Raw genomic sequence first — 72,089 nt, 5'->3', positions numbered from 1 at the left:
CATAATCCCTGAGTGTCTGACATGCATTCATTACGTTTAACAATCTTTTTTTTTTGTTTCCACTTCATTTCAATGCAATATATTTTGAGTTTAGTAAATGAGTGTAGTGGCATGGCACATTATCACAGTGATAGTTTTTGAAATGACAGGGACACTTCAGTTGGCAGGCAGGTAGGATTGTTGAATGCAGATATAAAGCAAACACAAGTAAAGTGACGATTATGTACAGAACAAACATCATGTGGGTACTGCATTTGTGTGTGCCTGACAGCTGTTTAGGTAGACTGCCTTGACACTTCACAATGTGTATCAAGCCGTTTTCACGAATACAGTCACCAAAATGCAACTATTTTCAAAAATACAGCAACAGATTTCTTTCCTGTATATATATAGTTAGTCAAACATTAGGAGATATCAAATCTGTAAATATACTCTTAAATGGCTGTTTCATAGGCACTCTACGAGTGTGTGTCATGCAGTCACGTTCATCTAGCATGATGTCGTCATCTTAATCCAACCCCTATTTAAAGCCAGCTTTAGCCCTTTAAAGTGCAAGAGCCAGTAATTACAGTAAAGACGTATCACAAGTAACATAACAATAGATTTACATACAAGCAACACAATTGGTTTATGCTCTAACAGCATAGGATAGCAGGAGTATGAATGATAATAGCTCTACTTAGACATACCAAAACTGAAGATGGAGTGATTTGTTTACAGTATTTCTTCCATTTAGTATGTTTGACTGAGAAATGACCCTGGAGACCATGTCTGTACCAGTAAAGACATGGTGAGAGTAAAACTAGGTTAATAATGTTGGTTTCAAAGATAACTGGACACTTGTGGGAACAGAGCTGAACTGTATGTAAAAGTTAATGCACGCATGTAACCGCTGCCCTTTGACCTCTCTCTCACCTCTTTCACCCTAAGAAAACTTTTAAGAGGCCCTGGGTAGGTTTATAGATAAGGTGTTGGGCTGTATATGCTTTGAAGGAGGTACCAGGACAGGTATACCTTAGATTATTCAATATTCAAGTCATGCAGACGTGTTCAAGACATAACCCCCCATTCACAGTAGTTTGTCTAGGTTTACTTGTTATGAATAGCTGCAAGCAATCTAGGCTATACCAAATTTGGTGTGACCTAATTTTAGTGTATGGAATGTTGTGTTTCCCTGGAAGTTAAGCTGCAGACATATTTACATCATGTAGTACACAATTTGTCACAGTGGGAGTGTCATACTATGACCTCTCTCATACCACTCCCTATAAATCACAAATAAAGGGACATCATGTTACTCTCCACTCTAGTACAGTTAGTCTGTTCATTTTACACTTGACCAGCTCTGTCTGACTGTCTGTCTTCCAGATTTATTAAAGCGTTCACCCCTCATGCTCTCAAATGCACTAAACAACAACAACAACAACAACAACAACAACAACAACACCTCTATTAAAGTTGTACCAAACTTCTGCATGCATATTTATCGTTATTTGGCCTTCAGTTGCAATATGTTTTTTATTTTGAGGTTTTTGACATTTTGTGAGACATTTATCAATTTCTATATATACTGTAAATATTTTCTTTTCAGTCACAGTGGCGCTATGAAATTTATTCCTATATAAGTCATGATACATAAAACATAATACTTCAAACATATTTCAGTCTCAGGAACGAACTACATTTTGTACATTACCATAGATGTGTTCTATTTATCATATGAAAATACAAAACAAGATGATGGATATTGGTACTGTCAAGTGACTTTATTATTGTGAATCAGTACTTGTCCTTCACTAAAATATATACACATGATAAATTTTACTCTAACCCAAGTAACTACCTGTTACTACACTGAGCTAAATACTAAAGTATGGAGGAATTCTGATAACACAACAAATATTTATTACCCTGTGTTGTTTGACTAGGCTTTGTTTTACTTCCTGGTTGTATACAAACAAACAAATGACCAGTATGACAAAACAACCTGTCAATCAGAACATGTGAACTGCAAGTCATCATGTAGCTTGTAATTGTGCAGTCAGAATTCTGTTATGTTTTACTATGTTGGCCCAATGGATAAAATTCAAGGACGCAAGCTCATGAAAGTCAACTAAATCAGCAGACAGTGTCTTAATCTCCTAATAAATCAATCCAATTAAGTTATTTGGCCTCTAATATTATCCATGGTAGGTGAAAGCATTGATGAAACCCTCCATTGTCTATGCATGATGAAAGAAATGCCATCCCACATTCCCAGCTTGACAATGTCATTGAGCATCAAAAATATTTCCACTTTCATTTTACATTCAATACCATTCATCCATACAATTTCAATACAAAAGTGCCAACTTATATACCTGTTTTCTTTGTTATGTGTCATAATGCCCTGACATCTTTTTAGACAAGAAAAATCATCCTTACATGTATCAAAACAGTTGGCAAATGTTACTTTCAAAATCAATACATTTGTACAAACTACATTTGACTGATTTTCTACTGTAAAGTTGATTTTACTAGATTTCTGTGTTCTTGTTTACCAAGGGTTAGAATTTACATGTCACTACTCACAATGAACACTGAAGGAATGCCTTGAGCTTCCAGGCCATAGTAGAGCCCATCAAACTCAGCTAGAGCAGAAATTTGGCACAGGTTGATATATAGCCTTCATCACTATGGTTCACAATCAGTGTGCCCGCTAAGCCACTTTGAGGTGCCACCCACCAATGCACACAATTTCTAGTGATGCACCTAGATTTGGTATTCCCCTATCTCTTACTATGTGGTGACTCTCAAGAAATGACAGTTTTATCATTTTGAACCGCAACAAAATTTGGCTATCATAAGAATAGATAAAATTGCAACTGCACTCATTGGGTGTAGCAACATACAATAGAATTCACATAATTGTATGATCATTCTGATATTAGTATATAGACTACCTGACCTTGGGTTTCATGTCTTTGGAATGTATCTTATGTTGGTATTACAGTCTAATAGGTTAATAAAAACAGATTTAAAGGCCATGTTTGACTTTGTTAAATACATTAGAGGCTCATAAAACAGCAGTCAGTGGGATGGCAAGTGATTGAGACTTATATTGAAAGATTACATATGTTTATATTTATGTAATAGTGCTACCTGAATACTTATAGTGGATAGAGAGTTAGTCTGGACTTATCTGTAGCTTTGATTCTCAAGATCTCCCATGAGAAGAAGAGATCCGAAGGCACAGATAGCCGCTTGACTACTGGAGTAGTGTCATCATGGGCATTTTTTTCTTCTAAAAACAGACATCTTGAATATGACATTAAAGAATAAATAAATATACAAATAATTTTTTTTAAAAACTTTGATATTATGCAAGTTGGATCAATACATCTCAGCTGTATGCTACAATATTTACAGTAGTGTGCTGGGTTGTGAAGTAGTGACGTGGAGTCGTGACTCACATTTTGGCTCTCACACTTCAGCATTGTAAACATCCCTATAAAATTGATGGCCCATAGAACTGTTTTCAATGTGTATTTCACTATCAGGAAGTATAATTCAATGGTTCAGCTATTGTTATGTATAGCCCAGGCAAAGAGGAAGAACAGCTCGATTGGTGGGGTCAGAGGTCGTGACATAGTTATCAGAGGTCGTGACATAGTTTATCAGAATGTGTCCACGTATATCACTAGAAAGTCACGACTCATCCTGGGTCCTGGTCTGACACTGTGCATTGTGTTGTTATCAGAAATATTCATAAATTTTTAGTCTATTAGTCTAGGGCTATGCAGCATTGAGTGACATGTAATATCTTTCAGACAACTCGACATACCATGTTGGCATCCAGGGTATAGTTGATTGCCTCCAAATAAACTACTTCTCAGCGCACTGTACTTTGCACAGAGAATTAATTTTGTATTAGAATTTTGCAAGGAAATTGCAAGGTCTAGAATTTTTTGAATTGGTGAACATTGGTCAATTTAGTAAAAATAACAAGTGTTATCAACTTGATGATGATTGATATCGCTAATAGGTCAAGCTGCAGGTGTAAACAAATACAAAGAAAACAAATAAATAAATAAATACAAAAAAAATTATACATAAAATTCTCTAGCCTTGATTTTGATACACTCTATGGATTTCTTACACTTACAGATCTTTTCATGACACAATGTTTTCTAATCAGAAAATCACATCCATGCATGACTTGTCACGTTTAAAATCTTGAATATAGACTAATCAACAGTTCTTGTACTGTGAAAATCACCTGTGTCATGTAGCTGTTCAAGTGCCAATTAACGTTATTACTTCTACACTTTGAGAAACAACTTCAAATGTGTTGCTATATAAGCTAATGTTAAGCACTTGAAGACTCAAATACAAATGCAGTAGTTATACCACTTCTTATTTCTTACAATGGAAGTACTTTTTTATGATTTATATTTTGCCTAAGGGGCATTGTCCAGAGTTTAAAGCGACAGTACTATTTTTTCGATATGACAACCAACAAACACATGTATTGAAAAATTGTAAAATATTGATAATCAGACATTGTACATGTTTGATGTCAATTAGTAATACAGTAACATATTGAAATCATGGTTGTATTAGGGCTGCTGATTTTAGGGTGTAGATCCCCCCAAAATAAATTTGATTGGCTTTATTGTACCACATTCATACAGGTCATTTTTACAGTTCTTTGTCTACATGTGAATTCAGATAAACGTACATGTAGTTGTCATTTTTAGCACAACAGTAGTGCTATAGGCATAGTGTAGAGTCTGTCTATGTGTGGACGACTTAAACCACCACACCAATTACATTGGTATTTGGTGAGGACATTACTTCTGGTGTCTAGTTGGGAAATTGCTCAAAGCAAAATGATTGCATCATAGGTGTGATTTTGGTCAAAAAATGTCACTTTCGATCAAAAAACTTCAAAACTCAGAAACTACTGAGCAGATTGGTCTGAAATTTGGCGGAAACATTTTTAGAAGTGTCTTGATTAAGATTTGTCATGACATCAATGACATGATTGCAACGGTAATATTTCTGCAGATTTTGGTCAAAACATTTTGACACAATTGTCCCTATCAACCATAACCACCACGCCCTTAGCAACAACCAAATGGCAGTATATTTTGCAAAAATAACATCTGGTAGACGAGTGAACATTCAAAAAGTGTATGCAGATATGCCAAGCAACAAGACCACACCCATAGCAACAGCCAAATGACATATATTGCAAAGATAACAGGGAAGACAATTGAATAAACATTCAAAAAATGTACGCAAATATACTTAGCAACAAGACCCCACCCCTAGCAACAGCCATATGATGATGCATATCACAAACATCAGGGATTCATAGACAAGTGAATGAACATTCAAGAAATGTATGCAAATATGTCTAGCAACATGACCACAGCCAAATTATCACATACAACAGAGCTGGATTGGCAACTGGATAATCATTCAGCAAATGAACACCTGTACCTAGCTTCGATCAGCATGTGGATAAACATTTTTAAAAATCTGTACAGTTGTGCTACAGTGCATGCCATTGGCGCTATTTTCTTCCTCCTGATTTGGGGATCTCTTTATCATACAGTAGCTTAGCATACATATACTGATGACTATTTTCTTTCTTTTTTAAAGGAGAGTTCTCAGACATCAGGAGACATCAAGTTCCGCGTGTTTGATCGTGTGCTTGTCCAGATCAGTATTAACAAGTCTAATATCCAACATCAGAAGTTACAGTTGAAGCTGGTACAGCCTATTGTAAGTAATTCATACATTGAAATGTGAAATATATTTCGTAAATGCTTATTATCTTCAGATAAATATTCATGAATATTCAGTGTTCATCTAATACCCATGAGGTGCAACACTGAACTACTGCAGGAAATGAAGGTGAAACAATTTTGTTGCTTTTCTTGGCCATCATAAGAAATGGATGTGATGTAAAATGCTGAAATCTTTATGAAATACCTTTATTTCCTGTAATGTTGTTCTCTTTTATTTTTTATATTTTCAGGTAAAAGGGTTCAGTGTACCACCTCAAAACAAACCTTGTGGTATTTCTGAAGAAACTGATGAACCACCGACTAAGAAAAGTAAGCAGTAGCTACAAGATTCTGCACAGTGACCCTCACAGAATAACAAAGAATGATGGAAAAGGAAAATGACTCTAATGTACATGATAGTGTCGAGGATTTGAGTGAAAGACTCTCAATTTAGAAATTGGATCTTTCCAAAGACTTTTACTTTTAACATTGGTTGAGAGTTAGTGTGTACATGTATGCCAGTACACTTCACTTAGCTGCTAGAACATCAGTGAACATTGACATATTTCCATTCACAGTTACTAAACAGGAAGTCTATTACATGAGTATCCCTAGTTATCTTACATTACACACACACCCACACACTGATTCCTTGCATTTCAAATGTATTTGATGTTAACAAGTGAAGCTAATAAACCATCGTGTCTTTTAAAAGCAACAGAGTATTTATTTCTTTATAACAGTAGTAGTGAACAATTTGAAAATGTTATGGAATTGGTCTGCCTCTAAGTTCATTATGCAGCAACAATCTACTCCAACATGGCAGTGGGTTCAAAAGTTCATGCAGGCTAAACTTTCAGGGCAGTCTGAGTAGTTGACTGAATATCTATTGAAGCGTTAAGAACACATGAACTGGGTCAAATCTGACAAACATGCTATAAACAATAACTTCTGTGGTACAGCAAAGTGAATCAGAACTCCGTGGAATTACATTGTGAGTTGGAAAAGATTTACACAGTAAACAAATTTCGAACAACACAAACCATGAATTTTTTTGAAAAGCAGAAATACAGCAAAAGCGAGTTCAAAAATCAATCCTCAAGCCATGGTGAAATTGGACAGAACAAATGCTTGGGAAAGGTGGCTGGGTCTAGCTGCTAGCTTTCTTTTCAGCCTCAATTGCTGGAAATGAAACAAAGATAATGAGTAAACGATTTGCTTACTTCCAATTATAATTTACGTTGTGTTTATACTACTAATGTTAAGGTCTGATTCTGGTTTACTGAATCATTTGGAATTACTTTGTTTATTAAATTTAAAGCAAAATATGTGTAGATGCTTATAAAGCACATTTAGTGATCAGTATTTTCTTCTAAATTCAACCCACTTGGAAATATGACAGCAATACTCAAAATCAATCTACAAGAAATGAAATTGTTCATTTTCAACTGTATGTATACAAAATGTATACCAAAAAACACCCGTGACATGAGTTTTGTCACTACTGGTCTCTGGCTTAGAGTGACATAGACCCTTATGCAACTCATACTTTGAAAATTATTGGGATTACTATCAAAATGTTTGTTTATCTTAAAACAAGCAAGCTACTTACTATCTTGTGATGGCAAAGTATTTTTCTCTGCTGTTTCTGTGGATGCAAGCTTATCCTTGTCAAAGCTTGTTATTCCACTGATGTCTGGTTTGTCACCCATATTAATAGTGTAGCAGGGGTATTCTCTGTAAAGACTTAATCATAATAAGAGAATTTTATTACAAAATATGGAATTGTAAGTTTCAGACCCATTCATAATCATCGTTGTTTTGGTCAAGTAAGAAGAAGCATAAGACCATGTACTACTAACAGTAACACAACTGTGTCCCTTTTCAAAGAACTTACTTTAACTCAGCTACAAACATTCACACGTTTTTGTGCATTAATGACAGCATACAAGACATTAATTATACGCCATAGACTTGGACTCTTTCTGTACTCATATAAAAATTATCCAATAAATCAAATAAAAATAAGCACAAATTTATATAATTGCTTTCACACCAACCAACATTTTAGTTTCAGAATGATCTTCTAGACAAGAAAAACAAAAATATTTGTTGGACTTGCGAAAAAAGATAATTGTTATTCCATAGAGTAAATTCATACATACATCATAAGCCCTGCTTGAATGCAAGGAAACCAAGCAAATGGTGTACTGTGCTAGTTTATGAATAAAAACAATGGGAAAGTCAATACAGGACAATGAAATCTAGGCATCTTCACCTTTGTAACTGGGCTAGCATGCATAGTATCTGGAGTATTGTGGTAAGCTTTCCTGGTTTAACGTAATTTGCTGGTCAAGTATATACATGAATATAATGGTGTTTTCATGAAGGCATGCAAGACATTTAGACATTATTCCTAGGCTCCATATTTTTCTTTGTTCAGCCAAGGAAAATATGAGTCACCTAAGGGGCTTTGTCAGTACCAGTTGTTAGATGAATAGTGACAACCCTTAGGTCAAGAGTATTTTGCGGTTGAATGAAGAAAAATATTGGGGAATAATATAAGTATAGTATATATACCAGTGTCAGTAATATCAAAGACAAATCGAGAAGGTAATGGCAATTTTGAACGTTTTGGCTCATATTTCAAACACAGCAGAACCAATGACGTAGACACGTGTTGTTGGGACATAGAGAGTATAAATATCATATTTTTTGTTCACCTTGGCTTGTGCATAATAATCCTTATGGACAGCTAGCTGCCAATAACTCCAAATAAAATAAAATGACCTCTGTGCTATGAAGTTGATAAAAAGCCAATATTTCAAGTGAAACTGGTTGTAGACAATTTAACTTCATACCATACAGTAGTGCGAGGGTCCTCAAAGACTGATTACTTTGTCATGAATATGCATGTTTCTGCCATAAATGTAAATTTATGTATCACAAATTTGGGTATGTTGCATTGAATGTCATCCAATGCTATCGGGTTGACATTGGGGTTAAACGGAAAAAAACAAAATATGAGCTTCATTTACTCAAAAATCATAGGTGTTCTAAACATTGAAATTGAACTCGCAGCATCAATCAAGGTTTCAGCTTTAAGATAGACACAAAATAAAGCTGCTATTGAATAAATGCTGGTTTAAACTATACTAGATTGGGTGACGTTTCTGGTGACTTCCATGATTTTTCCATGTATGGTACATGTCGAGGACTTCCAATACTACTTACACTATCGACAGGGTATTATATCTGCACCAATATTACCCACTTGTATAATGTACCACATTGATCAATAAATTTAGTTTGTTTTGATCTTAGGTAGGCCAAAAACCTCAAATGCTACGGAGTAGCAAGTCCATGCTGCGTTTCCAAAAGATCATTATCACAAATTGCAAGACTTGAGGAAATGGAATTCACTTGGCCATACATTCATTTATAGTCAAAAAGACCCCAAACTGTTACTGTAGTATGGTAGGGTTTTCAGTTTCTTAAAAGTTGATGCTTGTATTCCTAAATACGCACTTAAGGACATCCCTTGATAATTTGCATTTCAAGCGGCACATCACTTACACTGAAAGTGGTCATATCTAGATGCTCAAAAGGATGGGTTGCATCAAATATTGGACTAAATGGCCAGCAGTTTCGGAGTGGAGTCATTTGACCACATTTATATCATCACTGATCAAATCACTTCACATAAAGGAAATAAACAAGCAGTACACAGAATTTCCCAAAGTTGTCTTTTATTTGGCTTGCAAGACAATTTTCCATATCTTGTTAATTTCCACGAGTATAGGGTAGTCAACAGTGCATAATATCCTATACATAACATTATCCCAGTATACTCATTAGGTTCTTTAGATTACATTTATCATCCATCTCTTACAATGTAAATTAAAAAGATTGTCATTTTCACTTTTCTGTATCTTAAAAAATGTGAACTTTTTTATTTGATTTGAAGTGTAAGGGGTCTTGCAGAAACACCAACTCAATAGTTATACAAAGACAAAAGAACTGCTGTACCTGGGATATTGCTATGTGTCATGATGCTAGTCATTGGTTTGTGTCCACCGTGATAACCCAAAAAACTGGTATAATACCATATTCATTAGGTTCAACTGATTACAATGGTGGTGCCAACACAATTTTGCTATGAAGTAAAATCATTATGACAGTTCACAGATGTTAACCAAGAGCACAAAAAAATAATCATACGTTCAAAATGCATCAGGCTGGATTAAAACCTGCACTTGTAAAATTGTCCAATGTTCCAATGTATAGGTATCATCCACGGTAGTAGAAGTACATCTGGCACACTTCCCACACCTGTAGATCAGCATTGAAGATGTTCGACTTGTATATATAACTAAGCTAGTATATTCACTTTCATATATATTCTTCTGGGGATTTGGTCCCATGAGCACTATGGCAGACTATTTTGCAAGTAGCAATGGTCAGAAGAGATTGTCAGCTGTACATTTTTTTTTATATCCCAAAGAAAGGGTTGGCAAGCACTCGAGGATTGCAATTCGGCAAGATGCATGTTAACATGTACATTTTTGTTAAATATATCACGTATGTACTGCCTACGTAAATTGGTAACTGGTAATTCTAATTCAGCTCTTGAATAGACAAGATCTTGCATAATTCTGCAAGTTGCATACAGGAAAGTCCTCATGAGCACGATGCTTGAACTGTTCCACAACTGTTGCCATACCGAAAGATTTTTTTAATAGAAAAACAAGTAGAAATAACTAAACAGAAAATATTTCAAGTTACTTTTTGGATATTGGTGTACAAGAAATGCAGTGGTAGAAAAATGAAATGTTTCATGGATGGATAACTGGAATTGGTTCCTTAAGAGCTTTCCTTTTCTTGTTGAATTGCTAAAAAAAAAAAGAAGAAAAATAAAATTTAATCAATAAGTTCATTTGAAGGAGCCAAAGATTACTATTTTGTAACACTTTCAATCATTTCATCTAATGTATGAATATTTTAACTAATTTTGTGTGGACTAATTCAAATGTACAAACCAATCAGACCACTAATTATATTTCAAAATTGAAGAGAAAATTAATGAACAAGTTTGTTCATATTCATCAGCTACATTGATGGCTGCTTGTTCCAAATCTTTGGTTTGTGAATTAGTCACGGTTTCAGATCACAAAGGCTGACAAACACTCACTCTGACAAACTAAATGCCAACAGTCTATGTTGTAGTTGAAGTTCTACAAAAACGGGTTGAAATTAGTGTACAGCAAGCTGGTTATGATTGAAGATGTACTTACTTTCTTTTGTTGGTAGGGTATTTTTCTCTTTAGTTTCAGTTTTCTTCAACTTTGACTTGTCAAATGTTGTTACTTCCTGGATATCAGGTTTATCAGACATGTTGGAGATTTTGGATCTATAAACTGCAAGACAAAAGGTAAAAGTTTTAGCGTATACAATAAAATAAAACATCATAAGAGTAGTTATTTCACTAAATGACTTTGGATTGTTGCAAATAAAAGAGGGGGAGGCATTTACAATATGACATTGTTGCTGCAATTTACACTCCTCCCCGTATCATATCAGAACATTGACGAATAATACCCAGCGTCTTTTTGCTAAATTTTACAAATACACACAAAGAACACCCCTATAAAATACTGACATTCAGACAGAAGTATTGACAAAAAAATCTCACTTTTGCAGTCCATTCACACACTGTACAATCTTACCCACAATTCTCTCTGGTGTGCTTGGAGTTCCTCATTTTATAACTTCTTCAATAACCCATATTTGTCAACATTTTAAGCATGGTAATTACATTTAATTAATAATATGTAACAAAAGTGCATTTGGGAATCAAAAATAAAGTTCTAAATTTTGCATAAATATGTACCAACAACTAAATGAAACATGTACTTTGAATGAAACACTTTTCAATGTCAAAGTATCACTAACTTGAGTAGACAGTGTGTATGATGGGTTTTAGTATGTAATTTTTTTTTGTCACAACTATTCATGACAAATGTATTCAGAAATTCATCAGTGGCAATTCCAACGTTTTGCAAATGGCAAAAGTATTCTAACAAAACCCTGTACTCTGGTCAGATCTGTCTGACTTCAAGGAGATGTCGAACAGTACAAATCTGAGAGAGTTGTGGGTAAAATATTGTACAGTGTCACACCTCTGTGGTCAGTTTCCTTTCAACAATTATTCAATGACTGATGTACATCACAAAGTTAAGCATGCCTCTCTTACCACTGACCTTTACAAGTTCAGTTGTACTTCCTACTACACACTTTGAAAAATCTGAATCATCTATCCTTTCAAAAAATATTTCTACTGACCTTACCTAGCAAATGATGCGCTAAGACTATCCTTCTATCCTTTCCTCTCCTAATGGTAAACTTGATTCTTCACTATCTCCTGTGCTAACTGCCAGCATCCCTATCTACATTGTCTTTTCAGCATGCTACCAGCAACGCTTCCACTTTCTTGTAGCTACTCAGCAATGAATTAAACCCTACAACATGCCTATCCATACACATAAGATCACCTTGACAGCCATTGTGTTTTAGCTCACTCATTTGCAACAATTTTATCTTTGTGATGTCTTGACCGAATGTATTTTGGCAAAGTGACAACTTGCAGTTATGGCCTTTATATTATAAACAAGGGCTGTATTTCTTATGTTATACTACAATACAGCCTGTCAGTTAATTCTTGATGTTGAGATACTTTGTCAATAATGTGGCCAGTCCTCTCAGAGGCTTCTGTAACATGTTAGAGAAATCCCTGTGGATTATGGGAACTTGGGATGACTAGCATTTATTAGAGAATGGCAAGCATTTCACTTTCAATCTCCCAATAACAAATTTGTACCAAGCTCCTACAAATAGCAATTTGCAGCAAGACAGTATAGTACCTACGATTTCAATGAATCATTTGTGCTGCAAAGTGACTGCCAATGAATAACATCTATTCCTACACAAAGGAAAAATATATGGTTTTTTTTTTCATTCTAGCACAGCTAATTCAGTCAGTCCTATATCACCTAGTTTTCACTGAACATAAAGAAACTAATTCTGATCAAAATGTACCCCAAATTAATAAGAGCATATTCTTTAAGTAACACTAGTCTTGGAAGTGTACGTTTTCACTAATCCCTGGAGATATGGAAAGTACTTCCGCCCCACGGACATGGGTTCACACCACACCCACACTTTCTATCCGGTACCAGACTACACTACTTTAGCCCCCATGTGGCAATTTTTGCTTTTGATGACGTCGAGGATTGTTCATCCTTTCTTCTTATTACTTAGAAGACGTGATTTATGCACGACATCACGTGCTCTTAGTATTTGCATTCTACACGCATAAAGCAAGCGGAGTGAGACAAGAAAATCTACCATCTTTTCACAAGATTTTTACAACCTGGGTCTGACACGTTAACATTCATGACAAACTAAATCTTCCCTCTTATAGCATTATGCATTGATGGCATCTGAGGTAACGGGTCAAGTTATATGAAGGAAGTGAAACCCTAAGTGTCGAACTAGTCTTTCCGCATCCTACTCGTACTGTCGCAACTCGCTCTCTTCCTGTTCACAACCCGTCGAAAGTAGCGGAAGCAGTGAGATTGAAGACGAGCGAAACCACCAATAGTAAATAAACTTGAATTCTTTCTCTCCCTACATCCATAGCGAGGAAGAAGTGAATTCGAAAAAGTAATTGGAAAACAGATTTTGAACTTGAAGTTTGAAAGTTCTTCAGAAGCAAACTGATCATTATCATTGTCGTTTACTACTTCCCACTTTATCGCTCTTATATTTACAACTTGGCCACACCTACACGGTGATAAGGCAGAAGCAGTTACAATAATTATTTAAAACATTGTATGCGAAACGAATCTTAAAATCAATTCTGACGGGTTAGTTTCGCAATGTCAAAATCAAAATCTGTGACTTTATTTCCTGCCATGGCGCTTCTTGAAAAGGGTGGTGGCAAACAAGGAGAGAAAACGTTTTTATTTTCTCTTGACAACTTTTCATGACAGAAGATATGCATAGAATTGGTCTTTGATTACATTGCTATTATCTTAAACGCAAAATTCTTCACCACGCGACACAAATTGTACAAAACGAGTAACATCACATAGCCGCCTGCGTGTAATTTTTTTCTAAGTTTATCCTGGCTGCAGGATGACTATGAGATTATATACATGGGCGTTCCCAAAAGGAACATTCACTTTCAAGTGAACTTTACTTCGCTAAACAGAAAAAAGGCAGGTCCACAAGAGATACATCAAATCAAATACATAATGTTCATACAAGTTTGTAATACTTACGCCTTCAGAGGGAATTTGTGTCCACCGTTCACTAGTCTTGTCTGTCGACCACTGACTTGTTGTAAGTGTTGTATGAGAGGGTGAGTGCCCAGGCCTCGCCAAAGTGGCCTCGTTTTCCATATAAGGAAAATGATATCATCTTTATCCAATCAACATCGAGTGTTCACAACTCACTCTTATATTTACAATGTATATTCGTCCGCTTAAAAAAGAAAAAGTGGAGTGACGAAGCACATTAAACGTTTTTCTTCCATTATATTTGGCTCGATGAATTATTTTACCCTCTAGGCTCTAGCAGTTTCCGTAGTAAATGTACATGATTTCGAAACGCTCTAAAAATCAAGCAAAATCCATCCCAAATCGGGCAACGTCACGATGGCGCATGAATATAGGTGAACAGTATATTTTTCCAAACATTGTGCTGATCCTGTACAGACTCTGTCGAATTAACATGTATTTACATGGTGCTGTATTGGAGTAACTCATATTTATTCATCGAAATAAATGTTTTTTTTTCCAAAAGACAATTCCAAGTTTAAAGAAACGCTTTTATGCAATAAGAACAATCTATTTGATAGCCTGTAAAATTCAACATGGGAACAGCTAGCTCTCGACGCAGCTGCTTATTATCGATAGCCACTCCAAGGACACGTCTGTATCACATCATATTAGACTTTTAAACATCCGCGTGTCGCGAGCTCTAGATGAGATTATTTAAAAAATAAATAATATTTCCACGTGGAATTGATCTTCATGTTCTATCGCTACATTATTTGCCTTATTTTGAAAACTATACATAAAACTTTCCAAGAGCATTGAAACGTGAAGTTGGAACTTAATTGTATGCGGAAGGTTATTGAATTATGAGAATGTAAACCGGCCACGACCGGTGTCTTTGTGGTCAGCATATGGCGTCGATAGAAAACAAAGTACACCGTACTGTGGCTATCTGAAATTTTCAACTGGATTAATGCCTACTATGACCGATACCACCGGTAAGTTTGTTAGATTTTAGTGTAACGATTGTGTAATGTTGTATTTTGGAGTCTAAAACTTATCTTATACCTCGAAAAAAGTGGGTAAATTTCGAGTGTTTTGTCCGTCCTTGTTTGACGTCAAATATGTCATGCTGGCTTTTGAATCGAGAATAATTGGTTCATCTTGAAATATAATGATTTTGAGCCGCGTTGTATTACAAAATATGTGTACTATGCCAGTAATGCAACAGTTTAGTAGTCTTTTAATCCAATCCCTAGATATGAATATTAGTATCGTTACAAAAACGCATATTCTAAACCTCGAATCATACGACGACTCTTACGAGTAGAATGGCGATTCTTTTGAGCGTCAATGCAACTCTTCCATTCAAATTCGTATTGTCTCGAGGCGTGAAACTGAATATCGACGAAGTTTTGTATGTTCGGTTACTCAGACGAAAATGTTTCATAAGTATTTTGATCATTAACTTATCCATAGGGTTGGCTGAGTTGGCGCATCGAGAGTATCAAGCCGGTGATTATGAGAACGCGGAACGTCATTGTATGCAACTTTGGCGACAGGAACCAGAAAATACCAGCGTATTGCTACTTCTAAGCTCAATTCACTTTCAGTGTAGAAGACTAGACAAGTAAGTATATGCCTTAGCGAGATAATATACGAGGTTTCGACGATAAAACTGGTGTTAGGCTTTCCATTCAACTCAAACGTTTCGTTTTCAAGGTCATAGTTTACATGTACCTTAGGAGTATGTTAATGTTTACTTTTCGGTTGGAGGTCACGTGAAAGGGGTGGCCTGCACTGGTTTCTCATTTCTCCAGATCAAATGTTCAGTAAGCAAACGTGTTAATACTGTTATGATTGACAGCTATGTGCCAGGAATACCTTCATCTATGAGAACTTGTCAAAGCTTTCCAGTATGTGACATGCCCTTAATTAGTGTTTTTACAGTAAACCATTTCAAAAAAGTTCATGTTAAAATTTAAATAAGTAAAATAATAGTACAAGGGTGATAACAGGCACATTGAGCCCAACAACAGATTCCACTTGTCACTAACCAATGACCATTTAATTATTAGGAATAAAAGTTATCTTTTTAAAGTCAGGTATAAGTGACTACGCAGTTTTCGTCTGAATCTCGCTGGTGCCTTCAGTGTAACAGTAACACTCTCACTTTAAGTTGTCAATAGTCCCATCTAAGATGTAGGAATATGACGTCCTTCCTTGGGTAGTCCTAATCCAAGTCTTACCTGAGGTAGGATATAGTTGTGTCTACTCTAGGAAAGTGATGGCATAGATGTCGCTTGATGCTGCTGATGCCATCCTGAAAATATATGTTGTGTCATAGTGAAATTTTGCTAACGTAATTTTGGCACAGACTTTGTTTTTCTATTTTACGTAAATGGACAAGGAATCATGATTATCGACTAAAACAACAGAATAAAGTCAAAAGACAACTGCAAATCCATTATGTTTGCATGCTACAACAGGAGGTCAGGGGGTGTTTAGGACAACAAAGGACAAAGTCAGGAGAGTTTCATGAAACCTCTCGAAGGTGTCCTCAGTCAGAACGATTTCAAGGAATGTTTTTGTCCACACAGGCCTCAAACTATCCTAAAGCCTGCCTCAAATTTTAAGTGTCCTCTAGATGGAGCTAATGTCTAAGGTCCAAGTTGTTAACAATATGCTTGCAAGGAGGAAGTTCAGCTAAGCAGATAAGATGAAGTGCTTGAATTTTGTCACTGGTCTTGAAATATTAGAATTTGGGCCAACCTCTAAACACTAAATTCCTATCCGTTGATATGTCTTACAAATTGGTGACACATTCTTATACACTTGTCAAAGAAACAGGTGTGAAGACATGTAAACAGGGACGCAGTTTAGTTAAAACATTGCTGGGTTGATCATACTACTGTGTTGATGCATTGAAGTCTGTTACTATCCTGTCCTTGATTTCACACCAGCCAAATCCTCATTGGGTTACAAAGGTTCTCTTAATCATCTCTGTGCCAAGGGACGTTGAGGAAAACAGGATTTTAACTCAACTGTTGCTAGATAGTCTTGCTACTAACCAGTGTATAACCGTTGGACATAGTGAAGTAGTTGAGACATAATACTGCATCCGGTGGTACAGGCCTAGGCCTGTTCAGTGTTTATAAATAACTGCTATGTTGCAGTTAGTGGACATATTTGAAATACCTTTGTCCCAACCTCTTGAACTATTGTCTCTCATATTTCTCCTTTTCTTTTATAGATCAGCACATTTTAGTACCTTAGCAATTAAACAGAATCCAATGCTTGCAGAAGCATATTCAAACCTTGGTAATGTATTCAAAGAGAGGGGACAGCTACAAGAAGCTTTAGAAAACTACAGACATGCAGTTAGACTGAAACCAGATTTCATTGACGGATACATAAATCTTGCTGCTGCTCTTGTTACGGCTGGTGATATGGAAGGAGCTGTGCAAGCATACTGTTCAGCATTACAATATAATCCTGTAAGTATTACTTGTGATAGTGAGGGCTCACAGTATGCCCTCTAGTGGTAGCCAAATTGTGTTGTTCTGGGTCAAAATGATAAAAACAGGGATTTCTTGTGACATAGTAAGAGATAGGGGATCACCAAATTTTGGTGCATCACTAGAAATTGTGTGCGTTAATGGTGCTGGAAATTGGCTTAGAGGGCACACTTGTAGAAAGGTCATACTTCAAGATGGTTTTTACCCAACAGTACTTAGTGAAAAAGATAATGTAAAATAGATGTTTGACATAAAAACTGCTTAGGTTGTCTACTTTTTTGGTTTTCTTGATGCATTGATTTTGTCAGCCACTTTCAGCACAAATAAGAAAGTGTCGATATATGATTGCCACTTTTTTGAGTGGCTGAGGTCCTTGGGCAATCATGCCCAGGATCTGGTAGGATAGCATTTGCTATGCACTTACACTGTTAGTGACTGTAATGGGTCTATGCTTCCCGAGGAACTGAAGAAGTATAGAGGGATATAATGTCATATTATGTCTTTCCTGGAATGGTAAATGTAAAGAGCTTTGGGCAAATTGTGGAAAAGTGATGTGAAAATTAAATGTTATACTTGTGTCAACCTTTATTGCAACAAGGCTAGCCCCACCAGGGTGGTAAAATTAATATGAAGAGTTTTCTTGTAGAGTAAGAACTGCCCCAAGTACATGCACATCTAATTCCTATCTAACCATTTTCTGTTAGAGGTATGGAAACTTTAACAGTTTGCAACATGTATATACTAATTACCACACTCATATCTCACAATTTAGAAATGTTTACACCAGAAGTCCATATGACTGTATGTTCTAATGTCTATCGTTTGACTTGTATTTTTTAGGATCTCTACTGTGTGCGTAGTGATCTTGGGAATCTCCTCAAGGCCCTAGGAAGGCTTGACGAAGCTAAGGTAAAATATCGATTGTTGTCAACATGTATGGCAATTCATTCGATCTTGAATGAAATTCCATCTGTTACCCTAAAAGGAGTAAAATGAAGAGAGAGAGAAAAGTACATTCCCCACTCCCTCTTATCCCAGTGATGCAAAATATCTGACAATTGTAGAGATTGTAGACAACTGCTTAAAATAACTTGCAAGAAGATACCATACATTATGAGATGCTATCTTCTAGAAAACTGGCGTTATAGCCATTTGTTGATTTTGTGAAATCTATTTAGTGATCTTTTTGAAACTAGTCTCTTGTACCATAAACTTCTGTACCTTTTTCTTCATTCAGTATCAAGATAAGGGATATTAAATCATCTAACTCCTTTTTGGGTTGTCTTCTTTGCCATGTATCTTTAAGAATGAAACGGGCTATTCCAGCAAATTGTCAACTGTACCTTGAAATATTGTTTCAATCTGTACCAATTCAATTTGGTCTGTGTGCTTCTAATGGCACATACCATCATGAATAGTTCATGGCAGACTTTTTCCATGACCTCATTGAATGAAGTGAGTAAAACTCAAAGGTCTCTTCTTTGGCTGAATGCGCTAAATTGGAAGCAGGTAAATTTAACTGTCCGCGTGCGCCGTTTTTCAACCAATGATAGTGCAAGCGATTTTCATTCACTTGTGTACTGTAGCCAAAATTGACCTTTGGACATCCACTTATAACATACATGAATATATAACTTTAAAATGGGCCAGGTCAATTCTAGGTACAGTGTTGTCACACAAGAAGGGATTTGGCCCATTCATATCATGGCTGCGCGACACACGTTGCCCAATTTTAACAGACTCGTTGATTAGGACAGGATTTTTACATGCATATGTCTGCTAAACTGCAGAGAAATAAAACAACATATTGAAAAAAGACTGCAGCAGTATTTTGCGTAACTATTGAAGTTCTGCAGTGTTGTTTATCAAAGTTTGTGAAGATTGTCATGGATAAAATGACAGATATGAGTCTGTAGGAAGAGGCAATAACAAGCTATGCTTACAATTAACTGCTTCTGGGGCTGTGCAGATTAGCTTTCCTTTTCATTACAGAGACTCTGACGCAAGGATTCCCCTTCCATATTGCAAGTCCCATTCTGTTCAATGAGCCCTTAGATGAAAGCTTGTCATGATGACGTATGGTGAAAATCATTGAAATTGTTAAATTGAATGCAGTGAAACATTTGCTGTGTATAGCCCAACATGGTGTGGAATTTGTCGTGTGTGTTAGGGTATGGCAGTCAGAACACTTGTGGTACATGCCTCAAAGACATTTTTAACACACAATTTTGGAGTAGCAAGTAGAGTATATCAAATTTCTTTGATAACTAACCCATGCTAAGGTTGCATGTTTTTGTCAAGGCGTTATTACAAGTGCAAACCTGACTGTGTTGTGTGTGTCCTCTGTTTTTCAAAAATTTCACTACCCAGGAAAACTAACGAAGTTTTTGTCCTTTGTGAACTTCTGTTTTGTACTATCATGCTACTTAAGGTGTTAATGGTCCAGCCAGGAGCAATGCTTGCAGCCTAATGATGGAGACCATTTCAAGGCTGTCGAGGTCCATTTTAGGAGTCAACAGTGGACGTGGTGTCCGGTTGGTGGGTTTTAACATGGAACTGTCAACGTTTGTACTGTAACTAGTATTGTTTTCTGTCATTTCATATTTGATCATATCCGATATTGTCAAAAAATTCTCAAATTTACATTGAATATTGGCTCTCAATACAATGTGAACAATTGACTACGGTTGGTCATGTAACAAGGATGATAGCATAACTACAATTAATGTGAAAATTCAGAATTTCAGTGAACTGACAGATAATGTTGCATTTACTTTTGATTCTTTTCTTTGAAGAGTAAAGTTCATTTTGTGAACAGGTCAAAGGGAGCAGGCAAATGTGGCGTGGTTGCAGACGGGCATGAATGACAGCGCGAATGCGCGATAGCGCTGCGTCGAATGCCTGCCCTGATGCTGGTTTATGTGAACTTGAAGTCCTTCATACTTTGTTCTTTTGCAGAAACTGCACTGGATAATTCTAACAATCTCTTAAATTTCAGAAACCCAACATTGACAGCCATGTGAACAGAGCAGAGTAATGACTCAAGACACATCAGCCAGCTGAAAGGGTTAAACAAAATATAGCGCTTCACAATTGCACCACAATGTGCGCGCCTGCTGGCACTGGTAGATTTGAAGAGCTGTATGCATATGACTAATGATGAAAAATATTGCTACCCCAAGTCATTTTGAAATCACATATTGAAAACATCAAGTCAGTAAAGAGGCTCTTCAAAATGCGATGATGCGTGCGAAAAGATTTGACTGCTCCCTTTGATGTGTGCTGCACAACTAGTCATATCACTTTTAAATAAACTGTTTCATCATTGTAAGGTTCTAATTGATGTTTTCTCTTCCAATCCTGTGCCATCTTTTCTTTTTCTCTATACTTCGATTTATTCCGACCTGTTTTGTTGGCATGTATCTCTGTCACATGTCATCTTTAAACAAATGAAGGCTTGTTACCTGAAAGCCATCGAAACACAACCCAACTTTGCAGTGGCGTGGAGTAATCTAGGATGTGTTTTCAATGCCCAAGGAGAAATCTGGCTGGCAATTCATCATTTTGAAAAGGTAAAAAAAAAATGTCTTGCCCGTTGCAATATGTTTGTAAGTAGCCTGAATGCAGTGTGTTGACTTGGTCAGCACAAAGAGATGAACAAAAAAGAAGTGACTCGTAATAAAAGTGTCCATTTTTCAATTCTAAACATAGACATATTTTGAATAATGGGGATTCAGAGATAACGAATATGGTAGTCTGTAAGATACAACATTCATGCCACACTATAAGCTACTACTCACTATAAAGCAGTACTGGTTTAGAAGCCTGATGGGGCTGAAAAACATGATGTATCCTAGTCTTTGAAGATGAAGGATCAATATTTTTCTTCACTTGTCAGTAAATATACCAAAAAAAGAAAAGAAAGAAAGATATTTTCCCATGCAATTGCAACTGTTGTGACTAACTTTTCAACCCTATGTAGGCTGTACAGTTGGACCCAAACTTCTTAGATGCATACATTAACTTGGGAAATGTTCTAAAAGAAGCTCGCATATTTGACAGGTAAGTGTATTATGAAAGTGGCAAATGCGCAGGTGCTTAAACTTTAGAGAACCACAAGTTTCTTTTTTTCAGTCTATGTACAAATACTTAACTTCTGTTCACATGGTGTCCGAGTAGAATAGAAACAAGAATTGTGAAAGATAACACAGTAATGCAGACTTTTCAAATGTTGCGATAAGAATTTCTGAACCCTACTTACTGAATTTAACAGTATACAATACAATATATCGTTATTGTCCCATTTTGGGTAGTTCTTTGTACAACAGTAAAGAATAAAACCATATATGAAAAAAATATTTAAAATGAGATCACAAATGTGAAATGTGTAAAATGATCAATTTTACCCATGTTATGTGAAGATATCCACATTGAACCTACATATGTATTCTTTCTGTTTGCTCCTTGTAGGGCAGTGGCTGCCTATCTTAGGGCGTTACAGCTGAGTGCCGATCATGCAGTGGTTCATGGTAACTTAGCCTGTGTTTACTATGAACAAGGGTAAGTTGTACAAAATGTTTTGTGGTAAGATATTCTGAGCCCCGAGAAAAATATCTCTGAAAATGAGATAAAAGTGCAAGTGATGTTCATGTGGTAATAGATATGTCAGTCTTTCAGTGAATTAGCACTGTTACCACAGCTCATTGTTTTTACAAAGGTTTAGATTTCAAGATTATATATTGTAATTTTGGTTAGAGACTGTTGTAAAATAGTAGGAAACATGAGAATTTTACCCAGGTACTGCCCTAAACAAGAACAGAGAGTCACCATAATATTGTGATTTGACAGACCCAATGTTTGTTTATTTCTATAGGTTGATAGACCTTGCCATTGATACTTATCGCCGTGCCATAGAACTGCAGCCACATTTCCCTGATGCATACTGCAACCTGGCCAATGCTCTCAAGGAACAGGGAAAAGTAAGTAATGACATGTTGTAAGAGCAGAAATCCTAACATGCTCAGTATGGAATCCATTCTATCTTGTTGTACAGTACGGTAGACTTGTGATCTGTTGAAGTTCCATTTAGACAAATACTACTGTGATGAGACCATTAAGTCATCACTGGTGCCTTTCATCAAATTATAGGAAGTGCTCACAGGAAGGGATTTTACTTCACGGTTCCTCTGTCTCTCCTTAGAGAAGTTATCAGTAGTTGGTGTCTACTAAAGAATAAATGATTTTGACAGATTATGGTTTTATGACAAGGAAAGTCGGCTCCATTGAAACAATATTATACAGTATTGGTCCAGTGTCTTTGAGAGGGATGTCAGTGACAATAAGGACGACTTTGATGGATGTTATGTCTGTAAGATGGAACTATTTTGTAAAATCGTCCAATGTGCCTTTCGTTGTAGGTAGCGGAAGCTGAAGAATGTTACAACACAGCTTTAGCACTTTGTCCGACACATGCAGACTCCCTCAATAATTTAGCCAACATCAAAAGAGAACAGGGTAACACGGAAGAAGCTGTCAAATTATACTGCAAAGCTCTGGAGGTAAGAAAAGTTGCCATCCTATGAATATAAACTATGGTAGACCAACACCAAAGGTTTCGACAACTCCAGAAAGTACATGATGTTTATACCATTCTGTCAATTTTGATATGTAATAGCCAATTTCACATTATGCTCAATTCTTTAGAAATTTGACCACAATTCCCATGGTTACCAATTATGCACTGTATGATTTCCATTAATCTTGCCTCTTATAATTACACCACTCAATGGCCATTTAATTTTGTGCCTTTGTTACAACTTGTCACATGGTTTGTGGGTAACCATGACAACCAATTCTTGTAAGTAGCTCTGATTGGTTGATTTTTAATCAGGAAGTGAAATACAAAGTGAATAGAAAATATTGCTCTCTAAGGCATTTCCTTCGTCTTGTGTTACTTGGAAGAGAAACAGTAGCTTTTTGAGGAAAATAACGCAAAATGGGCTCTCAATTTTCTGTGAGACGGCAGAACGTAGACACAGTATGTATTTTGTTTATATATACATGTTTATTTGTGTAAATTTAACTTACATATTTTTGTATGTTCATTTAATAATGGTTATTGATTTAAACAACGTTTATGATATATGTAGTAATTTGTGATGTATGCTTTCAGTGCAAACATCAGCAGTGACTTGTTTTTCATATCAAGCCAAATTTGTCTGTTTGATTTTGGTAATGTGTATAATTTGGTATATGTATACTGAATTAAATCGTGATATTTCATGTAGCGAAAGCTAGCCCAGTATTCAGTAAATATAGACATTTCACTAAATGAAAACACCACCTAAGAAATATGGACGTTGTCATCCATAATTTGCCGATCAAGTATTTTGACAGATCAATTGCCTTGGCTTTCCAAATTCATCATTTACTCTGGTACAAGTGATCTTTTTTTTTTCCTTTTTGGAATGCTCCTTTTTTTTGTAATCAAATATAAATTGTGTATGGTACCAAATGTGTGATGATACGGTATGTACGATGTACAAATCATTTCTATTTTCTCGCCAGGTTTTCCCTGAATTTGCTGCTGCACACTCCAATCTTGCTAGCGTTTTACAACAACAAGGAAAATTACAAGAAGCCCTGTTACATTACAAAGAAGCTATCAGGATTTCACCCACATTTGCTGATGCCTACTCAAATATGGGCAACACACTGAAAGAAATGCAAGACATCCAAGGAGCCCTACAATGTTACACCAGAGCCATACAAATCAATCCTGCATTTGCTGATGCCCACAGTAACCTAGCATCCATCCACAAGGTGAGCAAATTTTAGCTCTACTCATCAAAATCACAGGTTTTGTGAACCATTGAAGACTTTGGTATTCCACTCACTGTGTTCATGAAAAGAATGTGTTTTTGACACGCTTTGATGTTACATACTTTCTACATCTCAATTAGGTGTTCAGGTCTATTTTTGGAGAATGTGTTTGATCGTTTTACCATTTCTAGACAAGAATTTAGATATGACTGGGGTAGCTTGTATACCGTTCAATGATATCCAAACAAGTGCATAGCTTTGTGTGAATTACGTGCCTCCTGTAGCCCATCAACATAGTAATAACAAACCCTTTCTCTCTCTATAGGATTCAGGTAATATTCCTGAAGCCATCTCATCTTACAAGACAGCGCTAAAGCTGAAACCAGAATTTCCAGATGCATATTGTAACTTAGCTCACTGCCTACAGGTAAGTTCCCTGTTGACCTTAACTACCTGTCAGAATGATTTAACATCAGAATTAAGTAGCACCATGTTCATTTGGTCATGAGGTCCCGAGGCAGACTTTTATGGCATGTCATATTTCTACAAAAATATCTTGTTCTTTGATGTGGACCGACAATGAATGTAAAGCATTGTTTGTATATTGTAAGCTAGGGCTGTTAGTATGAAAGAGATTGCCTGATGTGCCATTTGTACAATGAAAACATGATGGTTTGTATTTGATATATCAACTCAAATATATGTATTACTTTTTGGAGGTGGAAGACATTTTGACTGCTGCTGTATATGCAAGTTTCTATCCCTGCAAATTAAAGGTTTTGCCATTTGTATGAAAAACAAACAAACAAATGTACTTAAATGAACATTTCTGTTGGGAGGGAGATATTTTGTATATTCAGGTTACTTGCTGAGCATGTGACAAGTATTTCACTTCCTTGGTTGAGGAAGAGTTGTTGACAATAGTCTCTGAGCAACACGAACCAGTACTTGTCTTCTTGGGTGAGGAAGAGTTCTTGATAACGGTCTACTTTCTTAACAAAGTTGTGACAGCATTTGATTTCTTCGTTGACAGATTGTATGTGATTGGACAGACTACGAAGCCCGTATGAAGAAACTAGTATCAATAGTAGCAGACCAGTTAGACAAGAATAGGTTACCCTCTGTACATCCACATCACAGTATGTTATATCCATTGTCACATGCCTTTAGAAAGGCTATTGCAGCAAGGCATGGCAACCTGTGTCTAGAAAAGGTGAGTGAAAAATATACCTTCTTGGTGTTGAAATAACGCAAACATGAAATGGCAGTGTTTTCAGCAAGGTGTGGTAGCCTAAGTAATGGTTGTACCTTAGACCACAGTTGTGGTGAGGAAAGCCCAGTAAAATACCTCAGCAATGTTTGGTAGAGTTGACTTCCTTATTTCCCATAACGGAAACTGTGAATTATCCGAATAATTATTACAATACATGTTGAAATATCATTGGTTCATTATATATGAATGGTGATTTCACTTTGAAAGGGACATGGTTAAAAACCTATGGTGGGCTATCATGAGACTCGCATATTATTTTATTGTAGCAATCAGACTTTAAGGGCTTGTTTGAATATAAGTATTTTTAATATCAACAAAATTATCTTGCAGATAAATGTACTCCACAAACCTCCATATCCACACCCAAAAGATTTATCATCCAGTAGAGGCCGTATTAGAATTGGTTACATCAGTTCAGACTTTGGTAATCACCCAACATCACATCTCATGCAGAGTATACCAGATATGCATAATAGAGATAATGTTGAGGTGAGTCCCATTTCTCTTTGTATATGTTTAGCCACTAGGTAGAAACTTGATTTGATGTCAGTTACTCTATCAGCCAAGTGAATTCACTTTCATGTCATTTGGGAAAGAACTTGGTATGGTAGAAAGCACTGTTCACATATTGACTACATAGCAATAGAAATGCCACCTACAACGTTTATAATTAAAGCAACTGAAAGACTATACTTTTACACTAGAAAAGGACCATTGAAAATTACACATACAGAAAGTGCTTTACTTAGGTGTTACCTATTGTACAGTATGATCGAGGAAAGTTAAATTTGCATAATGTATTCAGACTTCATCTTTCAAGTTATATCATTATATCTTGATTTCAGGTGTTCTGTTATGCACTTAGTGCAGACGACAACACAACATTTAGAAGTAAAATAGCAAATGGGGCAGAACATTTTGTAGATCTTTCACAGGTAAGAATTTTAATCTGTATCATTTCTCAAAGCCCAGTACTTGACTCCCACACTCTCACAATAGTCCTAATTCCTATCTTATCAGTGGAGCCTTAGAGATTAAATGTGATTGTTTTTCTTTCAATGCAAACCTTTTTTACTTGCTCTGCTGGACATTTATTTTTCTCGCCTAAATGTTAATACTCATCCATCTCATCCTGTCACTATCCTTAGAAAGTGACATTTATCCTCTTTTTCCCCCATGGGTATTATTTGTAAATAAGTAATTGCTAGTTGGGAGAAGGGACAGATTAATCGTCTGTCTTCGGGGATATTTGTTTGTTACACCACTAAGTACAAGAAAGAGGATTAAATTAAATGAAAATTTGAAAGTGAAAGAGGATTAAATATTCAAACTGTGATACTAGATTTGACAATGCTCTTTTTTATCTTGTTCATAACCCATTCTATCTGAGTGGTAAATACACTGGGTAAAATTCACCTATGTTCAATTGGGAACTTGCAATCCAGACTGAGCATGCTCAGATGCAAAGGACTATGGGACTGTCTGGAGCTATCAATAGAGCAAACCTACAATGATCAATGGGTATCCATGATTAGATTATAAGTGGTTACAGACAATGTAATAAGATTGTTTACATTACTGATTGATCCATATTTTATCACATTTCCCATAATGCAACATTCAGGATATCAAGATGGCGGGGTTTGCAAGTTCCCTTTTGGACACCCTCCATAGTTAATCTATAAAGTATGAGAAACAACTTGTCATCAGCATTCTCAATTCATTTTTAAAATGCTGACAAAACTAGTGTGCACATAAAGAGTATTGTGTTTTTGAGATTTGTGTGTGTGTCCATATCTTTATAGATACCTTGTAATGGGAAAGCAGCTGATCGTATTAGTTCAGATGGAATACATGTATTAGTCAACATGAATGGTTACACAAAAGGTGCTCGGAATGAAATCTTTGCATTGAGGCCAGCACCAATTCAGGTAAGCAACTCGAAACCATGACTTTGCGGCAAAGGTTTCCAATGTTAATAGGGTGACGCTGTTCATTGTTTTGAAGAAAAAACTCTGACTTAATCTGAATTAACAAGATTAAATGTAGGATAATGGTAGGATTTCACGGGGCTGAATTTCTAACTCTGAACCTCACAGCAGATTGAAGGATACCTCGAACGATAAATATCAGGAAAGTTATATTTCAGTAATTTGACAACTTCCAAATGTATGATTTGTGTAGATAGCATGATTTGTTAAGTTTTACCTTGTGAAATCCTTGTAATAACATTTCCGTTACTCTTTGATTTCAGGTGATGTGGTTGGGTTATCCAGGAACCAGTGGAGCAACGTTTATGGACTACATCATCACTGACAAAATTACTTCTCCTTATGAACTTAGAGACCAGTATTCAGAAAAATTAGCATATATGCCCAACACATTTTTCATTGGTGATCATGCGCAAATGTTCCCACACTTGAAGGAAAGGGTTATTATTGAAAGCATGGAAGGCAAGAAAGCTGATAATGTGTCAATTGTGAACGGGGTAGACCTTAAACCTATTGTGCAGAAAGTTGTTGAGAAGAAAAAGGAGGTAAGTTTTGAAAGAAATTAGCACAGATGAAAAGAACTTGATACTGTCATTTTATAGTATCTATTGATACAGACAAGTAACCAAAATTTGAAAGCCTCGGTTAGTATCTGTCTAGTTCACAATATAAAAACTGAAACTTGTTCAGACTTTACTGAGTGACCTGGTTTCAAAGGTTATAGTTCATCAATTTTTTCATTATATCCAGTGAGTTGAAGTTTACTCTTTGACAAGATCAATAATTATACCTAAAGATTATGATATTTTAATGCAAAGAAATGATGTGTGTGCTTATGTTCGACACTTTTTAATGTATATTTGTGTTGTTTCTACTCCATCATTAAAGGATACACGAGTCCTTAATGGTGGTGGACCACTTATTAAGGATGAGCATACAGGGACACCTATCTTTGATTTACCTACCACCACAGCTGTTCATACCATGGTTAAAGAAGGACAGATTCAGACCACAGTAGAAGGAGTTGTTGTACAGAATGGTCTTGCTACCAATCAAGTAAGTTGATATTGTCTCTCCTCACGGCACATTTCTGAACAGTTGTTTTTATCACCAATTTGGTTGGAAGATGTGTCAATGTTAACACAGTCTTGAAGCGATATATTGAAGAACAGGCATTTCAAGGAATGTATGAATGAAATTGGTTGAAAGCACTGCTTTCTAGGTTGATGAAAATATGGTTAAGCAGTCACTACTTCTTAGTGCAAAACTGGGTGAAAACAGGGAAATGAGCATGTTCTTTTGTATGGTATTCGATGAATAATATGACAAGAAACTGTAAATCACCTTGGACTGAGTGAAAAGACTTAACCCTAACTTGTGTAGAGTTTGAGTGGTTGACTATTTGTATTTATAGAGTGTTACCTATCACATATTGCAGACGTTTCCTATAAATATACAGGGTAGAGTTGTTTAGCGTAGTTCTAGTTTATAGCACATTGTGACACTGCTGATCTTTTCTCATGATCAGGTAAACAACAAAGCAGCCACTGGTGAAGAGGTGCCCAAACAAATCATTGTGACAACAAGGATGCAGTACGGGTTACCAGAAAATGCTATTGTGTATTGTAATTTCAACCAATTATACAAAATTGATCCAGCTACACTTCAGATGTGGGTTGCGGTAAGTTCTTCTATAGATTTGTTGACCCAGAAGTGTAACCTATATATTATGCAGAAGTTTGTTTGGTATGATGAGTAGCATTGTGAGAGTATTCATATTCAGAGGGGTGTCACCGGTTGAAAGTTTCAGTGAAAGAGTCATTTGAAATATGCTTATAGTTCTTAGGAGGGATAGGCATAATTATTTTCTTAAGAAAAGCAATGTAAATGTTTATATATGTAACATTCATACTTATTGTTTGGGATTGTATTTAATTTACCTATAAAGTTTGCTCTTTTCATATTAATATGTAGCCAGATATTTAGGCTGACTGGTTGTAGTTATGTACATTGTCATGCTAGCAAGGGACAGAGGGTACTAAGTAGGTAAAATGTACCTTAGTTTCTGTGGTGGTATACTGAGGTTCCAAACTTTAGCAAAACACTGGCTAGTCATCAATGAATACAGTTAACGTGACATGTATATTATTGTCTTGATGTTTACAGATTCTGAAACGGGTGCCTGATGCAGTGCTATGGCTTCTGAAATTTCCAGCTGTAGGTGAGGCAAACATTCAACAATCTGCCCAAGAGATGGGACTGAAATCCAGTCGCATTATCTTCTCGCCGGTTGCTCCTAAAGAAGAACATGTCAGGAGGGGTCAGTTGGCTGATGTGTGTTTGGATACACCTCTGTGTAATGGTCATACAACAGGCATGGACGTACTTTGGGCTGGAACACCAATGGTTACACTGCCAGGTAGGCTACTGCTGGTAATATTCAGCTGATAGTAGGTGGCATTAGAGGAGCTAACATCAAGCTCTTGGGGATTTGAGACGGGAAAGGTAGTTTTGATTTACTGCATTCCTCATAAGAAGTAGGAATGAAAATCTAGTGAACAACACCAGTAGACTCTTCTTGTGCAGCTTTCTGAAGAAGGATGAAAAAAGTGAAAATGATATCGTGGAGATCTGTGTAATATTTCATTTCTTGAAATCCAATTAGGAAATTTATATATGTTGAAGAATTTTTGAAACACTATATTTACTTCAGCACACCAGTCAGTCCACTATTGTGAACACACATGATAAATAAGGTATGTAATAATGTATTCAAACAAGTAACTCAGTGATTTATGTGTATTGCAGGTGAAACACTGGCATCCAGAGTAGCTGCATCACAGTTACATACATTGGGGTGCCCAGAACTAGTGGCTAGGACAAGGCAAGAGTATGAAGATATTGCAGTGAGGCTGGGAAATGATAGATTGTTGTAAGTTTCTTTTTCAATGTTTGACTATGAAAAGCACAAATCAGGCATTCAAAGTACCTCAGATGATACACCTCTATACAAGTCATGAAGAAAGGAATCATCCCATCTCGTGTATTACATGAATCCAGTGTTCAATAGAGTCTTAGCTGGTCATTTCATTGTTATGTACAAGAAAAATAAGTTTCACTCTAAACTCGCTCTTCGAAGCTATTGTTAGTTCCTCGTCAATCCAATTGACTTTTCTCAATTTTTGATCGGGCAGACTTTTATAGGCTGGCAGTATCCTTAGAGGCCTGGAGAAGTCAAATTGGTTCCTTCGCGCAGCCTAAAAACTGATCTTTTATAGTGATATTACAAAATGTTCATGTGTGTATGAAGTCCATATGTCGCCAAAGAAATGACGATTGTCTCTCTCGTTTTACCCAATAATAGCCTAAAGCAAACCAGGGGAAAAGTGTGGAAAGCAAGATCCAGCTCCTCGCTCTTCAGTTGTCGACAGTATGCCACAGATATGGAGATACTCTACCGTAAGATGTGGAACAGATTTGAAAGAGGACTTTCATCAGACCACATCTTAAACTAGACACATCAGTAAAGTGGTGCTAGCAGAGGAGGTTCAGTCACAGCTTACCCCCATCTATAAATTGGTTGTGAATAGCATCTTTGACTTCAACAGTGTACATATAGATAGCAAACAATCTTTTACAAGAGCTGCTTAGTATGCCAGTAGTTGCCTTAGAAAATAAATAGGTTTTTGTGTATGCCCCAAAAAGTTGAAGACAAAGACAGTGATCTTTGCAGACAATTTGAAATCTCTCTCACTCTATATATATATTTGTTTTACATTTGTAACTCTTATTTTTGTTTTTAAATTGGGTGATTGTTGCCAAACTGAACTTTGAAATCCTCTATCAAAAGAGCCAGTGTTGTGCATTACACAAAAATTATATTATATTACGTATGGCCAAGGGAGTTTTATTTCTTGTTTTTATTGTGTTGCTGTTGAACCAGATGGTGCTACTCCTAAGAATGTCATAATTCAACCTGGATTGTCAATATCATAAATGGTTACCTGATATGTGAACAAAGTAAGCTTGTAGCTAGCACATGGGAGAATAGGAAACATCAATTGAACAAATGTCTTTGTCATCTACGACATACTAAATGCTATTATTAATACTCCAAAGGCAAGTTCTAAGATGTATATGGTGAATACATCCTCTGGAGACGTTGTAAGGTCTTGTACAGTGCGACTTGCTTGGGGTCTAATAGGTTGTCTTCCCCATCAGTACTTAGATGAAAGAGTAGAGGCCGTGTAATTTAAGATGGCATTTCTTTCAATTGAAATAACACCAATGAAAACATAATATGTTGTCTCTTTCTATTGCAAAACTTTAAAGGTGTTATTTTGATCTTTATATAGACATGCACAAGTAACTCCGCAAGTAATCTGCTGAATGGGTTGTAAGTTGCATTTTGCAGCAGGCAATCTATTCTGAGATGTCTTTTTAGACTATTTGAAACAACTATAATCACCCCACTGTAAAGAAGACACAGGGACCAGACTCTGAATTAAGAGTCTTTCTTATGGTTCAATTGTATATTACTAGTATAAAAGTGCGTGTTTCCCGCAAATGAACGAAATATTGACTTTATAATCTGATAATAGCATGAATTTTTCCTTCAACCATCCTGTACTTTGGCACATTTGTAATACATCCATATTATTCGGTGACTTGCAGTGTTTTATATACAGTCCATCTGCAGGGTAAACTCTTTTTTTTTTGGCCACGTATACTGCCAAGTTCAAGTTAACAAGAGATGGGGAGGGGGGGGGGGGTGTTATTAAAAAAAAACACTACCGATGTGTTCTTGGTAGCATTTAACTCTCTATCTAGATTACTGTGTGGCAACTTTGTGTTTCTAATGACATTGTACAATTGAAAAGATGATGAGCCTCGAAGAGTCATAATTTCTGAAGAAAACGAGAAAATACAGAGCTGGGGTTTTTTTTGAGGGTAGGATTTTGAGTACTAGATGCTCTGAAAAGAGGAGGAATGTTTAAATTAAATGTAAATTATTTATGTTCTCACGATAATAAACTTATCCCTGTTTTCTTGCATCATTTAGTGGAGCTCTGACATTCATCTCGTGTTGCGTTACAAGAATTAAACGTTAGAGAAATAAAATGTATATTATCATCTCATCTCATCTGTTGTTTGATGTGCGTTTGTTCTTTGAATTTTTGTAATAAGCTGAATTCAGTTGACGAGGTCAGGTAGTGTGGTACCCATTAGTTTAGTGGTGGAATGATTCTGGATAACCTTAAAAAAGTGTGTGAAAAATGTGACCATACATGGCAACACTGGAGCTGAGCAGCAATCAGAGCTCAATGTGCACAGTGTCCATGGTGATGCGAAGGTTGACAATAGTTCAAACATAACATTTGTACACTTCAACTCCAGAGGCGATGTTTTGACTGATGTGATCTAAAGAGCACTTGCACACATCTGGCAAATAAGACCAGCCAATAGACTGTTAAAAAGATTATCCTTGTACATCTGGAATTGACAGGATGAAATATGTTGTAATATTCAGATAAAACTACCAACTCATCCCCCACACAATTAACACCAGTCGTGAGCATCTCATCTCCCCACCCATATGAACTTTGCTTTCTAGTTCACTTACAACTGTCAATGAAGTTTGAACTATCAATTCATGCAATATATTGATACATTATTAAGGCAGTTGTGTGTCTTGCAACAAAATTTAGCAGTCAGATCAAAGAAGTACCACATTGTGTACATTGTTATGGATAATTTCAGTTACTAATAAATGTTAAAGTTGGTTCCAGTTGCTGTTATATCAATCAGCCCACAAAGACAGTCTCATACCAGCTCTATTTATTGGATGAATGGTTGATAACTATTGAAATGTACTATGAACTAATATCATGAGCAGCATTTGTTCATGAGTATGTGTTAACTCCACTGAAATGAATGGGTTGAATTCGCAAGCTGCTATCTAAGTTTAGGTGACAAGTCACATTTACTTTTGTAGACGTCTACAGGTACTTGGTTTTACTTCTCAACACTGAATGTGCATACCCATTTGGCCTCATTATCAATATTATCAAAACAAACTGTTACTTGAATGTGTTGCTGTTTTGGTGGTGATGTGACTAGAATGGCCAAGTCGATGCATCCAAACAAGTTTGGTAAATATACGTAACTACATTATAATACATAACCACATCAGACTATCCTAACTTGGCGTAAAAACAAATAAAAACCTACACTCATGATAACTTAGCTGATATATTTCATCCTAAATGTAAAATTGATGTATTTGAATAACTCATTTCACAAACAGAACAAATGATCCACAACAGGTTGCCAGTGTAATGAACATTTTAATGTCATACAAATGTGGCATGGTACAAAAAATGCAATAAACAATGTAATATGAACAAAGTTTGAATAAATATCAATAAATCAAACCACAAAAATATATATTAATAATACTACATAACCCTCAATAAGCATAACTGATAAATATAGTACATGTATATTTTTAGATAAAATTGAAACTTGTATGATATATATAACAATGTGAAACTTATATTGTATATAATTATAAACTACTGTACTTTGCATTGTATGGGGCTTTTTTCGACTGTACTAATTGACAACATTCTGGCAGCAAAAAATGTATAACAAAATATATCTTTGATTGCACATATATAACATTGCAAGAAGTTTGTGGACTGGAATGTTTATATATGATTTAAGATACAGTCCAATGTTTGTATGCTAAATACTCACCAAAGACTGGTTAGGGCAGAATGGACACATTGTCTCTGTTACAGACTAGAGAGATATAAGGAGTTGCGATGCAGATAGTCTACCTGTTGTCTTGAAGGACTAATGTCACTACAGTGTATTTCAGCTGTAGTAACTGCATGTAGATTTTTTAAATTTCAAAACATCAAAATAGCAGTTATGAGAGCAGTAATACACTGTAGCAGTAGCCCTCTATATATTGGCTAATACACAGAAAAAGACAGGATACCATTCTTGAGCAGATCTTATAAATGATAAACATGAGATCTTGCCTGAATGATACAATATCCTGATGTCTCATCTACACTTCCTGAAACTGGGCATAATTCTCTGATGTGTAGTACAACTGCACATGGCAGATAATTCATGGGATCATTGGCAACCCAAAATCTGATGTCCTCTTAAATTTAAGATTCAACAAAAAATATGTGAAGCTAGAGCATGAAACCTCCTTGATTCAATATTATTGGTCAAAAATTTAGCAAAGATGTGAATAAACAATTATAATAAACATAATTTTGCACATATTTTACTCATAAGTACATATTCTGACATTTGTGATGCGAGCATAGACGGACTCCATTGTCTATGATACAAAGATACCTTGCAAATACTACCCCCCCCCCCCAAAAAAAAAAAAAAAGTGAGTTTATTTTTACTTTTCAGTTAGTAGTACATGGTCGGTTGGCCACTATAAATCAGATCAACAACAAAGGCAACAGTTTCTCTACTTTTCTAGATTCACATTGTGTGAAAGAAGAAATGAAGATCTTAATTTTAAGCAGTCTATCAAGTAGTTACAAGTGTTATTATCCACTACCATGTCTAATGCGTTCTTTCTTTAAATAGGTCACTTAAAGGGGAACACCACTCCAAGAATTAAAGGCACTTTCATAAACGTTTGGTTCTGGAGAGTCATCACATGACTTCACATCACATAGATTTCACGTAATTGCCAAGAAACACCAAATTGAAATTTGTTCCATCTTTTATTGTCACAGCAGTGGTCAAAAGTGCCACACGGGAGTTAGCAGAAGTGCACATGTAACTATACTAGTCGAACAATACATGGTGGTAACCTTCAGATAAATATGCACTTAGGAGTCATATGAAAATGTACTGTTTATCTCATAAATATGCATGTCTGCTGACTCCAATTAGGCATCACTGGATCACTGTTAATACAAGTCACAGAACTATGCATGTGAAACAAGATTCACTTTCAAGATGTTTCTTAGCAATCATGCAAAATTTATGTGATGTTAAATCATGAAATTATTCTCCCAGAACCAAAAGTACATGAAACTGGCTTTATCTCCTGACATGGCATTCCTCTTCCTCTAAAACTACAACAGATAACGTCTCATTTTTTGTCTCGAAATGTTGAAGTAACAAAGTGAAAACAATTTTGCAATGATCGGTAACAAAATACACTATATTGATTCACAGTACACAAATATACAATTATTTTCCAGGTTTCTCTATGATCTAATGGCCAATTTTTCTAAATATTGTTAAGTAGTCTTTATTGTCAGTACCTTGAAAAAACCAACAATTGGTTTTATTTGGCAAGAGAATGCTTTCTCTTGACCAAAAACAATAACATAATATTTATACTAGTACACTGCCATTCTGAGAGGTATCGGTGATTGTTTTGTTCGGTCAGGAGGTTGTGTGGTGATGCCCCTTTTAAATCTAAATCTACTTGACAGTGTAACCGAGCAAAATTAGCATAATTCTGGAAAGTAGAAAAAGTTGAAACACACAAAAAACAAAAATATATACATAAATACATTTGTAACTTTAAAGTCATTCATGAAAAGAAGCCAACACACATAAATATTGAAAGAACACCTGTCATGTAAAAAGTCCATCACAAAATCGATTTACATTCATAGTTATTTGTGCTTTATAGGAATCTTTTTGCACTTAATGAACAGCGCCATCTATGGCAAATATATGTTCCATGAGAAGTTCAACATCTTGACAGCAAACACAGCTCAGGTATTGAAAAGCAAAATGCAGTTATAGTTAAATACCTCACTTCAAACCAAATCTTTTTTCTCAAGACAATATGTACTCTGAGCAAAGTGTTAAAATAACATCGGATTGTTGAAAACAAGACCATGTTTTCCCATCAACACAACAAGTATCAGTGACAGTGTCATGAAGAAAGCCCATGGTCGTCTGACATTAATGATGTATCATAAACTTGAATCTACATTTGGTTGTATAATCAAATATTGTTTCACAATATACAATAAATCATATGACAAACTGGTGACTGTCTGGCTGGCGAGACTGTCGGATGTGTTGTGTTGTTCAGCCGTATTTGGATTATGAGTGATAGCTAATAGCATGGCACAAATGTCGTATCTTACAGACTAGTGACAGGCTTATAGGAGAAAAATATTTCAGGGTACACCATGTTTTTTTAAGAACTTGAAAACAAGTCTTTGTATTGAGCTCCAACTTAATTTTGTTGAAATTGTCCATTTCTCAATTCAAATCAAATCAATTCTACACGTGACTGATTCTAAGCCTGTGAGAGATATGTCAGTCAACTGACAAGATTGTTCAAATTTGGTCACAAAATTTTCACTCAACCTGTACATTATCTGTCCCCATCATACAACTGAGAGAGAAATATTCTATTATGCATAAGAATAACACATAAAAAAATTACATATCATTAGATTTTAGATTCCTTATGTCAACATATCATATTTTGGTGATGTTTTCTGAAGCCTTTGTCATAAGCAGTATGTTTCACAAGAGGGTGCCCAAGCTTAGGGGCAAAAGCCACCTAAAACTTTGGATGTGGATGCCAAACATATAGCAGTACAAGAAATGAGTTCCTAGAAATGACATCATCTTATACAGATATGCAGAACCATCCATACTGGCTGAGAATGCCACTGACCTCACCTTGAAACACAGGGAAATGGCCGCTATGTTTCAAAGGTAGCCTACGGTACTCCAGATACTGTGGCTGCTGATTCCTGGCTGCCAAATAAATAGCACTCCTAGTAGCCAAACTATATAATCTTTTGTTTTTATCATTACCAGCATATGGAGTATTAACAGTCTTATAATTAGTCAAGAATACTATAACTTATTTGACAATAGCCTTGTGCACTCTGTAACAAATAAAGCCTCCTATAAAGATCAGTTTGATGTTTTGGCATGGCACTTATACCATAGTAATTTTAAGCTTTCAGTTTTGAAAGTTTGAACTGATAAAATGTTGTCCTTCAGGTACATTTTGTACAAGGCAAGTGTGCTTTCAACAAATAAACACAGCGATTTCAGATAAATTTACAAACACTGTGCTCTTAGCCACTCTATGACGATATACTATATTTCAGCTTTGTGTTTTAAATGCACTTATTCTGTAAGCACATAAAAACATCAAGTTTATAACTCACTAAGTCTACTAAGTCTACAATGTTGGTCATTGTGGGTTTATACGATCACCTGCATATATATAATAAAATTGATAAATAAAGATTGTTTCCAAGGTGTTTTTGTGCATGGCAGTTTAAGTCTTACATTAGCTGGTATCTCTGGTATTTAGAAACCTGCAGTGGAAAAATGTGTACTCTTGATCAATTTGTGCTGACAAGCACATTTTTTTTACATACAAAAACATTGAGAGCCATTACAGTGTTCTTTGTGACCTGCATTTACTACAGTTATCACTTTTCTTGTTGGCGGTTATCATATTGTAGAAACCACACTGGGAACATTTCCATGTCTTCTCAGCGCTATTTTCGCATCTGTGAATACGCGATCTCAACGAGTAGGCGTGAGTACTCGACATAGCTTCTGCACCACAACCACTGCCAGACTCTGCTGTCTCTCCCTTTGTGCTTTCACAGATCCTGACAAAGCTGTGTCCACGTGGACGTTTGTAGCATCGCCGAGCTGAGATTGTATTTTTGGCACATCCTAGACAGAATGCTCTTGAACAATTTCGACATCTCAACCAGGTTTTAGCAGAATTAGAACAGTTGACAACTGAACACTTTATACCTTCACCAATACCACATCTGAAAATTTCAAAAACAGACACATGTACAATAATATGATACTGAACCCAATGGCGTGTGAGTGCAAGTGTGGCGAACCTGGTGGGGGGAGGGGGGGGGGAATTACATTTTGCTCAAGTGGTTGCGATGTTCTCTGCAGTGGTACTTTCACGAGCCTATCAAATTGAGATCAACAATCCATGTTTCCTATCAATCCAATTCAAAGCTACTAGAGCAAGAAGTTTGATATGCATCATCTTGTAACGTACATATAAATAATTTGTGTGCTGCCTCGTCACCAATACGAAAACTTACTTGGAGGGAGATCCATTTGAACTGCCTGGTGAAAGGGCTTCTGGGTTTACTTCCCATGGGTCAGGTAAACTTGGCATTGATACAACTGAAAGTCAAAGACAGAGAAAACCATATTATCCTTTTATGATGGTCACTAACTTTTATGTGTGTATCATATCTAAGTAAAGTAAAGTAAAGTAAAGTAAAGTGAAAAGCAGTAAAGTAAAGTAAGGAAAAGTAAAGTAAAAAGCAGTAAAGTGCAGTACAGTAAAGTAAAGTAAAGTGAAAAGCAGTAAAGTAAGGAAAAGTAAAGTAAAAAGCAGTAAAGTGCAGTACAGTAAAGTAAAGTAAAGTGAAAAGCAGTAAAGTAAGGAAAAGTAAAGTAAAAAGCAGTAAAGTGCAGTACAGTAAAGTGCAGCAAAGTAAAGTTGAAGTGCAGTAAAGTAAAGTAACTAAGTGCAGTAAAGTGCAATAAAGTGAAGTGAAGTAAAAGTAAAATAAAGTACAGTAAAGTGAAGTGCAGCAAATTAAAGTGCAGTAAAGTAAAGTAAAGTAAAGTGCAGTAAAGTAAAGTAAAATAAAGTAAAATAAAATATAATGGCGGAATGAGAAACCCATCGAAGTGATGTTGGCCAGAAGCCTAGCAACCACACCCAGATGGGCTTCACATGCGTACAACTAGCATCTAAATGTGAACATTGAAATGTAAAATTCTACAGTATTTATAACTGTATTTCAACTTTCAAAAAATATAGGATATAAATGACAAATAAACACAATTATTTTTTAAGTTACTTTTTATACGGTTAAGACTGTTTAAAACATAAAAAATAATATAAAATAGCAGCCATTGTAGCTACTATAAATACAAACTTAGAGGGTTTTCTTTTACCTGATATTGGGCCAGTACTGCTGCGTTTAACAATACCTGGACCAAACACTGAAAATTCACTACTCATGTCAAGTCCGTCAACTTCATCATCTCCATCTAAATCTGTCAGGTCCATATCAGATGTGTTGCGACGTCTGCTAGATCTAAGCGGTTGTCCACACCGTGGGGGCATGTCTATTTCAAGATCACTGAGACAGCTCAAGTCAGAACTTTCATCTGAGGAGGTGACGAGCACCATCGGACTGTCAAATCTCAGGAAGTCTTTAATAGCTCTTGAAACAACATTAGTGGTACCTTCAACTACACAATCATGTGGTCTTGTGGACTTGCCTGTGCTACGTAACTGATGTCTAGATGGAAGTGTTGTAAAGTCTAACTCCATGTCAATGGTTGGTTTGTTGTCAGGTAGTGGTACTTCTCTGCTGTCTGGTGGATTCGGTTCACTACTTACTCCAACAGCCCCCATTTCTTGTGTTGGAGCATCCAGGAGACTTACAGGTACCCTGTTTTCAAAAACAATGCAGACATCTGGTTGGACCTCCTTGCTCCTAACTTGTTCATCTCTTTGCAATGTAAGGTTATCTTGGTCTACTGTAATCCTGAAAGACAAAATAAATACTGTTAAAAAACTGTTTACGGAAAGAACACCTTCAAACTTACTAGGACATGGTTGAACACTTCCTGGTGTTCCTTTAGAGACAAAGAAATTTTAAATTCAATACAAATTTCAAACAACTGCAACAAATAACTCAAAAACTTACAAACTTGCAATACACAATAAATACCAGACGAGTGTGAACACAGTGTTTCTCCAAACCTTTCAATCAACAGCACCCTCTACAAAAACATATATTGTTGACAAAACTGTAGAGTAATAATACTGTGAACAAAATGTATTTTGGTACTTTATGCAGTAATAATTGTGCCAAAATAAATCAGCTTGCAAATTGGATTACTTTCATTGCAAATTCTGGTAACTTATAGTTAATGAAAACAGGTTTCCTAATAATTACGTGATTTGACTTTAATTGCAAATTACCGAAATGAAGTGGAGCATATACATGTACATGTGAAAAACTGTCATTCCCCTAAAATTTGGAATGTCAAACTAAACATCTTCATAGCAAAACATGCACAGGTATATAGTGGCTCAATTAATTTTCAATACCGCCCTCTTCTTCTCTAAATTGCCTACTGTAGTGTAATAACCTTGCTGTTGAAATAATAATAGTTAATTTATAATCATTCATCACTCAAATGATTATGTATATACCTTGGTGGTTTCCTTCTGTGAGCTGTACATGTATTTTTCAGAGGTCGATGCCCTACAGCGCCATCAGGGTTTTCACTTTCCTCTGTACTGCTAGTTTCTGCTGTACTACTACTACTACCACTGGTCATATCAGTACTGTCACTGCTACCAGCTTGTATTAGCTCCGCCCTACCTGTAGATATCAAAACACAAAGTATGTGTTTGTTAAACACAAGGTATATAAATATATTATACTCAATCACTTCTTTAGTTAATTAACCTAAATCAATGACAGTCAATCAAAACTCTGACCAGCTGTTATCAATTTGTCTTGGGTATCCCTGCTTAAAAGGGATATATGGTGGAGGAGAATATTGTTAAGTAAAAGGCAATGCAAAAATGTTACTGACATGCAAAACACTAGAAACAATCTTAGAAGAGTTTGACACTAAGCTAATGCAAAATTTTGAGGTAGTTCATGGCACACTCTACTAAATTTGAGTTTATGCAACATATCTATGGACGAGTCTGACACTGGACAAATCTAGTCAGATATGAATATGTATTAGATGAACAATATAAGATGAACAACATATTCATCTATTCACCTGAAGGTAATAAGTACTTAGGAGTCATGAATATTTAAGTGTTTGTCTAAAACATATTCATCTCTGCTAAGACCCATGTAGGCAACAGTGTACCACTGCTAAGATAACAGATGTGAAAAAGAGTTTCAATTTGGTGTTCCTTGGCAATTGTGAAAAATTTATGTGACGTGATGAAATGACTCTCCAGAACCCATAATTTATGAAAATACTTTTATTTCCTGGAGTGGCACATCCCTTTAAGGCAATCTATTGGACGCTGACTGTGGGCTTGTAGAATAATCTAAGGCAGTTCATTGGACTCACTGACCATGCAGGCATACACAATGATTCATGACTGTCTGTATTATTAAGGACAAGACTGGCCTCCTCCTACAACAATGTGAGAAAGAGTCTGACTGGGGTTACAACAACAATCTAAGATCTAAGTCTGAATCTGAGCTTATACAACAATCTATGGCAGCCGATAGGAAATTCTGGCTGTGTTTATACAAAACTATCAGTAGGAGATCTTGAGTTCAACCAACCTTTGTCTTCACCAACTACTTCATTTTGTAGCATACTATCCAATGTACTAGAATCCAACTGACAAAACAAATCATCCTGAGCTTCGGCATCTATATTACATCTACTGACCTCCTCAAGTACTTTAGATATTTTATTCTGAAAACAACAAAATGTCAATGTCTAAGAACAAATACTTCCCTCACGTCGACATGAGGCATTGAAAATAGTGTCTACTACTATACAGCCCTGGTAAACAGAAAGTGGTGTGACCTCTGGAAATGAAGACAAATTTAAGTGTAACTGTTCAATTTTGTAAAGAAAGAAATTAATGTAACACTAACAGTTGTTTCAATGATTACTGTTCACTGCAGGAAGCACAGAGAGTTTGTTATGTCTTTGATGTTGAGCATGCACACAGCATAACATGAAGCAACCCTTGTGAATCAGGGTTATTTTACACCTGACCTAAGTGCTATAAATGGTTGACAAACACAGTAAAACCTCTCTGGGTGTTACAGGCTATATTATTCAATAGTGATAGCATACCTCCATGTCTTCTTTACCAACTACTACATCAAAGTCATGGCCACTCTGTGAATGCTGACATAGTGCTCTAAGTTGTTCACACTTGACAATGATGTCTGACATCGTTCTAGAGATCAAAACAAACAGTAAGTTAATTTATTTATTGATACAAGGATAAAGAACAAATACAACTGCCACTATATAATAGATCATGCTTTATCATCATGCTAGGGAGTCTGGTTTAGGGATAGGCATAGGATATGACCCTCTAACATGAGCCCTTTTTCAGCATTCATGTATCTGCTGTTGCACCACTGAGACAGGGCAATATTGGCACTGTAACATTACTGGTCTCATTGGCCCTACCACTTTCTTGATATACAAATGTAACAACTTCCGTCATGAAAGAAATGCTCTGTTTATGTGAATAAGTGTCATTGACGTGGGTGCTGTTCCACAACTTTGGGTGGGCGAAAGTTTTTTTTTTAAATTTTGATGTCTGAGTTGAAAATTTGGGTCGGTCGGTAATGAAAAACAGAGAAAAAAATAGGGTTGCCCTTACTAGACAGCTATACTAATTACCAAACATGTTTAACACAGATCAACATCAACCAACCCTACACCACATGTCTTCTCCCTATAGTATAACACTTATCATAGCATACTGGTACACACCTTTGTTGGTTTTCCAATGTATCAATTTTTCCGTTAGTTTTATTTTTGATCTGACTCTTCAAGTGATTCTCTCTTCTGTACAGTTTCTTTCTCAAAGTTTCAAAATGACGAGTAACTTCTCTGATCAATTTTTCCTCTCGACATCGTACAGCAAAGGTAACATCAGTGAGAGCTTTCCTGGCTTCATTCATATGGTCTCTCTGTTTGGACAACATTTCTATATAGTTTCCTAGGATCTGTTTTAAGGAGAATTATAAAGGTTCATATTCAAAATCTTACAATATGTATATATCTGGTACTAAATTTAATCATCGATTGAATTCATATTTACTCATATTTGTGTATTGTCAGATTGTCTTTTTTGAGTTTTGTTAGCTTTTTAATTCTTTTTTGTGTGTGTATTTTTATCCTTTTTCACTCATCTGTCACTTTATAATAGCTATGGGATTGTTTTGAGCATTAAAAAAATTTTCATGTTCTTTTCCTTTCCCAAAATAAAATTTAGTAATTTGTTCACCCTGTTTATCTGTTTGTTTGTACGTTTGTTTATTTGTTAAATAAAACTTTGTGAAAAGAATGCTAAAACAAGCATTGAAGATCTGATACTGGATTTGGATTTGAGCAATTTAAGCTTTTGGCAAAGTTTGGCATCACAAGCATGAATCATCACTGCTGGAGGTATGCTGCTACTACATGTTTTTTCTCATTGGCGATGTGATTACTTGATTATTTCATTTTCCTCACTTGATATGTAAAAAAATTTCGACCTCTGGCAAATAAATAATATAATAAAAAATAATAATAATAATAATGTTATTGTGAAGTAATTACGGTACATTTACCATACCTGTCTGCCTTCCTCTGCCACTTTACAAATCAGCTGACAATCATGACCTCGGTGTTTGCCGTAAACTTGACAATAAATACAAATGATCTCTTTGTCTGTCATACAATACACTTTCTTAGTTTCTTTTTCATGTTCTTCACAAACCAGTCGCTGTCCCAACAAAAGAAATCAAAATTTCATTACATTCTGAACATAAACAAAATATCACTCTCAAGCCATAGTACTTATCTTAAACCTGCACTAGCTGCAACTAGGACATTTTTTGTCATCAAATAACCAAAGATATAATCACTAAAATTTGGTCAATTACTTATAAAAAGACATTGTCTGTCTTAATTAGTGGTCAGTATTATCAGTAGGTAGAGTAGTGGTTAGTTTAACTCTTGAGCAAAAGGTCGGTTTTCAATCTGTGTTTTAAAACTGTACTAATTGTGACTGGAATATCATTTTTCGATCACACAATCCCTATATATTCACTTAAAATTGCTACAATACTAATACTTAGACATTATATATGTAAATCAGTAGTCAAGCTTATCCATAAGCAGTAAAGAAACAGTTTGAAATCATTGCCGTTGAGGGCGCTGATTTTTGGGCGCAGACCTAAAAATAAATTTGATTTTATTTATTGTGTGTACAGATAGAAAAATATGTTCACCCACACGTGATAGCGCAATACTGTTCACTGTGTACAATATTGCGAGTGAGTTACTGTACCAAAGAAAATATTTTTTTTTTAAAAACAAACATTCCACTTGCAGCTAGTGCAGCTTTAAATACTCAAAAAATATATTATGTAAACTTACAGGATCATCAACAAAACAATCAGATCCTGCTGCTGCACCTGTAATTTCATTTCTACCTAGCAGTGAACTTTCTTGCAGTCCCTCCAGGATCTCCAACAATCCAAAATTCTTCGGAAGTTTACGGACATCATTGGAAGGAAAGGAACCCCTGGCATTGATGGCCGTGTCAGATTTACATGTTGGACACTTGACATGGCCGAATGAAGTCGCTTGACCGGCTAGTCGTTTAAGACATTCTGTTGAAACAAATAAATAAATAATGAATCCATGAAATTGATCTGTAAAATGAATGGAAATCAACAAAAGCTAAAGTTAAAATACTGCATCACTAAATATTTATGTTGAAGAGTAAACTATGTATTACAATCAAAAATCAAAATTTATGACAATTTTATATTCAAAAATTTGAAGTGTACGAGAAAAGATACACACATAGACGATTTCTGAATAGTTAACTGCAATGCTCAATTTGATTTTGCTTACTTGTCTTTGTTCACCCAAGATTGATGCAAGTGATGTACTGTGACATACATGTAATGGGGTTTGTCGATACAAATCAAAGACATGTTGTGACTACACATGTTAAGAGTATTTCCTGGCTGAATAAAGAAAAATACTGGAGAATATAAATATAACTCAAGAGCTTTTATTTTAAGCAAAAGAATGGGAAAACAATGGCATTTGTGAACACTTTGATTCATATTTTGAGCACTGCAGAATCATATAAATATGGCTCCTACTGAAGTAAGACGACTAGAAAATAATTCCTGTATTTTCTGTTTGGACATGTACAACTTGGCTTGTGTGTGGTGTAACATGAAGACATACCTGTACAAAATGTATGTCCACATATTAGGTTCCTAGGTATAAACTGTCCATCTCTCTTATATCCATGATAACATATTGTACAATAATAGCCCCTGGGCTCTTCATAGGAAATAGAACATTTGACAGCTGGGTTGGCAACACTCATTGTGTCAGGGTTGTCTAATAGATAATGTCTGTCTCTGGGAAGACATCGACTACGTGATTGGCAGCAGTATGCTGTATACTGCCATGAATTAGACACGTTACTACCCAGGGTTGGGTTAATGTAGCTATCTACTGAGAGCTACTCTTCTATCTGTCCAGAGTGATACACACTGCAATGAAGAGAACATTTGTGATAATCAGTACACCAGTATGTGCTACCCAGGGTGGGGGTTAATGTAGCTATCTACTGAGAGCTACTCTTCTATCCAGAGTGATACACACTGCAATGAAGAGAACATTTGTGATAATCAGTACACCAGTATGTGCTACCCAGGGTGGGGGTTAATGTATAGCTATATCTACTTCAGCTACTCTTCTATCCGTCCAGATCGAGTGATAGTCAGGCTGCAATGAAGAGAATATTTGTGATAATCAGTACACCAGTATGTGCTACCCAGGGTGGGGTTAATGTAGCTCTACTTCAGCTACTCTTCTATCCGTCCAGAGTGATACAGGACTGCAATGAAAAGAACAGGTACATTGTATCATGATAATCTGTACACCATCAGTACATGATAATTCATTCATCCATGCGTGCTGCTGAGAGTTTATCTGAAGTCAGATTATTCATGATTCTGAGGATGACATATTTTGAATTGAACTGGCATCGTGATAAGATGTAGAAATGGATTCCATACATCTTACATTATCAAATTGATGGATGTAAATCTGATTATGGTAAATCCGATGTCACAGAAGTGATCAGCTATGTTGTTCACTTTGAATTGATAGTATGGATGTTGAATATGTACATCACAATCTGATTAAAATCTAATGTAGTCATGGTGATCAGGAAGCAATCAGTTCATCAATTCAGTACCTAAGTTAATTTTGCTTGCATGGTACATTATTTGTTTTGACTGCAGGGACCAAGACCAACATTTCAACACGTAGGACAATTCAAGCACAAAAAAAACTATTGCAGAACAAATAGCCAAACAGAACTTAGCTTTTAATCAGATTGATGTAGATCTCTGTAATTATAGTGTCAGCCAATGAGACCATGGCTCAATTATCTGTGATTTGATAAAGCAGCATGCATCTACATTAGCAACAATTACAACTATATATACACTAACACTAACACTAATAACACAAGGAAATTACTTTCCATTCAAGGAAACTTTACATTCACAAAACTTGCACACCTACATATATTTTATTTGGAGGATAACAATTACAATCTATATGCAAATGAACACTGCCTAATATGGAATAGGCTGAAATGAAAGAGATGCTGTCCAGAACTGATTGTTTTTCTCCATTATTTTTGTTTCATTTAAAGAATTTTCTTGTGTTATTCTACTCAGTGAATTAAGGGAGCCATATCTTATAGTAAGTTATAGGCAAACAAAATGAGCGATTTCATGACCATTATCAAACACACACAGAAATTGCCATTGACAAAAATTGAGAAATGGAATCCCGGTATCATGCAAAACAATGCTGTATGGTAATCAAGGCATACATCTATGGGAATATGATAGTATTAGCAGATGAATTGTACTGTACGTAAAGCATACAGTACGTGTGTCTCATGTTGGCATTATGAAACATGAACTTGTCAATAGCTCATTAATTTTACACTCTCCAGCATGTCTAAAATGTCAATGTCAGATTGGGGTTAAAATCTGAGTGTGAAAAACAATTCTCTGGCACTGCAGCTATAGAAAAAGGTGGATCCAAACAAAGGAATGCTTCAGATCTATATATTCAATCCCCATAGTGGCACCAAGTGTTAATTTTTAGTAATCCAGCACTGTGGGATTCAAACATTGAGGCTTATAATCATCATTCATGAATGGTTGTGACCATGAAAACGTTTGACAACAGTGTTTTAATAAACGAGAAGCCTTGACTTATTTGTACTCATGTGTATATGTATACGTGAGACAATCCTTCATAATCTAACTAATTAAATTAAATTAGAGTTCTGAATACAAAGTATTAATTTATACACAATGTACTGTGCACTGACTTAATTCACACAGTCAAGTGTTAAAATGTACTGTATTTTAAAAACTATGCATTGACATTAGTACATGTGGTAAACAGGCTTAATAATGCTAACAGACAAAAATCAGAGTTCTATTTGCATAAATATGATTTAATATGTATATAAAGAATATCATAAACCAAACAGTTCTGACCCAAATATTTCGGAGAGATATTATATATATATATATATATATATTATTATTATTATTATTATTATTATTATTAGACTTTATTTCAACTCGATAGACTGTTGAGCCAAATAGCTCTTCTCACACAGTGTCGAGCAATAGAAAAAATTTACACTTTATACATTAAACATGATAAAAAGTACACTGACAACTGCAAATATAAAAATGTAAAAACGCAGACAGGTATAGACTAAACACACAAAAAGAAACACACAAACGGGATGCCAACCTAGTTATTAATAAGATGGCGCTTGCAATTTCTTTGGAATATAGATATGTGTGTGTGTGTGTGTGTGTGTGTGTGTGTGTGTGTTTGTGTGTGTGTGTGTGTGTGTACAAGGCTCTGACTGAAAGAGAACATGTTTTCCTTGTGTGCAATAAAATGACTTTTTTTATGAAGTGCATTCCCTTGACAATTTACAGAGACACATTCTACAGGACCTGTCAGTTGGCACAATCATTTGCATTATGGATATGCTTTCTTTTATTCCTACTTCAATTTTTTTTTGCAGCTTTATCATCATATCATATGTTGATATTTGTTTATACCGTAATTCCCCCATTCATGTATCAACTCAGAATACATACATGTACTGATGACAAACTCACTTCGTGTATACATTGTGAAGGTAATCAACCTAACATTATATGATATTAATTGACACTGGCAAATCAGGTCTGAGTTCAATCTGCATGCATTTGTGTTTTATCAGAGTTACAAGACATGTTCTGTGTTCACAGCCATGTAGTAAAAAAAAATTAATCTACCCTTCAAAGCACCAAATAATTTCTTAATTAAATCTCATTACGAGTACCTAAATAATTATCAAAATTGATAGTAAATGCATTTTCGGTAACACTTACATTCAACTTACCCAAATAAGATCTATGCCAACACGGTGTCAAACTACTACACTATACCCAATACACTTAGCATGCATGACTTACGGCTGGGAAGTGTGTAATTTCTCAATTTTCTCCATGACAAGTTCACATCAATGCATGCTAATTCTTGTGATCTTGAGTTTCATTATGTAAGTAATGCTCAGAACAAAGAACAGATGAAAGCACTAACATGAACAACGTAATAAACTCTAAACTAACTTATAACAAACAATGCATTATCAGACATTTGATATCAGAAAATTAGGAGCATAAGTAAATGTCTTTGTAAATTTTTTTTTTTTGTATTTTTATATATTTTTTATGTATGGATAATAACAATGTTTTTTATTAGGGTTAACCTAATTATTTTTTAATTACTGGTTCTGCTATTTTTTAGTAGCTAGGAAATTTGTCAAAATTTGAAATATGTACATGTACATTCCGGTGTTAAAAAATATTATGCATCAACTTGCATTTAGAATTAAATGCAATCTAACTATTAACCATAATGCCAACATAATGTGCAAATATAATCTCCTGTCGTTTGAAAAATATACTTGTATGTAAAGTGCAATTTTGAGACTTCACATCAAATATGATAAAGCACTGAAGTTGTTGACTGATGAAAAGATGAAATTTATTTAATATGCATACACTTCAATTTTTTTGCTATATATAACTTATAACATTTGATCGTAGTAAGAGACACAGGGAAATCTGGCAAAATTGAATCGATTTGCTAATTTTCTATTCTTCCATACGTGTAATTTATATTACAGACCTCAGGCTACGACAAATGGGAGATTCATGTCGATTTTATCTTCTTTCCATATCTATTGACCTTAACAAAAACACAAGGCTAAGAACACTCACATAGTGTATGGTGCCCTGAAAACGTTCCTTTCCTCATGGGCACTTGAGTATATATGGTCTTATCACCCTGAATTATGCATTATACTTAAAATGATGATTGGAAAAGGTAGATTCTTTCAGCATATTTAGAGTTTGGCAATGTGGCGACACAAGAATGGATTTTTCGCAACGAACAATAGAAAACTGAATACTAACGAGCTAAAATGTTCAGACACGACATCATTAAATTTATATATATTCTGTGCAATGTGAACAGAGAGACTAGAGTCAATTTCTCAATACAATAGTAACAGACATATTAGCATGCATTACTAGTAGGAAGGCAGTCAGTCAGACATGACGATATATCGTACCTTGTATCTGCCGTGGCAAGAAAAGCTTACTAGCTATCGGATCCGTTTTCCATCGATATACACACTGCAACACTTAATAGCACGGTATTAAAGGTACTTTAAATCAGAGCATTGCATTGGCGTCACCTCGCAGCACGCCGTACCTGTAAAAAATGAATGAACACACCAGTGCAATGACATGTATGTATATGCATAAGAGGGTTCAACGACCTTGGACTCACTCACATAAGGCAACCAAGATTGATGGCTAGCATCAAATTAAATGCAAATTTATTAAATTGAAAACCTTCAACCCTCCTACTGGAAATGTATAAACACAAACAAATTAAGCTATGAAAATGTGATGGATTTTTGCCACTCAATTCATAATCTTAATTGATTCAACAATAATCACGGCATGAATCTGATAAATGGTTCTCATCATAAATTGTTCAGGACATATTTCTTTGGCATCATTTCATCAATTTTGCAATAGGTTGTTATTGCAAAATTACCTTATAATTAGATATTATTCCCCAATATTTTTCTTTGGTCAGCTAAGGAATACTACGAGTGACCTAAGGGGCCTTTGTCATTACTCGTCTCGCGACTCGTACTGACAACCCTTAGGGTCACAAGTATATTCCAGCTGAATGAAAAAAAAATAATGGGGAATAATATTGTACCATCGCCAGTAATATTTTTTTAAATTGTGGAAACTAATGGCAATTTTGAGCATTTTGATTTATATTTTGAACACAGCAGAACCTGGCATAGACATGTGTTGTCATGACAAAGACACACGTTATTGTGACAGCTAGAACATCCACACTGAGAGAACATGTACATGTATATATTCCATATTTTTTGTTGAACCTGGCTCATGCATGGTATAATGTGTGATATTTTTTGAAAGCTGGAATTATTATCCACATGAAAACTGAATATCATAGAAAAGGAAATCTGTTACATGCTTTATTTTTCAAAGCGTGACATATAGCTTACTATTGTATTGTGCACAAACAGGTAGCTTTACCAGCTCCTAAACAGTAAACAGATAATAAAGAATATGTTGCACATAATTTTCTAAAAGTAATGAGCACCACATGTTGACAGAATTCAATAATTATTGAATTAATATTACCATTTCTTTTTTTTCAGGTATTTTTTTATTTTGTCTGTCTGTACCCCGGTATGTATGTATGTATGTATGTATGTATGTATGTATGTATGTATGATCGATGTATGCATGTATGTGTGTATGTATGATGTATATGTCTGTCTGTCTGTCTGTCTGTCTGTCTGTCTGTCTGTCTGTCTGTCTGTCTGTCTGTCTGTCTGTCTGTCTGTCTGTCTGTCTGTCTATCTGTCTGTCTATCTATCTATCTATCTATCTATCTATCTATCTATCTATCTAATTTATGCAGTCCAGTCTACATTGAGTTTGGATGTTACTTTTTGGGTTCAACAAGAGGACAAAGCTTAACTGCCAACATCACAGAATAACAATTTATCTCCAAACGTTGTAAGTAATTGCTTTTTAGGAAGCTGGTATATTCTATGGGTATAGTTTTCAAAATTCTGATTTCCAAATATTACTATTATGTTTTTCTTCCTTTTACATCAAAAACAACTTTAAATCATATCAATTTTCTTACATTTGGACTCTTTGTCTATAACATATGCCATATATCATATGATATTATCCATCATCATTTCAAAAACTGATATTTATTTCAGATTTTACATGCATACACCTGTACTAGGCTGTAGTCAAAAAATCTTGTTTGCTGGCCTCAATACAAAATCATAAAATAGTCACGCTACATTTTTTTCACTGGTACTACAGTACCTGTACATCAGTTCTACTAAACATGAAATACAGTATCAATAGAACTGAAACACAACCAGTCGATTTTAGCTGAAATAATTTCATCCATTTTTGTCTGCAGTTGCAGTGGCTATCGATGGTTGCTAGAGATTTCAGAAATTACAAATATTCAACATAATCAAACTTGCTTTAACCAAAAAATACCAAACTTAATCTGTTGCTATGGGTATGGTCATGGTTGCTATGGTGTTTCTATCATAAGCATCTAATCAGTTACTTTACTTTGAGCAATTTTTCATCTACATATCCAGAGGAATATACAAACCACATATCTCCCCCAATCTGCCATACTATTTCTGAGTTACAGTATTTTGACATTTTTTAAAACTTAACATGTTAACTATCTGATTATTTCATTCTTAACAATCAATACTGGTCAATGAGAATTACCATTTCCTAACAAATACGTTGCCACACTTTGTATCCATATACATATATCCTTCTGTATTAGTTGTGTTAAAATATATATAAATACAAATACATTGATGAACTTACATGTGTATATATCTGAGCTGTAAGGAATATCAGACCACCTCACCTGAAGTAATTGCAGTCTGAATCACAGAGGGAAAGTTGATGCATTACGACTATAACACTCAATAATTCATACATACAGACATTAAGCATTTTGATGTCATCACTAGGAAGACTCTAGACTCCGTCTAAAAGACTTCTGGCCTCCTACGGTTTGACTGAATAATGGGATCATGATATGCACTTTTATTCATTAACCTAGGGTGGAATTTTGTGGACAGACCTCTCAGGTTTGTAGATATTGGTATTAAGACATCTTTACCTATAAAAATAATAGGTTACAGTGACACTAAAAATGAAATCATAATAGAGTAATAATTTGAATAAAGTGAAATACTTATTGGCAACTTTTGTTTTCGTAAATCATAATACACTTTAATAATGATTAGTGCATGTTGAAATATAAGGGGGGGGGGGGGTTGCTGAATTCAAAAAGATGCCAAGTATTGAAATAATTGCAATCCGAATACACTGCATCTGTCCCGGGGAAAAAAACAATAGAACCACCCACATTCCTCAAAACCTACAAAAACCACACACAGTAGAACATATAAATTAGTTTATTCACACATTAATCTTTCATATACATCTAAGATACAAATCTAACATATTTTCCAAATGAATCCGAGGTTACGAGATAACACAAACACACACGCGGCGGCGACAGATGGACAAAAAAAAAAAAAAAATCAGATCACTACAAAATAAACAGAGCCATTTTACTACAGACGAAGTGATATGAAAAAGGTATGATTTGTCTTTTGTGTAAAACATGCAATATGCCGACATTATATTTTACTTCTATCATATCATAAATAATATCATCAGTGTACTTCACACAGGTCAGGATTCCCTGGGGGAATTCAATCTGATATTGATATCATGTGATTTACAATACATGACATGACCTTATATCACATCATATTTACAATTCCTGAACAGTTCTTTTTGTTTTTCGTTCAAAAATCAATAGTTTTGATTTCTAATATCCATCTATTGCTGAAAACATTTAACTTATCTCCTCTTTTTTTTATTGAAATTGATTTTTTCACAAATCTATCTTTTCTGCAATTCCAATGGCATACTAGAACGTACACATCAATGAAGTCTATATTAAATTACAAATTGTGCACACAGACTGACTCTCATGACTTCTATACACGTACGTAATACATGTAGACTTACATTTTAAATAACTTGTAGTCTTGGCAACCATTACCAAAGTAGATATCATTTCACAATTATTAAACTCTTAACTTATATATGTTAATTCCTGAACACTTGATTTCTATGGCAACAATTTTTATTTCTATATCTGTACTGTCTATTTTGTTGTTTTTACTGAAATAGACTGAACTAAACTAATCCTGCGAGAAAAAAAAAAGCCTGACCACTTTTCTTTTCTTGATAGTGACTACTTCAATCCATAAATAAATGATAAACTGTATGACTCATAGTTGACATACTAAATGTTCTCCACAGACAGATATACATGAAAGGTGACCTTTTTGAAACTTGAAACTTTCATCTCACTTTCACTCAATAATTCATATAAATATTATCACTTTAGTCTGTTTCTAGATCATGGCAACTATTTCCTTTTTCTTTGTTTCTCCAACTCTGACTGCACCTGAAATTTAAACTAAATTTCAAACTAAATTACATGGAAATAAATCCTGCAAATCAAAGTTTTTCATATTTTATTCTATACACCCACTTCTGCTTCATTGTGATTCAAGAATATAAAAAGAAACAACTCTTTTCCATCACATACATTGTACATTTGGGTGTGTAACCCCCTGTCATGACACATGCATGACCCTGGTAGTTTTTTCTATTTGAGAAGTTATTGATGTAGACTGACAGATCAGCTGTTGTGGGTGTGGTCTAATCACCCTTTCCCTTTAGGGCAGGCTGATAAACCAGGACAAATGATATCATTACAGTCTATACTTGATGAGCCAAATGAGTCGTCCCCTGTAAATTGGTTCAAAGTCCAAGTGTGTCACCCCCTGTCATGACACGTGCATGACCCTGAACTGTATTGTTGTAATGTGGTACTATCTATCTATTGGAGAGTAACTGATGAGTCAAGTACAAAATTTTACCTGGAAAGTGTCCCATTGCACAAAGTATATAGGTGTCAATCATCCCCGCTGTAAAAAGTGGTACATAACCTAAGTGTGTCACCCCCTGTTATGATACATGTATCTGTCTGACCTGTAATATGGCACTGTCTATTGGAGAGTAATTGATGAGTCAAATACAAAAGTTGACCTAAAACATTTATTACTTGTTGTTCATTAAATCACTATTAACCTGGGAGAGTCATTCAAAAGACTTATAAGTCTCATCACACAGACCTATTGAATTTCTGAAATCAATCTTCATTTGATACATTCAAGTGTCAGTGATATCTATACCACTGGCATATTGATTTATGATTTCTGGAGGAGACTTCATTGATGGATTGTTTGTTTCAAATTTTATAATTAAATTATCCCATAGAGCAGATGTGACTCTTCAAAATTCAAATCACTATCATCGTTGTAAACAATAACATCAAATGATGTTATTTCTTAACCCATGTGAGAAACATTAAGCTAGCAGAAAAGTAAAATGTTGCAAAACTTATCCCTAAACAATAATACATTCAAATTTATGCTGATCTAATCATGTTAAAATCATTTTTTTAAATGTTTCTGTACAATGCCTGGTGTAATTTTATATCATATTTATAATGCTCCAACGATGATATTATTAATAATATGCATATTACATTTACAAAATACTAAATTATAACATGTCTTTTTTGTAAATTAATGTACAGCATGTCTGGAGCAAGTACAGTGTTGAGGCTGTTTTGAATCATTTTTCATCTTGATTAAGAACATTGTCTTGTAATAATGAAAATGGAGAGTCACCATCTCATAAAAGTAGATGATATCAGGATGGACGCATGACATGAACACCTGCCAACACAATATGAATTAAGGATGATACATTCTTAGTCTTTGCACAGAACGATCCTCATGAAACTTTTACATGTTTTATTTCTTTGATAACGTAGTTGGCAGAAATGTAGAAAATTTACATAAAAGGTGAACGCAATATTTTCACGTACACTTGAATTTTTTGAAATTATTTTGTTCCTAGTGTTTCATCCTGGTGACAGGACATCCATATGAGACTAATGTAACATTAATTAGCTAGCTTTTTCAAAATCAGTTTTGATTTCAACAAATTACCATTGGTGAGAGTGTATACTTGTACACATACCAAGACTACTTTAAAGCCCTGTTTAGACAACTGCAACCTAAAACTCATAGTACCGATCTCAAGCTACCCTTTGTAACAGACTGGAATGGTCAACCTGGCAAGCGTGTTCTTTCTACACAGTCTACAAACTAGTCTAGTCCAAAACTGGTACAGTATTACGTATTAAAAACTTCATTACTTTACCGGTCTAGTCAAGGAAGTTGTTTGAGCACATATTTCTGTGCTCCCCCAACCGTGTTCATATAAACATGATGTTGTCACATCCCCACGTGATTTTAATTTAAACAGACTGGAGGTGGAGTCCTGGTTGGACATGTCTGCATATCAGTGCAGTCCGATGATGACAGCCTGTCAGTTTGTGATGGATTGCACTTTGCTCACTACGGGGAGCACCACAATTTAACACCTTTCGAAACTGCCTTAACTAGACTGGTAAAATAATGAAGTTTTTAATACATAGTACTGTACCAGTTTGGAACTAGACTACCTGCAAACTTGATAAAGGTCAGATTCAAGGTCAAAGTTCAATGTCTTAAAAGAAAGCGTGCACCTGATAATATGGGGTAGACATTTGAATGGTATCTGTGTATTACAGTTTTTGAGTTCTGCAGTAAATGCTAATTTTTAACTAAAAATATGAATGCCATTCAGTCAAACTAGCATAATAATTTAAGCAAAGTGACATTCATACAGTGTACTGTCCCATATATGATACATCACCTTTGTGCTTGGTTTGAAATTAATTGAAATTGAACATTGCATGACAGAGAAATGATAAAATGCATTACGGATGGCTGGACACACTGACAGAGCACACTGTAATATTCCCACTTCTGGAAACCAAAAATAAGTAAAAGATAGTGATGCTGATTAACATCCAGTAGTACATGACCTTGACACTTTCACTAAAAGACTAAAAACCATGAATGTATAAGTAGAGGTCAAAATGCCTTCTTGTACATAAATACACTACAATCGGCTTACAAATTTGTAAACATTAGTCTATGGGAACTAGTTGAAGACTGAAAAATGATAAATCGAATAACATTCTAGTGACAAAAAATATCTTAGATTTGAAGAACAGTACATTCACCTCATTGTAATTGCATCCATGCATTGTGTGGATGATAAATGATTGTGGTCTGTAGAGGAGAATTACTGTAAAGATGGAATTATCCTGTGATATCCAAGTCATTTCAAACACCCAATAAACACTCATTAATGACTTTAAACAAAACACACTTTCCATTCAGACATGCTTGCCATGATAAATCACAGCATACTGCACTACTTAATATTCTAACAAAACTTCACATAAAGATTAAGAACCTAGTCCAACGGATTTCTATATCAAATATATTAAGTTGATATATTCTAGCTGCCGTTTTGAAAGTTTTTCAGACAGAAATTAGATGCACAAGTGCTGTCGATATTCATGGTACACGTACATTTATTTAATTTATTCATCATTTACATGTAAGTAAGATATAAACCTAAATTTGTTCCTGAGTACATTAAAGTGGCCATATGGATGATAATTGGTTATTTATTATGTATTTTTAATTTACAATACAATTTTATCATGGCTTCCTACTTGAAAAATCAATGTGTAACAACATAGACTAAGATTGTGTTTGTAACTATAAACATTGCAAAAAGCTAAAAAAAAAAAATGTGTAAAAAAGTTTGTTATTGTAAGACAAACATTTTACACAATTATCAGCCTTTTGCCATGATTTATTGAGTTACAAACAAGGACTTGTCATATATATGTTGTTTCACGTTGATTTTTTAAGTAAGAAGCCATGATAAAATTGTTTTATTTATTAAAAATCCAAAAATAAATACCCCAATTTTCATCCATATGGCCACTTTAACCTTTTCACAAATTTTACGTTTTAATGTAAAAGTTGAGAAATATGTTATCTTTGATTTAATTTGTATTGTCAATTCAAATTTAATTCCTATCTTGCAGCTAGACGCAGAGTCACCAATCCAACATCCATATTTCAGAATTCTGATTGCATTTTAGAACAGGACATCTTTGCTTCAATTTCCCACACTGGGTTGAAACCTAATTTGATGTGTGACACAATTGCTTCTGCAATAGTTTAGAATTTAGAACAATCAATTGTGAATTTTGGACTTGCTAGGTTTCTCCTGTCTTTTTTTTCAACTTGTAGTTATTTTATGTACAAACTAATACCTTCCAAGTAAAAAGATGATTAAACAGTGGAAAGCTAGATCACTAAAAATTGTGCACATGCATTTATAAAGTTGAAATAATAATGATAAGGCTAGGTGGTCCATTTATCTCTTACAGAAGTGTTGGATCGGTTGTTGAAAAAATTTATGAAGTGTTCAATTTTCAGAATATTACCTCTTTTACAATTACATCTTTCATCTTGACATATTTTAGACTTTTTGAAGTTTGCCAAAATATAGATTTGCATACTTCGTTATACAGGAATTCTCCAACACAAAACTCCTTTTTTACTCGTACTGAGTCATGGAGACTGCCCTACACAGATTCACAAAATGGGACCAAAACAATCTTGGATTCTACAATTTCTAGCGAACAGTACTAAATTCTGAGCACGTGTAGATCACAGCATTGTGACTCAACTGAGATTAATTGATACACACAAAATGGTAACCTGTTGGCTGTGACCTATTTAAGACTGCCATGACATTCATTAGCTGACTCACCTCACTCGATTTGTCTCAACTAAAAATAACCTTGTTGCTTATTCATCGATGAATTCTTTACCTTCATTAAATCATGACTAACATCTTTCTTCAATCTTCTGATTTGTCTTACCCAAAACTCAAAATAATCCTCTGTGAGAGTCTAAGACATAGCATGATCACTCACTACATTCCCTTTGAGCCAATTTGACGCACTACTGACAAATCACTATTTCTTGAGACACTCTGTAATTTAATATTCCCAAGTCTCATATTTCTACTCAGTGAAAATTCAGAAAAACCTATTTTTTTGTCAGTTTGACCCATAACAAAGTACATCTTTATTAGATGACACACTGCGTGTTTACAGCCATAAGGGCATTCATACTGTCACGGATACAGATAGAACTATGAAATCTGATCATACAATGGACTTCATATAGTGACACTGAAGTCTCAGTGTTTCCTCTGGGAATAAAAATCTCTTAGCAATTTGACTGATTTGGCTCAAAATCAATTAGCAAAACCAGACATCCAATTAGCCAAACTCACCTGATAAAAAATTGATGTAAAAATAAAAGACAATAAAGAATTGATTTATTTATCTGTTGTTTTATTTCTTTTGTTTATAAGTACTAATCATGTAGTTTTGACAGTTTGGTTACTTTTTCAAGAATTTCACTTTGAACAGTGGGAAGGAGATTAGCTATCTGTGCTTCAAACTTGACTGACTTTCTCTATTAAAGATTAAAATTAAAGATCATCATGTCATATGAATCCAAAACATAGCACTTCTTTCACTTTCTTAATAACATACATTACCCTCAAGAATGTCAATAATAGCCTGTAAAATGCCATAAAGGAGTCACAACACTGAGGAGTTGACGGACCGCTGTGTTTCCATCCAGGTTTCTTTTTCTGTTTGTTTGTTTGTTTGTTTGTTTGTTTGTTTGTTTGTTTGTTTGACTGTTAGAAAGATATCTCACAAGTTATGGATACATTTGATGATACTTTGAGTGAAGATTGCCTATGAGACATGGGCCAATGAATTAGATTTTGGTGGAGGTAAGTGCTTTACCATGGCAACCTAAATTAGTGAAAAAGAAAACCTCAACATTTTTGTCAAACTGGTATATGAGTATTCGTGGGTCTACATTACTCAAAGTAAGCCCAAGGTCATCACAAAAAACTACTGTTGCCATGGCGTGAAAATATCAAAATGAGAAAAATATGAAATTTGGCCTCTTTGTCAAACTATAAATCAAAGTGATATATACATGCCTAATAGAGGCTGAGAGACTGTGATTCAAAGTAATCCAAGGTTCTCAAGATGCTGGGTCAAATAGTATCATAAAATTGGACATATATGTTGCCATGACAACAAAAATGCCAAATTGAAAAATTAAGTCTATATGGCATAAAGATTAGTTATCAATGGATTTTAGTGGGAGATAAATCAAACACATTCTCAGAAATCTCGTTATGGTTACCATAGCAACATAAATAATATCTCTACCAGAACTTATGTTTTCACCCTGAAAACTGCTAAATGCTGGCAGATGTTAAGCTCATATGTGAGCTATTCAGCAGAATTATAGTTCACAAAGCCAATATTTAAAGATTTTACAAAATCAATTTATCATGCAATGACATTGGTAGTACAGTGATTTCACTTATAAGTTCAAGTCCATCAAGATAACAAAAAAATTACATTATCTACATTTGTAGTTCGCAATATTTTCTTTCATTTTTTGGGAAAAACAATGAAGCAGCATGTAATTTTAAAGATAACATGGTATGAAACTCACAACTGTATCTCCAAGTGTATTTATATGCACCATAAACTTATTATTTCAAAATCTAAACACTGTAGTATGTGTCAATGGTATATATCAAAATCTAATTGTTATATCGAGGAAAGTGCTATAGTCCCAGGAAAGCTTGACATTTTACACAGAAAAATGGTAGGTGTCAGGGTTAGTGGTCGCACCCTTATGGTAACAGGAACGTATGTTTTAGCTCTGGACTTACATGCATACTACGAGGTTCACGAGGGAGATGACGGCATCGTGCATCCATGTTGCACGTAGCATATTTTAGGTAAACGCAGAGCTACAGCTACAGGTTCGCAAATATAGCTGCTCCAATCCCACGTACTTCTTTCTCTTTGTCTCTTAACAATAACAGCTCAGAACAACATAATGGTCTGGGTTTAAAGGGAACTGGAAATCGGAAGTGTTTTAGAATGTTATGACTCATGTTGCTTTTACGTATGTAAGTCGTACACTTGATACTAATATATATCGGTTCACTCAGCTCTCAGTTATTTATTCTTCCTTTTGTTATTGTTACCTTTATTTACAGTACATGTAACTGCAGGGTTGCGCACTGCGTAAAGACAGTCTGGTACTGACAGGAGAAAGACAACTGCTTCTCCTCTCAGTCATCCAGTGATGTAGACAGACTTAATTGTTGTCGTGTGATGAAAACTGAGAACCGTCGTGTGACAGCACTGTGAACGTCCCTGCTTTCATTGCGCTGTACCGGTAATCATGCTGTTTCCCAGGCTAGGCTAGATAACCTTCAAACAGAAAGCTACATCGTTTCTATTCAAACTCACCTTACAACTTTGATGGTGTCCATACAACAGTGTTTTGACAGTCCAACTTCCCCTGTCTTGTCTTGTCTTGTCTTGTGCACTCGTCTCCCTGTTCCTTCGCACGACGTGCCCGACTTTTTACAGCATGGATACACTGCGCATGACTTGTCGCATTTATCTATCTTTCCGATATTGTATTGTACATAATGAATGACTGACTAAGTGAGTGAGCGTTTTGGTAAAGTTCTGCTTTATAAAGTGGAGGCTTGCTCCCTTGCCTAGGTTATTCAGAAAATGAGATCAAAATAGTAAAACGTATCCATAAACAAACGATGACCCGTATATTGACCCATATATCCAACCTCTTATACTATTAAAGCCTTCGTTTAGGTCATGGACAACGGTCTAGCCTACACTTTCATATTATTATACGAGGCGTGTGTTTTCATTAACTTACTATATATATTACGCGGCAAACATAAACACGGACATACAAATATGTTCCTAATTATCGAAGTACAAAAAATATTTTCAACTTTGATTTACAATGAAATAGTAAAGACAATCGTATGAATTTATCTTGGCGAAGATAGCCCGCTTGTGCAATGCAATGTGAAACAACGGCACATGGTGAAACATTCTAACAAGGTACTAGGTAACACAAATATTCAAATTGGTGCATGTAAAACCATAACTTTTAACAACAGTTTCCAACTACATGCAAACATTTAAGTGATAGAAATGACACATGTATAATCACAAGTCCACTGTAGTCCAGTGGTAAAGTTTCTGTATTCCAATTCAAAGGTTAAGTAAGCATTATCTATGTCTAGTAAACGGATGGGAGACAAGGAGAAGAAATTACATAGACACAAATTACTCAAAATTCTCTAATTACCAACTACTCATTGTCAGACTCAAATAAGCTGCTCAGTGTGGGACACTAATTAGATGCTCAGTGTCAGACACAAAAAAGTCACTCAGTGTCGGACTCAAATCAGATGCTCAGTGTCAAACTCAAATAAGTCTCTCAGTATAGGACACAAATTAGAAGCTCAGTGTCAGACGCAAATTAGATGCTGTGTCGACATGTCAGACTAAAATAAGTCGCTCAGTATCGGACTCAAATTAGATGCTCAGTATCGGATTCAAAATAGATGCTCAGTGTCTGACACATATTAGCTGCTCAGTGTCAGACACAAATTAGATGCTCAGTGTCAGACTAAAATAGCGCCCCATACGGTCGTACGATTGACTTCTTCTTTTTTTATTCGTGTGTTGCCTTATTGCGAGCACGTGCAACTATTCGAATCTTGGCTAACGGTATATGACTTGAAAGCTGTTAAGGGTGTGTCGAATTTAATTGCCTGTCGAATTTAGTATTAGTTGTTGCAACTATTCATTGCAATGCGCGTTGAATTTCTCATGTACCTAAGCTAATAATTACATTCGGCATAAGTTCGACATTTATCCTGAGCCTAAAATTAACATGTCCGAATGAGACTACTACGTTTTCTCCTTCCTTAAAGATATGACGACTACTGTTTATTTTTTATTTTAGGTGATTAAAATGATATAGACCTGAATCAAATGTATGTTCGACTCGACTCGGAGCCTGTATATGTATATGTTGATGGTAGAAGAAAATCAAGTAGGGTTTTTCGTCTCTGCAAGCCTGTTTCGTGATTTACTCGTCAGGTGATGCTGATGTATATATATATATATATATATATATATATATATATATATATATATATATATATATATATATATATATATATATATATATATATATATATATATAGGAAGTCAGTGGTAAGATTTGTCCGTAGTACAGTGCTCGATACGTCTGCACGCAGAGCGGAGTATATGTTGAGGGTAGAAGAAAATCAAGTCGGGTGAGTAAATCACTCGTCAGGAGATGTTGAATATATATATATATATATATATATATATATATATATATATATATATATAAACAATGAATATATATATATATATATATATATATATATATATATATATATATATATATATATATATATATATAAATGTCCACGTGGTTGTATCAAACGGGGCTAGTGAATGGTTTAAAATGGGCTGTAATATATGGTAGAACACGTAATTATACGGTTGGTGAATTTGCTATGGAGGTTTTACAAAAGTGTGATAGTAGTTTTCAATGAAAACCTTTCTGTTCATGGAGGGTCTAGTAAGTATAGTGGTTTTAATACGCATTATCGTTGTCGACAACTTCTAAATCAGTGACTTTTTCTTATTTCTACAACAATCGAAGACCCCCCCCCCCGATAACGATAGTTACATTGCCCTTATCAACTTGCCAGCACTATCACACAAGATGGCTCAGTTGCGAACAAGAGAAAGTCAGCTTCAGACGAACAAGGTAATAGTTCACACCGATGAACCAAACAATGATGTGTGTAAAACTCAAGAAATTAAAAGAAGAAAGAAGACGAAAAGGATACAGAGGATGACGCAGTGGTACTAAAACGACAGCTAAACTTGTTTTTCTGCATCACAATCATCGTCGGTATTACCATTGGATCTGGGATTTTCATTTCTCCGAAGGGCGTCCTTGTAAACACCAAATCAGTTGGAATGTCACTAGTTGTATGGGCCTCGTGTGGAATTTTGGTAATGTTCGGTGGACTAATATACGCAGAGCTTGGTACAACATTTGGAAAATCTGGTGGAGATTATGTATACATCAACGAAGTGTTCGGGCCATTGCCAGCATTTCTGGTAGTCTGGACTGTGATTGTAATATCTACACCTGCAACGGCTTCAATTTTGTCCATTACCTTTGCAACCTATCTTACAAAACCTTTCTTTCCAGAATGTGAAACGCCAAAAACTGTGGTGACTCTCGTCGCCATAGCCTGTTTAAGTAAGTAAATTACAATGTATTAAATAGAGTGTATTAAATGATTCATTATATTCGAATACATTTTTTAACAAATTACAGTTCACAAACCTGACCCTAAAACGCCCCCTTTCACAGTTATTCTGTGCCCGTATGTCACAGTTTAAAGTGCCGTATATCACGAATCCACTTTGTCAGACAGAACTGCTACATAATATTTGCATCAAAAGTGTCAAATATATGCATGCGTAGATTATATAGGACTTGTAGTAGAGTTAATGATAGAATTATACCCATTTAGAGTGATTTAAGGAAGATGCCAATTACAATGTTGTTGTGGTTTTTTTTATTTACAGTGGTTGTTTACTTCGTGAACAGTTTGAAAGTGAAAGCAGCTGCACAAACGCAAAACATTTTTGCTGTTGCCAAGGTTACTGGACTGATTATGATAATCATTGGTGGAATAGTTCAACTTTTTAGAGGTGAGTACGTGTTTTCTAATCACATATTGTAGACGATGTGATAACTCAAATTTCTCGAGGTGAGAAAGTGTTTTCTACTCTAGTTGAGTAAACTATAACAGTTGTCACATGGTAATGTGTTAAAAATATGTTCATGCGTATGTGTTTGTATTTGTGGAGGGGTGGATGTGTGTGTCTGCCTGCTTGCCCGCTTTTATGTCTGTCTGTCTGTCTGTCTGTCTGTCTGTCTGTGTTTATGTGTCTAGTGTATATTTGTTTTATCATTTTAATTAAAACTCTTGTATACATTACCTTACTGTGTAAATATAACGAATCAAACCAATATATTCAGAAATCTAGCTATTTATGGCAAATCCATACCTTCACGACTGTATCCAATACAATGCAAATTTCAGGCATGTTGTTGTTGTTTTTGTTTTTGTTGTTGTTGTTGTTGTTGTTGTTTATTTGCTAAATGTGCGAAAGATATGGAACGATCACGCATTGTAACATTTCTCCAATACAGGCAAGACGGAATACCTCAAAAACGACTTCGAAGAAGGAACGGGGTCTGTTCTTGACATCTCCTTAGCGTTCTACTCGGCATTATTTGCATATGGAGGAATGTAGGTGTCTGTCGTGAAGAATATAAATATTGCAGTTCCTTATTTCTTTTATTATATACCTAATAGCGTACTTACGGGAACACCACCCGGGCCGTAAAGAAAAGATATGGCAGTCCATCCATCCGTGGATTTGTCCATGGACAACCATACCAACAAAGCATAGTACACATACATGACAATCACAATAGTGCACATACGGACGTTGCAAGGCCTTGAACTGTATGGCAAAATGGATATGTTTGTCCTAAAAAGTACATAGTTTGACTCTCATCCGCGTAGGTTCAGTACATAAAAACAAAATTCCAGTGTCTACTCAAACATTATAAATGGTGAGCTTTCTAATGATACCTTGGCCTTTGTCCCTGTCGATCATGTTCAGTCAACTAACCGAAATTTGTCTTTCGACCGTAGCTCATTAAGTTTAATACACAGCGTGTGTGATCCCATATTATTAGAGGTAAATAGTATTGTGCTTGGGTGATCAATTCACATCACTTGCTCATATGAATTTGTAAGATCACATTTTAGATACATATTAACAGTACATTCGTGCTGGGGAATATGTTGTCGAACGAAGAAGATTGTTCTTGTAAAATTTGATTATTTACATGTAACATCATTGAAGTCAAAATAACTACTGTAGAATGTAATCATATCGATCGTGCCTACTACCGATACATTATACGCAGATATTTTGTTCGTAAGTAAATCAATAGAATCCATGATCATTGCATTATTTTTCCATCTGCACCTTTCAAAAATATATATAGGAATAACGCGAACATGTTAACTGAAGAAATACAGAATCCAAGTAGAAACCTTCCGATTGCTGTTGTTGTTGCCGAGGTTACTATCACACTAATATATGTGTCAACCAACATAGCTTATTTAACTGTAATGTCTGGTGATGAACTCCTAGCATCGGATGCTGTCGCTCTGGTAAGTCAAAACGATCCATTTTTAAGATTACATTTCCGATGTATTTCTGTCACACCTCATTCTGTCGAGAATGGCAGATTCACTGTGCCTAAAAGACCTTCACTATAGACAACCAACACTTATATTATCGCTGCCAGTCCATGTATGTAATGCAATGTAATGTAATGTAATGTAATGTAATGTATGTATGTATGTATGTATGTATGTATGTATGTATGTATGTATGTCTGTCTGTCTGTCTGTCTGTCTGTCTGTCTGTGTTTATGTGTCTAGTGTATGTATGTATGTATGTATGTATGTATGTATGTATGTATGTATGTATGTCTGTCTGTATGTATGTATATATGTCTGTCTGTCTGTCTGTCTGTCTGTCTGTATGTCTGTCTGTCTGTCTGTCTGTCTGTCTGTCTGTCTGTCTGTATGTATGTATGTATGTATGTATGTATGTATGTATGTATGTATGTATGTATGTATGTATGTAATTTTTCTTTATCTTCCAGACATTTGCAGACAAGATTTTGGGTTCGTTTTCCTGGATAATTCCTGTCATTGTCGCTATTTCTATATATGGCTCACTCAATGGAGGAACTTTATCAAGAACAAGGTATCAATATTCAGTATGCAGTATAATCATATATGTGTCAATAGTTTTGATATGCATTAATAGAAAACTTCTATAAATTTACAATATACAATGACATTTTGCAGTTGCTATGGGTTCTGTCTTTCTCAAACGTCATTCACTTACCTACACATCCTTGTTGTCATCTGTAAACCATAATTTTAATATTGCTATGAGCCAGGACTGATCTTGCTCGCATTCAGTTTTTGGAATTTGACTACCCAATAGTGATGTTATCTTTGCAAAAGACACTTAGCTGTTACTAAGGGCAAGGTTAACGTTGTAATTGCTCGGAACGGTTGTGTCATAATGTTTTGTACCGTGTACCATATCGGCTAGACACCATCTATCAACTTTCCAACAAATTTCAACCTCACATTCTGGTCACATTTTGGACATGTCGTCTTGTGTTGAGCAATTGTTTGTTTAATCAATGCATTTTGTTCCTATCCCCACCCTATAGTTTTATGAGCTGAAAAATGCAAAAAAAACAGGCTGTGTTTCTCTTTACGTCTAGACTTTGCTTTGTTTGTGCTCGTGATGGATATCTTCCAGATATCTTATCCATGATTCATATTAAATACAAGACACCGCTACCGTCACTATTAGCGATGGAAATCCTTTCTGTGGTAAGTCATTTTCGTTTTAACTTCCGTGTGTTTTCTTCAGAACAAACAAATGATGTGTTTCATATACGTTGAGATTAGTGTCATACGGGCCTATCATCATTTTGTGATTTTTTTTCACTTTTAACTATTCTAATAGTATTCACGTGTGGTTTCTTGTCTCAGGAAGGCCAACCTTTATTCCGAAAGGTAACGAGGTAAACCTGTGAAATAAAGTTGACTAGAGTGAAAAGGGCCTAGTGACAAAAGTTTTTTTTTGTTATCTTTTTAAAATGACATATTTCTCAAAGCTGCAATGACATTTTCTGGGTTTGCTGTTTCCTCTCCAATCTCAAAAAATAATTCCTGCGTTCAGACAGCTAAGGTGGGGAATAGTTTTGCTTAATAAATCTAACATATTGTCATTTTGGCCTTTTAGCCTTTTTCTATTAAAAAAATTAGCATATTTGTTGTTAAAAAAATTAGCATATTTGTTGTTAGATTTTTGTATGGGATTTATAATTAGGGTTGGGCCTAAAAAAATAATTGTGTCGTTCCGCTTACTCGACCACACCTAGTTTTTCACTGCTGACCTTAAACCTTTTTTACGTATTCGACAAAAAAATAATAAAATCGCAAAAACTGTGAAGTCTCACGAGAAATAGTGGATGCTGAAACTGGCATCAACTTAAAAAGACAATATAAACCTGTTCTTCCAATCTGTAATGGCTGTCCTTGTCATAGGAAGAAATAAACAACACTAAACAACACAGTGACCATTTGGCAAACAATGGAAAGCCTGAACTTGACACTCACATAGAAAAAATATATAATAACATAAAATAAAAAATCTACCTACCCCAACTATTCTAAATTTGAGCGTAATCGGAACCACACAATATTTTATTAGGCCTTATAATTTAATATCCACGCCATATTATACATCAGATATCCTACTGTGGCAGAAATAATTTGAATCTGATAGAGTTATTCTTATGTTTGCTTTGCGATTTCAGTTTGTAGTGATTGTTTCTTCATTTGCTGGAGACACTATCTATCAGTTATTGAATTTTACCTCTATTTCAAGTTGGTTGATTCCATGTGGATCTACCGCTTCACTTCTGTACCTACGATGGAAGCGACCAGACATTCCTCGACCGTTTAAGGTAGATTTTCCTCTGTTTTCTTGGAGCATGTGACACAGACAGTGTTAACATAATACCGTCGCTCCCCTTATACCTCCGTGGTCGGAGGGAGGGGGAGGGGAGGGGGCCAATTGTCTTGATTGTTTTTCAGCAAAAAATGTAGAAACGTAAATATATTTATTTTTCGGGTAAGTAATGGGTCCGCCACTCGCATGGTGTGCAAAACTCACAAGACAGTGCAGAGGATGAATTACATTACGATATTTCGATAATAATCTCTGAATAAACATGGTGATGCCAGTATACGTATCAAGATAACGTAGTTCGGAATACTGTCCGTCAGGAACTAGTCTACTACCTTGTACGTTCCATTCGAAATTATATAATATAAAATTCTGTTATGGTTCTACTTCAAGGTTCCTATAATCATACCCGTGATATTCTTTATATGGGTAATGTTCCTGGAAGTAACTGGAGTAATCGCGGCACCTGTTGAAGGAGGAATTGGTATAGCAATTATACTAAGTGGTGTACCAGTATACTACTTTGGAAAGTGGAAAAACAAACCCAGATCTTTTATGAACTTTACAGGTGGGAGTCAATGTATTATTATACCAAAACTATCAAGTTATGGTTTTCAACTACAATGACTGTGGATGATTCAATATAATATTCATCAATGCCCTACGTTTTACATACATACATACATACATACATACATACATACATACATAAATACATACATACATACATATATACATGATTATTATATTAGGATATACTTCAGTATTAAGACTTTAGCCAATCCTTGAGAATATTAGAACGGTCTGTTATTTTTTATCATTCGGCATACTACTTGTATATAACACAACTCTTTTATTTTCAAACAGGTAAAGTCTCAAGATTTCTACAGAGATATCTACTTGTGGTGAAACAAGAAAAAGAAACTTTCTAACGCAAACTGAACAAAACAAAATTCGAAAATTACTGTCTGGTAGTTTAATGATAAGTTACTCAAGAAAACGTTTGATACAGAAACAAACATTAGCTATGTATACAGTTCAAATATTATATTTCATACAATTCTCGTTTGCATTATGCCTTTTATAATGGAAAGATATTACATTTTAACACATTGCTCCATTTTTGTTGAATAAAATTTTATTTCGTAACGTTTTCTATTTTCACATATTCAATCAAGTGATCAATCACAGAGACCAACATATATTTACGTACATAAGTTCGTACACACACACACACACACATATATATATATATATATATATTACATACATACATATATACATACATACATACATACATACACATACACACATATATACACACACATACACACATACATACACACATACATACATACATACATACATACATACATACATACATACATACATACATACATACGTACGTACGTACAATACTTCTCTTTATATATATCTAGAGGATCCATCACTGTTATCACACTGAAATCATCATAAATTGGACATAATGCTGATATAGCATATAACGTTCTTATATCTTTTTTCTTATTTTCAAACAGATAAAATCGGAAGATTTTTACAGAAATATCTTCTCGTAGGTAGTTGTAGGTAGTTGTATGATAAGTTACTCCAGAACATAAACAAACAAATAAACATATGCGTCACTATTATGTACCATCTTATTAAGAAAGGCATATCAATTATCCAACCGTGCCAGTATCCAATGCCAAATCATAACACATTGCAGTACAAAAATAATGTTATCGAAAGCCTGATGCGGAACTCCGAAATAAATCCTTCTATAGTGTTGTTTTCCCTACGGAATTTGGAAAACCTTCGCATAGTGATACCAAGAAAAGTAGAACAATTGCCTCCAATACATTCTCTTGTTTTTGTAACTCGTTTATTTGTGTCACAAGGTGTTGATATGGTTATAAATTAAATAAAAGGATTCATTGAACGTCAGTTTGATCTATATTATAAGGTTGTTTTTGTCGTTTACCTTATATGTAAATCAGCTAGTAATAGTAGTGAATTATCATGCTATACCTATCAGATGGCTGAGGGTTTTTTTTTTACGTTAGATGTAATCAGTTAGTACTATAGTAGTGAATGGTCACATTTCATTGTGATAGTGTTCATTTATACCCAAATAGAATTGTCAATTTTCTGTACGGTTGTAATAAAATTATATCTAACCTAATCTACTTGGCTTCCAAATGGCTTACAATGTAAACAAGTCTGCTATACAAGGAATGGTGTCAACTATCCATGAACTCTAAACTGCACATAATCCTGACTGACAGAACCTGAGACTAGGCTGTAGCGTATTGTTGGCATCCTAACACAGTAACAGAGAAATTCTGAACTTGGACCCTGATTACATGCATCAACATCATACACCGACTCAAGTTAGCGTGGCTGCTGACGTACTGTTTGAAACAAATGCCAACTCATGTATTATCTTCTTTCCAGATAGACCTTTCTTTGCTTGCTTGCTTGCTTGCTTGCTTGTTTGCATGCATGCATGCATGCATGCATGTATGCATGTATGTATGCATGTATGTATGTATGTATGTATGTATGTATGTATGTATGTATGTATGTATGTATGTATGTTAATTGTGTATGTTTGTTGACTGGGTGTTTTATTGACTGGGTGTTTTATGTGACTGTCTCGTTGTGTCACTACTTATCTAGCATGTGTATTTAATATCACTTCTATAAACAAACTACTTGTAGATATCTAGCAACTGTCTATAACCTGCCGTCAGTTTGACAGACTATAATCCGTACAATCTCAAAACTGTACACATCAACAGACAAATATCAACTCAATGACTGACAGTCTGCACATATATACATACTCTCTTTCAATAATTTTATATTGCAATGTAATTGTTAAGAACACGTTTGCCGTATATTACAGATCATAAATAAGTGACTTGACCCCAAATGACATCATCAGATATGTTCAAGGTTGTCCTTAGGTCTTTATACACATGACATGTGTCGAATACGTGAAAGACTTGCTATTTGGGGCGGGGTTAACGTTATTCGTGTTTTTGTTATTGTGTAGTCCCTCTATGTGTTTCTTATAATATTTTCATATGTTTATTTGTTTATTATATTATGTGTGGACTAGATTTCTTTTCATAATGTTTTCTGTTTATCAAACAGGTGCAGTCTGTAGATTTCTACAGCGATATCTACTTGTCGCCAGACAAGGAAAAGAAACTTTCTAAGACAAAATGAACAAGAAAATGTCGAAAATGGCTGTATAGTATTGTATGATTATAACTTCGATGGTAATAGTTAGAAAAGAGAAATCCCCGGAAAAAAAACAACTTGAAAGTCAGGTGGGGCTTTTTCAAGACCGTCAAAGTTGAATAGGTTACCAAGATGTTTATTTTATCAACCCAGATAGTACCTAAGTTGCAAGAGAGAGAGAGAGAGAGAGAGAGAGAGAGAGAGAGAGAGAGAGAGAGAGAGAGAGAGAGAGAGAGAGAGAGAGAGAGAGAGAGAGAGAGAGAGAGAGAGAGAGAGAGAGAGAGAGAAATGTGATGTCTTTATAG

At 35.2% G+C, this 72,089-nt stretch overlaps 4 protein-coding genes across 4 annotated transcripts in view; 3 read left to right on the top strand and 1 right to left on the bottom strand.

The window, feature by feature from the left end:
* LOC144439518 (exosome complex exonuclease RRP44-like) overlaps positions 1-6,477 on the top strand; it is a 51,964-nt gene extending 45,487 nt beyond the window's left edge. The window contains 2 exon segments of the mRNA XM_078128813.1: positions 5,650-5,772; positions 6,029-6,477. Of these exon segments, the coding sequence (XP_077984939.1) occupies positions 5,650-5,772; positions 6,029-6,118 (213 nt within the window). The 3' untranslated portion in view covers positions 6,119-6,477.
* Positions 6,478-15,008: 8,531 nt separating this feature from the next.
* LOC144439530 (UDP-N-acetylglucosamine--peptide N-acetylglucosaminyltransferase 110 kDa subunit-like) lies at positions 15,009-32,849 on the top strand. The gene is made up of 21 exons (XM_078128835.1): positions 15,009-15,114; positions 15,596-15,746; positions 17,370-17,613; positions 18,475-18,543; positions 21,090-21,206; positions 21,617-21,696; positions 22,105-22,194; positions 22,508-22,613; positions 23,052-23,192; positions 24,202-24,456; positions 24,782-24,883; positions 25,490-25,669; positions 26,060-26,218; positions 26,575-26,664; positions 27,535-27,660; positions 27,984-28,265; positions 28,609-28,776; positions 29,249-29,401; positions 29,887-30,139; positions 30,529-30,652; positions 31,085-32,849. The coding sequence occupies exons 1-21, from the start codon at positions 15,090-15,092 to the stop codon at positions 31,233-31,235; spliced, it is 3,066 nt and encodes a 1,021-aa protein (XP_077984961.1). The 5' UTR covers positions 15,009-15,089; the 3' UTR covers positions 31,236-32,849.
* Positions 32,850-38,158: 5,309 nt separating this feature from the next.
* On the bottom strand, positions 38,159-46,051 carry LOC144439343 (uncharacterized). Its single transcript, XM_078128625.1, has 10 exons — positions 45,760-46,051; positions 44,932-45,167; positions 44,126-44,275; positions 43,279-43,514; positions 42,625-42,730; positions 42,099-42,234; positions 40,988-41,159; positions 39,715-40,313; positions 38,844-38,928; positions 38,159-38,549 (listed from the first exon to the last, which is right to left on the bottom strand). Exons 1-10 carry the CDS (start codon positions 45,902-45,904, stop codon positions 38,159-38,161), a joined length of 2,256 nt encoding a protein of 751 aa, XP_077984751.1. The 5' UTR covers positions 45,905-46,051.
* Positions 46,052-63,589: 17,538 nt separating this feature from the next.
* Positions 63,590-69,467, top strand: LOC144439342 (cystine/glutamate transporter-like). Its single transcript, XM_078128624.1, has 10 exons — positions 63,590-63,634; positions 63,694-64,138; positions 64,471-64,596; positions 65,102-65,201; positions 65,972-66,140; positions 66,641-66,744; positions 67,280-67,391; positions 68,384-68,533; positions 68,929-69,109; positions 69,409-69,467. The coding sequence occupies exons 1-10, from the start codon at positions 63,590-63,592 to the stop codon at positions 69,465-69,467; spliced, it is 1,491 nt and encodes a 496-aa protein (XP_077984750.1).
* The last annotated feature ends 2,622 nt before the right edge of the window (positions 69,468-72,089 follow it).

This window comes from Glandiceps talaboti, chromosome 8, assembly GCF_964340395.1.
Source record: "Glandiceps talaboti chromosome 8, keGlaTala1.1, whole genome shotgun sequence".
Classification (NCBI taxonomy): Eukaryota; Metazoa; Hemichordata; class Enteropneusta; family Spengelidae; genus Glandiceps; species Glandiceps talaboti.
This window is presented reverse-complemented; position numbering and strand designations above follow the sequence as displayed.

Coding starts and splice junctions, on each gene's coding strand:
- LOC144439530 (XM_078128835.1), top strand. CDS start 15,090: ATGCCTACTATGACCGATACCACCG. Junction 15,115..15,595: donor TACTATGACCGATACCACCG/GTAAGTTTGTTA, acceptor ACTTATCCATAG/GGTTGGCTGAGTTGGCGCAT. Junction 26,219..26,574: donor ATAATAGAGATAATGTTGAG/GTGAGTCCCATT, acceptor TCTTGATTTCAG/GTGTTCTGTTATGCACTTAG.
- LOC144439343 (XM_078128625.1), bottom strand. CDS start 45,904: ATGAGTGTTGCCAACCCAGCTGTCAAATGTTCTATTTCCTATGAAGAG. Junction 41,160..42,098: donor AGTAGTTGGTGAAGACAAAG/GTTGGTTGAACT, acceptor TGATATCTACAG/GTAGGGCGGAGCTAATACAA. Junction 40,314..40,987: donor CACAGAAGGAAACCACCAAG/GTATATACATAA, acceptor TTTGTCTTTCAG/GATTACAGTAGACCAAGATA.
- LOC144439342 (XM_078128624.1), top strand. CDS start 63,590: ATGGCTCAGTTGCGAACAAGAGAAAGTCAGCTTCAGACGAACAAG. Junction 67,392..68,383: donor CGATGGAAATCCTTTCTGTG/GTAAGTCATTTT, acceptor TTGCGATTTCAG/TTTGTAGTGATTGTTTCTTC. Junction 68,534..68,928: donor ACATTCCTCGACCGTTTAAG/GTAGATTTTCCT, acceptor TTCTACTTCAAG/GTTCCTATAATCATACCCGT.